At 46.0% G+C, this 72,089-nt stretch overlaps 1 protein-coding gene and 1 pseudogene across 1 annotated transcript; both read right to left on the bottom strand.

The window, feature by feature from the left end:
• Positions 1–1,499: 1,499 nt before the first annotated feature.
• LOC136515082 (phospholipase D zeta 1-like) lies at positions 1,500–33,820 on the bottom strand (annotated as a pseudogene).
• Positions 33,821–37,216: 3,396 nt separating this feature from the next.
• On the bottom strand, positions 37,217–37,988 carry LOC136516218 (uncharacterized). Its single transcript, XM_066509579.1, has 2 exons — positions 37,845–37,988; positions 37,217–37,723 (listed from the first exon to the last, which is right to left on the bottom strand). Exons 1-2 carry the CDS (start codon positions 37,986–37,988, stop codon positions 37,217–37,219), a joined length of 651 nt encoding a protein of 216 aa, XP_066365676.1.
• Between the last annotated feature and the right edge of the window lie 34,101 nt (positions 37,989–72,089).

The raw sequence follows: 72,089 nt of genomic DNA on the forward strand, positions 1-72,089 counted from the left end.
TGTAGGCCCTCTCTCTATCTCTCCGTTCACGATGACCGGACTCATGCTAGGATCTTCAGTGCAACGGCGAAGCCAAGCCGCCGCCTGTCCCTAACCACACGGGCAGGCGCAGGGATGCCCCCAGATCTGCCCCATTGACTGCCAAGCCGAGCTCCATCGCAGACTTGCAGGCTAGACAGAGAAGAGGAAGCAGGCGGAAGGAAAGGAAGGATGAAGCAGAGAGAGGAGAGGGGAATATGACAGGTGGGTCGGAGGGCAATATTGTTTTGCCTCTGCTTTTAGCTGAAAATGATTAATTTATTGATTGTGATGTGTTGCAGATAAAACCACGCTTTTTAGAAATCGACTTTAACATTGTGTTCCACATAAAACCACACTTTCATAGTATCCCACACACAAATTTCTCTTGTTATTACAAGCAGCAGACTCCCACACACACAAATTTCGCCTTTGGAAGGATGAACCGATCTTCGTCAACACGCGTGAGCTCACTCCAACCTCTGCGTGCATGACGCTGAGAATGACGGCAGAAACGGATGCACCTAATCAAGATCTGACCTATGATCAGAATCCTGTATTATTGCTCATTCCATCTAATACAATAGGACAAGGTGACATTTGTACGTTCCAGAGGTTCCTGATCTGGGGCTATCCCTATCCACACAGTTTGGTGTAGCCCTACGTTTGGTGAAATTGTTTTGTTTTTGAAAACACGTTTATCAGTACATTTGCGATGTGACATATACATAGAAAGAAATAACTGTTTATTTTAACATGGTGATGTCTACTATAAACCTCATCACTGCAATCTGATTCGACCAAATAAGCAATGTAGACTCCAGCCAAAGTGTTAAACCATATTTTGAGGGGGGGGGGGGGGGGGGGGGGGGGGGGGGGGGGGGGGATTCCTGTTTTACAGATCTGCGGTCTGCGGTAGAACTTTAAGCTCTCAAACGTGGTCACATTAACCTCAGCAGTTTCTGTATATACACATAGATATACGCCATACCTACGTCAGTTCAGGTACTTCATCTACACGTGCTTCAAGGTTTCAAAGATTTACATGTACAAGCTCCCACTGTGCCTAGTGACAGCAATTATTTATATTCATCATACCAGACAAGCTTCAACACAGAACATGTATATTTGTTGTCCCGCCAATTCAGGGTAGACAGATAGTGTTTCAAGTATTCGCGAAAATAGTGTCAATTGTCAAATATCCTCAATAAACACTACTCCCTATCATCCAGAAATATAAGGCGTGTTTCGACTGTCAAAATTCGAGTTTGACCAATAAATTAATATAAGAATATACAGGTTATGTGACCGAAAATTGATATCACTGGATTCGTTAAAAAAAAGCCATGTTCGCTTGAACTACTTCAGCAATACTTTTCAGCGAACAAACAATGTTTTCCTCTCACAACAAATCAGCATAAGCCAAATTTCAGCAATACTCTTACAATCGTGGTTTTGTAACTATATACTAATAAAATACTGCAAGAGACATCTGTCGTCAAAGCTCACTTTTAGACAGTAAAAATACACGCCTTATATTTCTGGACTGGATAGAGTGTAGCAGGTACACAATACGATAGAATAGAAAAAAAATGAACTATGGCAAGGTGTATTTCATTCCAAAGAAAATGTGTAGAACTAAGTAAAGTCCTATATTATTTGCACTTATAAAGAATGAATTTGATTGTTTCTTTCCCAACATTAAAATGTGTTGGAATGAATGTACTATACTGATATACTATTTTCCTTCTAGGAAACTATACTTCTAGTACTCTATAATGGTATGATAATATATTCATTTCTTTTGGTTTCCTATTTGACAACACGTGTAGAGCATCTACAAGCAGATCTTTGCAACATGTACTCACTTTCGCTAATGGAAAACCTGTGGTGATGTGTAGTACTCACTTTCGCTGAAATATGGTCTCAAGTCCTCTTGGCACATGAAATCCAAAGGAAAAGAAACAAGGTGGCCCCTGACTAACTGTAGTCTGTCCATAGGGTCGGTACTTTTGAGATCACCGTCTTCTAGCTTCCCTTGGGCAACACCCAAATCAATTGTAGTGTGGCCAATTTTGTCCCTCAAGTGAGCAAAGCTTTGCCGAAATTGAGCCCTGAATGGACTATATGTTTCAGAAACCACAGCACTTGACACAAAATGCAACCCCAATTAGGCTTAAATTCATACCTTGAGTGGATGAGATCGTTGGGTACACACCTGAAGACATCTTGGTATATCATGGTATTTGTCTGCCAAACACAAGTTAGTTAATATATATGTATTTCGAGTATAAATGAAGATTAATATTTACAAAGGCATTGAAATAATATGTACACATAATACAGTTTAAAAACCAATTGAAAAACTGAAGGCGATCTAATCAGATATAGGGTTTCAGATTAGTTCTTTATTTATTTTGATATGAATTTCTAGAAAGAATGTAATAGCATCAGAATTTAGTGCTATTGATTTGCCTTAAAAACTTTAGCAAACATTTATCTCACCTTGGCAGTGGCCATCCAGATATTTTTGAATGTTGAATCATCTATAGGATCCATGATATGGCTAACCTGAAAGTGAGAATGTATTTTGTTTAAAATTCTAATGCAACAGATACAATTGACTGCTCTGAAAAAAACTAAGAAAACATTGTCAAGCATATTTTTAATTGGTGGGTAATCTGTGTAAACCAATGGAAAAATTCAGAAGTTTGGTAAACTTCTATACCAAGCTTTAAATCTGTGATCATGAAATACTGAAACAGTTATCTTGTGTTAGAAAATTAATTATGGCTTTCTAAAGCATCACACAATAAAAGACAGTGAATTTTTTTCTCAAACACGCAGGAGTGCTATGTATCATTATATTAAGAAGAAAAAATGGGTCAAGAAGCCATACAAGAACCCTTACACACAACAAAACACTAGGATCTTAAACAAAAAGACAGTGCCCTTCGAAAGGGAAGACGACAACCACTACCAAAAAAAAACATTCAATCCCGGGCAAGGAGGTGATTGATACCTCATGCCCCAGCGAAACCCCAGAAATGAAGCTCCTCACTAGCGAGCAACAGTGCTCTAGCTAAGGATTTTTTTTCCGACTACGCAGGAGAGCTGCGTATCTCTTGTATTATAGAGAGGAAAAAACGGCCCGTGAGAAGGTTGGAAACATTTTACAACACAATTACTCAGAAAAATACTTTTAACGACCAAACAGCAAGGCAAAGACTCATCCAAAAGCTCCCACCCTATCCAGTCCGAGAGCATGAGGTTTCTTAGCTCCGGCTAGACACCAAAGCTTATACTCATCTCTAAACTGTCGCAAAAGCTCACTAACAAAAGGGGAGTCTCCATCAAAAACACAGGCATTACGGTGCTTCCATAGCAACCATGCAATCAAAATGATGAGAGAATTTGCTCCTTTCCTGTGCTCCTTACTGAACATGTGGATTATCTTAGCCCACCAATCAGCAAAATAAAGATCAGTATGTCCAGAAGCTTCGCTTCCCAAATCCAAAGGCGACAAAATACTGAACCAAACTTGTCATGCAAACACACAACCAGTAAGCAAATGTTGAATCGTCTCCTCTTGATCACACAAAGGAAACCTCTCCGGGTGTGACAATCCTCTAGCTAAGTTAGGAGGTTCACCATAAAAAACACAACGATTACGAAGATTCCACAAAGTTCAGGCCCCTAAGATGATGATGGAGTCAGGCCTTTTCTTAAGCGATCAGCCACCAATCATCAAAGGAAATCTCATCAGCTAAGGAAGTGAGATCATGCAAGCTAATCTGGCGCAGAAGGAAGAACCAAAATTCTCATGCGAAGACCAGGTCAACAGCAGGTGATTAATATTTTCTGCGTCTTGGTCACAGAAGGGTAACAGGATGGATGTAGCAGCCCTCTTCGTGCTAACCGATCAGCCGTCCAACACCTCTCACCGACCACTAGCCATATGAAAAAATGGTCCAAATCTTATCATAAGGACTGAAAATTACAGTACCATGAAACAGGCTTTCATAGGCGGATTCACTGAATATTGCCCTTCACTAGAGAACTTATGCAGAACTTTACCATGGAGTGAGGAGTCTCTAAAATAGAGCAGCATACAACCTTTCTAATGTCCAATGCCCACAATATACCTTATTCTTCAGGGGAAAACAGCCAGAGCTTTGCCTACAGCAAGTTCTCATATCCACATTTTCTCTGAGAACTGGATTATTGGCAACACTCATAAGAAGCTGGTATTGGTTGCACCAACTCAATCATGCTTCTCAGGCTCTAGAGTTCTTGGGGAAAATTTCATATTGAGACTCATCTATTACCTTCTTCAAAGCTATATGGTATTTGTTGCACTGATTTGATAAAGACTTGAATGTAAATTCCTTCTTTATGAAGGAAAAAAAAGAACATGATTACAAAATAGTATGCTTGTTTGAAAACAGGAAAAACAAACACCAATTTAGTTTATCGAAAAGGTGATTACTCTTGCATCCATTATGTGAAAACTACAGCTGAAATGCTCATGAAATTACTCTTGCATCCTTCTGAACTGTTTGTAAACATCAGAAGAAAATTGCATTTGACAATGCTATACTATCAATCATGGAATCAGGGTAACAATGTGGATTTTTGCATTATCAACGAGCAAAGAAGATCAAAACTCCAAGATCCTAGCTTGCTAACTCTTTACTACTTATGGTCGAAAAATACTTGACGTTTTGGACATGACACGGTCTCCAATGTGCACCTTTGACCACTATATTTCTAATAAAATATATTGACAGAATCCAACAGCTATATGAGATTATGAAAGTATTTTCAAAGACAAACCTATGATTTTCACGTTTCCAAATTAGATATTTTAAAAACCATTGATGGTCGAAGTTTAAAAGTATGACAAGATCTTGTCCAAAATGTCAAGTACAATCTTGGACATAATGGCCAGAAAATTATTTCTTTTTTACTTCACTAATCCCAATCGGTTTATGACATAATAATACTGTATGGACCTCCCTTGATTGTTTCTATCCAGAACAGAAAGCAGACCCACAAAAAAATAAGAATTGCAAATTTGCCACAGCTTTGAACTGCTAGCTTGCTACTTGGAAATTGCAAAAAATCCATGCTGTTTAAAACGTCAAAGTACATTACACTCACATATTGCAGGGGGAAAACAAGCTTGTAACTCAAAACAAGTATTATCAAATAATTTAAAATATGATACTTTGGCATGTTATGTGCTATGTGAGCAGGCAAGTGAAACTGGGAAGAACAGAAAGTCAGAAACATGGATGACAGGATTATAAATTGCAAACAGAAGAAATGCACATCCTGATTCCATCAATTGTTCCTTACAACCTAACAGCAGCATATGATTAACAAAGAACAAGGCATAGCATAATGGTCAAACCTCTCCTGGATGAAGGCCAAGGTGCTCCGCCCACAGTGAGAGACGTAGGCTTAGAGAGAACTTCCCAGCTTCCCAAGGTCTTCCATCCATTTTTGAATTAACAACTTCTTTATCTTCGATGACCACAGCAATCTAGAAGGTTGAAGGGGGGAAAACCATCACAACTCCAGCACAATATAAGGTATTTGCTGTTAACTAAGTATACTACAAAGAATATTCATTGCATGATGGAGAAAAATATTCTCAAGTTAGTTCTACTTTAAAATTGATTGTACTCAGTAATTTAGTATCTCTTGATTCTTTATTTCACAGAGTACATCTAACTGCTACAAGTGCATACCTCGGAGTCTCTTGATCCAAGCAAGCTTCTATCATTAATGTTAGCTGAGCCAATCAATGTGATGCGGTCATCAACTATCATTAACTTGCTATGTACATAAATCTGGAAATGGGACATTGTTAGAATGGTATTCTGAACACATTTTATATGCTGCTCCTTCTGGTAGAGTTAATAAGACTTTCGCATATGTCAAGAGTCAAACTTTATAATCCTTGACCAATAATTTGGCCAACAAATTTGACCAATAATTTGACCAATAATTTGGCCAATAAACTGTTGGGGCGTGAGCGTGTGTGTGTGTGGTGTGTGAGGTGTTGTTTGGGCTCTTGCCCTTTATTCTCTTCTTAATTTAATGAAGCGCAGCTCTCCTGCGTTTTCGAGAAAAAATAATTTGGCCAACAAATTTTGAATATTGTAAATACAAACTTGGTACTATTAGATTTGCAATCAAATGTACTATCCAGTAATCATAAGTTTATAATCATGTTAAGCTACGCCTTATAAACTGGACCAGAGGGAGCACGATGGTGACTAGCAGTTCAATGGCTCTTCTAGATAAAAATCATGATGCTCAGCTGGACAAGACTGAGGACTCTGGGGAGGAACAAAACATGCACAAATGGAAGAAAGTTCATCATACCTGACTAGTAACCAAGGGACCCCCATCATAGAGTTTACCATGTGCTCTAAGCCCATAAAAGAAGATGTAATCATGTGCTTTAGGTCCAATAACATCAAATAGATTCTGAAGAATCGAATTAGAGCCTCTGCAGATAGTCCGATATTGCCAATGCATGATTGCCCTCACCGATGCTGCTCCACCATCATCAATGCCTCCCTATCATGAGATTATGTAAGTAACCAAGTATCGAACATATCTCTAACTTCTAGCAGAAAACTACCTGAAAACCAGGTAAAAGAGGTATGATGATGATGGCCTTAAAGCGCTTTTTCTCTCTCTCTGCTCGAAGTATGCGCCGATACAATGCTTCCAGTACACGGTTTTTAATCGTATCATCTCCTGACAGACCCGATATGAAAAATTGATTCTGCAAAAGGTCATAAAAAAGGATGTTACAAAAAAAAATGGTGGTATATCTTCACTGTTTAGTAACTAGGTGCTTAGCACATAATGAAAAAGTGTCAATTTTGTTTAGCACTAAATTTTCCCTCAAATACATAAGCCGAAAAATGAGTTAAAAGAATGCATGATGAACTCCAGTTTCAGATCATTATCCATAAAAAAATTACTAAAGTTAAGAACTTCAAATCTAAAAGGTCAAAGAAAAAGCACAAACCTCAATGTATACAAAGTGTTCTGCCTTTTCAATCAGAGAAAAGTAGGCATTGTGGATGCTTCCTTCAATTTGAGTGGTCCCAGCTGACCATTGACCGACACTCCTAACAATCTGAGCCAAAAAAAACATGGATTCGTTGATTACTTCAATAAAACAATGTATGCAAAGGATACACGTCAAATCTAATGTAGTATACAAGCATGTCTGTTCGAGCGGAAAAAAGTATACAGGCATGTCTTTAATACTGCAGAAGGACTGTATCTTATCATAAGATGTTTTTGAACAAATGATAAGCATGTAGGGATATAGCAATGTATATGATGTAGAAGGAATATATCAAGTTTATTTGGCAAGATATAGAAGGAATGTATATGATGTAGCCACACTTGAAGTTAATATGTCCTCCAATACATTTGTATGAGTCAAATATGTAGATAGTCACTTTATACTTAGTCAGATAATGAGAAGTTGACATCACCATAGATAGTCACTTTATACTTAGTCAGATAATGAGAAGTTGACATCACCACGAAATCAGGACACTAATATGTATTTCTTCATAAAGGCCAAAGTGAAAGACAAACTCTTCTAAATAGCATTCAAAGTTTCAAACTCTTGTAAAATGACCCAACAGTCCCCTCCCTCTTAATCCTCAAAAGAGCAGTTTTGTTCAAAACAACAAAACAGCTTTACAATGTCTTACATAGCAACAGGAGACTATTTTTTTTTTCTTGTCGAATACGCAGGAGAGCTGTGTATCATTTCATTAAGAAGAAGAGTTGTAAAATACAACACGCACACCACCCACACACCCCTTAACTTTCAGTTACATTCGCGCCTGTCAAAATAAAACACGACCAACTACACTGATATTGGATATTACTAACCAACGTCAATGAGTAGGATCTGCACTATAGCTGTCTAGACCATGTTAGCAACTTACAATGTGTGTCCAAACATTATTAGTACAGCAGCTACTCTTCTCTGTTAAATGAAATTAGCAGTTTTGTGATGATTCATTAAAAAAATATTAGTACCAGAGCTGTTTGCAAGACAAATAATTTCTAACTTAATGTTGCATATGCTATAAAATAAAAGCTGTCAGTTTGCTTCTTAGTAGATTTCAGTTTCATAATATAGCCGCTTCTTTCTTAGTAAATTTCAGGGTCCGTTTGGTTGGGCTTTTGGCTTTGGCTTTTGGCCCCAAAAGCCAAAAGCCCAACCAAAGGGGCTGCTTTTTCAGACGGCTTTTTCAGAAGCAGGTGCTTTTCCGTAGTACAGTTTTGAAAGCTGGTTTGACCCTGCTTTTGGCTTTTGGCTTTCTGCTTTTCGAAATTGGTGAAATAAAAAGCTCTTCCATAGTTGTTTCAAGAGAGATAAAGATAGAAGGTATATTTTATACTTGTTTAACCAAACAGTTTTCAGCTTTTCTACAGCTCAAAGCCCACAGCAGCTTTCCCACAGCTCACAGCCCACAGCAGCTTTTTCCCACAGCCACAGCCCAACCAAACACACCCTCAGTTTCATAATATAGCCGCAAACAACCTACCAACAGAAAAACTCGTGATTGGTGAAGCATATGTACTACTCCCTCCATTCCAAACTGTAAGTCGTTCTGGCTTTTCTAGATAAAGAGAAAATTTGCACCCGAGAAATTGCTGTCCATGGATCCTCATTCTTCGGTGTTTAATAACTAATTAGAAATGTATTGCAGAGTACCATGTACTGACCTGACAACGACATGTTGCCCTTGGACCAACTTGTCCAACATCAAGTACTGAAGCAACTTGGTTGCCTCGCTCCTGCATTTCCCACCATTTCTTGTCGATGTGATTCCTATCATCTTTCGACGAATCAAAACGTCTAATAGATGATGGCTCAAGGGAACTGAGATTGTCTACAAAACTTCTCATAGGTAAATCCTGATGAGAAGAATCCAATTTTGCCTTTCGGTTGAGCAAAGGCTGATTAAAGCTCTTCTTGTTTACACGATCTGAATGGTTAATATCTAAATCAGTCATCCTTAAATCTGAACTGGATAATTCACGAGGTTCAAGCTCTTGAGGTAAGAGCAATGGAACATCCTGACATGATGTGCGTGACGTCAAGACTGGTTTTCCAATATCAACATCCTTATCATGGTATTGTTTACCCTCAGCCTCATCATTTATTTCTTTGCTTTTACCCTTGTAGTGTGGAATTACCATGTGGTGATGAGGCATCAGTAAGGGAATTGCTTGCTCATTTAGAGCTTTGTTCCGCTGAAAGAAAAAAAAAAGGAACAACTAATTTACCATAATCATGGGGAAAACTCTTTCGATGATAAGTAGACCAAAAGGACATAACTAACCTTTGCATAATTCCAGCGCTGAACAAAATGCCTTGCTACATCACGGCAAGGTGGACCATATAGAGCACACTGAACATCATGCCAAGGCATGCGGGGATATTTAGCACGGTCCAGCTCATCTTTCATGGTGTCCTCCCAAGAATTGGGTTCAGATTCCCTATTTACAGAGATGAAGTGACATTTAGGGACTTTGCCCCATACATCTAAATGGGTAAAAGATAACAACACAATTACCTAGGATTGTAGTAGTCCTTTCCTGGCCACATCACTGGAGGAGAATCAGCGACTTTGTGCTCAGGACTATCGTAGCGACCAAAGCACAGATCAAGACCTCCAATATAACATACTTGATTATCAACAATCACAATCTTCTCATGGTGTGACCTTAAAGGCAAAACAATAAAAGTTAAAATTTTCAGATCAAATAAAAAAAATGGAGTGCAGCTCTCCTGCGTAGTTCGTGAAAAACAATAAAAAACATATTTAACAAAAAGGAAACAGGGAACAATAAATCATTCATACCACAAGTATACACCACTTGAGAAATGATCAGGATAACGCAGAACTTTAACATTTTCATGAATGTTAAGTAGCCTTTGTTTACTGTATAAGCTGTTAATTTTCAATGCAAGAGCAACTTCCTTGTACAAGAGAATGTAAATCTGCAAAAATGAATTCTAAGTCATCCAAGATAATAAGTAATTATCAAAAAAACAGTCTGAATCCATTTCATGCTAATTTTTTGTGTTCTAACTTCTTTGAACTAGTCATTTTAATAAAAAAATGGATATCATTTGAGTTCCAAGCATATATAACATAATTAACTTGGGGACCTGTTTGGACCAGTTTTTGTCTAAGCTTCAATTGGATGCTGCCTTTTATGGTATGCTAGATTTTCTAAGAAGCAAAGCAGACAAAGCGTACAGTTGGCAATCCGTTTCCAAGAAGAAAAACTCATGCATGCAAGGTGATCGGAGGTGGAGGAGGCGCAGGTGGAGCAAAAGGGAGGCAGAGGCAGAGGCACAACCACCGGTGTGCCCTCACCGGAAGTAGCTCCGACCTCCTTCATTGGTGGATTGCAGCAATGGATGACCGGAAGGGAAGGCAGCAGCCGAAATCTCTCTCCCTTCTATCTGATTCGAATTCATGGTGGCCACTCTGCGACAGGTAGGTGACAGAGATGAGCGTGAGAAGGGAGGAAGAGCCAGGAAGAGGCGAAGGTATTCAATGGTGGCCAGGAGCAGGTGCGAGGAGGGAGGCCACGAGCAGGGCGAGCATGACGTGGGGACAGCTGGCCACGCATGGGGACTAGGACAGAGTGGTGACTTGCATGCGGCTGAGGAACAGTACAGATTGAGGGTGGCATGCGCCAGGGGAGTGAATGGGAGCTCAACTGGAGGACCAGACTGCAGTTGGGGAAAGCTGGAGGCTGGCCGTGCTTAGGGGAAAGAGCCTTTCACATTGAATCTGAGAATCGGCGCAGAAGCGTGCTGTTTGGAGGCATCAATCTTTTTTTCCCTTTCGCCAGAAACAGCCGCAAAAGCTGCCCCCAAACAGGGCCTTGGTTTTGGCATATTTGGTTTTATATTTGCTCATTTTACTTCTAATAATAAAGGCATTTGGGGGGAAAAAATGTCGCCTCAAGAAACCAAAGTAACAGAACCGATTCACATGTACAGAGTTTATGTAGAAATTACTTTGTTTCTTGCCCCCCCCCCCCCCCCCCCCCCCCCCCCCCCCCCCCCCCCCCCCCCCCCCCCCCCCCCCCAACCCACCAAAAGAAAAACAAAAAGCAAAGAAACACCAAACAAAAAAAAAAACAAAAAAAAAAAAAAAAACAAAACCACCCAAAAAAACTTACGATACATGCATATGTTAGCAAGGGTTATCTCCATACTTACCACCATTCAATTCCAGTTAGAATGGTGGGGTACACAGCATTTTCACAGGAATAAAACAGTGACTGGTATATGCATGTCATCAGTTAAAATACCAGCTGTTCCAGCCATTCTAAATATTCCGGCTAAAGTAAACAATCTGGCAGCCTCAGATCCAGCTTTACATGGGATGGGAGCTAAACAAAACTGTTTTGTTCTTACAGTTCCCTAATTCTAGAGTAGCCCACGTCTTAAGAGCATTTTCTGGTGCTCCTTCCAGCATGCCCTCACAACCTCACCCTCTCTCTCTATTACTGTATTGTCTCCTAGGCATTAAACTATGACCTAGGGTAGCTTACTATGAAAAAAATCCTTGGGAATAACATGATCAATAAAATGGAGCTTCTAGGATATTAGATGTTACAACTTTAAACACGAAACTAGATGAGTATCTTCAATGAGAGTTTATACATATATCACTTTAAATATTTATGAACATGTTACTTGTGCATTTATCCCAGATTTCATCTCATTAATTACCCAACAGTTCCTGTCAGAAAAAAGTTGACGAAGAGAGAAACATAAAGAAGTTTTTTTCCATCACTACTCGGCCAATAAAAAGCATAGTATGTTTACGAACATTAAAAATATATTACCACTCATGAGGCCTCTTTGGAAATACTATTGTTTCTTCAAATAATTTCGTATTAAATCTGACAAGCGCACGATAGAACAAAAGTAAAGCATCCACTGTTAATTAATGGCCCAATACATGAATGGTGTTTACAGTACATCATGGTGGCCACAAATATTAAAACTTTGTGAAATTCAGTTGTCCTGTGCGTCATAACAGATTGACAACTATTCTATGGTTTCAAACCTCAAATGTATCAAATGTATCATCACCCGTAGCGTATAAAAAGCAAGGAAGGATGGGGACCTGCAGGTGGTGAATATGCAGAGGTATTTTTCAAATGTTCATTTAGCATATGTTCTACTATTTTCTTGTTCCCTTTCTTGTATGGCCTTGTTAGCCGTTAGCATGTGGAGCAGAAAATATATAACACTACAGGTGGCAAAGGTTGCCTCATAATTCCATGCCCTTCAGATACCAAATTCTTGACAATTTCTGATGAAAATCATAAAAATAAAGAAGCAATGATGGTACCTGTACACCCTGCTTAGCTCTTGCTTCCAGTAGAGCATCAAGCCTAGATGATCCATGATGTTGGAATGGACGTCGAAGATACAACTCTGGGCAGAGCCACCAGCCAGTAATAAATATCTGCATCGAATTTTAACTCATCTTCCTTAGCAAACAGGTAGAAAATTATCCTGCAGCAAATGTTGAATGAAATAAAAAGCTAACCTCCGATTTGGCTTCCTCAATGGAGGATGCAATAGCTTTGAATGCAGCTTGCCCATCTACAAACCATTGTACCATACTCCCATCTTCCAACAAACCCCTCGGTGGTGCAAATGAGCCAAAACGATGAGGATAGCACCAGCCTTCTGGAGGTTGTCGAGCAGCGTTTATTGCAGTAACCCAGTCCTTAACCTTAGAAGAGCTTCTTGTGCGTAGCTTTATTGTCCGGCCACCAGAAGAAACCTTTCTCCGATAAAAACATAATGATATTCAAACTCAACAGGAAAATAAAAGGTGCAATGGTGCATAAAAGATTATGCTGCTAAATTGATCAAAATGTAGTGAAGCCAACATCAACAGACATAGAGAGTTGTCATTATTTTATCATCTACCATGCACCTGATGTACCAATTGTTCCAAATGGTAACACAGATAAAATTGAAACAATTATGACAAATAGGAACAATTGGTCAGAGTTAGACTGACAAACTGTAACTTTCAGATGATTCTTACAGTTTTATCTTGTGACCATGGTATTGGAAATAATATGTGGTCACCCATCCAGAAGATTCTTCTGCCATGGGCCATGGGAACAGAGAGTAAACAGCAAGGTTTTATTTGTAGCACAGCAGCATTTCAAAAGCACATATGTTTTCTATTTCTGGATTGTTGAGAGCATCTCTTTTATACATCCATTGCAATCAAATCTTACTAGAGATAGTAAGGGATTTGCAACTAAACAAATTTCAATACGAACAAGGCAGAACATAACATAAAAATAGCCCTAACGCTTGGCTCATGTATATTCCAATGTTTATAAACTTCTGCCCGGCATCCTAGTAACTATGGCACTTCTGGAAGATATTTCTAGGAAGGCGTCAGATCATATAAAGGGCGTACCCAGTGCAGAGAGCTCCCGCTCTGTGCGGGGTCTGGGGAAGGGTGTTAGTGGCAAGCCTTACCCTCGCCTGTGCAATGCGAAGAGACCGCGACTCGAACCCGGGACCTTCCGGTCACAGGCGGTAAGACTCTACCGCTTGCACCAGGCCATATACCTAATAAAATTTGAGAAACATTAAAAAAACTTGACCAAGCTAGGAAGAGCTAGGTGTCTTGTAAATAAGAAATATGCACCCAAATTCGAGCCAGAGAGGACTCGAACCTGGATGGTAGTGGTGTACACTGTACACCCACACCTTCGACCATTTTTCATAATAAAACATGAAAAGTATTAGAAGGTCCGTTTGGTATCATAGCCTGTGAAAGATGCTTCAGGTATTGTAAAAAAAAAATATTTAAAGCTTCATGGACTTTCAAACTACTAAATGTTATAAGGCAGAAAAAGTTCCTATCTGAACGCAGCATTTTTTTTAATGCAAAAGGTACCTGGAATCCAAAATGCAGTGGGTTACGTTCTTTAATCTCTTTTGCTAAAGAAATTTGGCCTTCTCCACTTATATCCATATGCGGCAATGCATCAAAAATAATGACATCTAACAGCTTTGGATCAAAAGGGTCTTCAAGTAAAGCCAAGAATCCTGGCTTCAGGACAACCCAGACCTGTTAATAAATAACCAATTGAACAACTCAAATGCAACAACCAAATATCTGAAAACAAAGCACAACTGCAAAAGGCTTAATACTTTTTGCCAATTGCTCTTGCAACAGTTAAACAATCCACATGAACAGCATCGTTTTTTTCCGGTCCTTCTGAATCTTTGGTAAATGTCCAACTGAAACATTGTCTTCTTTTAACTTGGGACCATACTCAGGTAAAAATGACAAACATGACACCTCCAAAAATTTGTAAACCTGTAGTACAAAGAAATTGAATAAAGATAGCCAGATAAGTTGTTCTGATTGACATTTTGATGTGCAATTATGAGGGGGTCTACTTTGAAATGTACAAAGTTTTTGGTACCTCCCGTGAATTGACGATATCCAGGTTCCCTAAGAAATGGTTTAGATATTCTTGCATTGCAACTTTTGCTCGATCGGAAATAGAGTTTTGACGTCCAAGAGCTGGTCGAATGACAGGTAAAACAGCACTTGAAGGAACGTTTCTGCCACAACAGGTTCAATGTCTTGCTTACTGCATGCATGGAATAACATATGGAGACTCAACTGCTCTAAGGCAACATACGATGTGATAAAGCATACCTATATATCAGTTACTAGTGAGTTATCTATAATAAACTATCATCATCAATTTAGAAACATGTTTACCTATTTCTAATGGAGTTATCATCAGACTGTGGTGGAACATTCACATCATCTGCTTCATCCTCATCATGTACTACTGGCATATGCTCCCCAATTCCCAAATTTTGGAGCCATTCTTTGACCTTCAGTGACAGAATACACAAATTAATTCGGTATTTTTGTAGAATATGTCCCATGATGAGGAGGAAATGTAGAAATGGCATAATGCAAGTAGGTGCTCAAGTCCAAAATTAAAATATTATTATTAAACCCAATATCGAGAACACCTTGCTTTGGGAAAAAAAATTCCACACATGCAGGAGAGCTGCGCATCATTGCATTAAGGAGAAGAAACAAGAAAATCCTAGTGATGCAACACACACACACAACATAACAGTGCAACAATATTACACAGCTTGGAAATTTAGTGCACAACATATTAGTTGAGCAACAGTAGCTGCATACGGGGTTCACTGGAAAGATAGAGCTCAAAGAAAAAAGCAGATCTATTGACTGTCATCTGATAATATAAAATAGAGTAAAATGCACCCTAGGTCCTTAACTTTTGAGGGGGTGTCATCTAGGTCCAACAACTGTAGAACTAAATTTTTGGGTCCTTAAAATTTGTAAGTGGTTCACCAAAGGTCCATACCCCTTCGTTTGGCCCTTAGATATGACAAGGCATGTATTGTCAGCACCCAGCGTGTGTTTGCATTTGAATCCCCCTGCGTTTCTCTATCTTCCATGCGCTCACCCTCCAGGATGGGCTTCATCGGCATGCTTAGTTTCCGCAGCAGCACCACCGTCGTCGCCTTCTTCGACCCTGCCCAGGATGATGAGCTCCTTGCGCTCAATGACCTCCAGGCCCACATCGCCGACCGTTTCTAGGCCCACGTCGTCTACCGCCTCCAGGCCCTCTCCACCCACACCTCCTCGGGCTCCCCGCTCCTCTACCTCCCCTTCCTCTCCAAGCTCCTCAACACTGTCGTCTCCTCCGACACCACCTTCCACGATATCCTCGCGCTCGGCCCCACCGTCACCGTGCTTACCAGGCCTCCGTGCCTCCCTCGCCCCTCATGCTAATGGACACTGCCCTCTGTGCTTGGCTTCCAGCTTGGCCTCCCTGCCAACGGGGAGGGCTCGGCCGATGGCCGGTGGCCAACCAACGCTGTCATCCCCATCCTCCTTGCCACCAACGTCAATGCCACCATGTACGACGCCATCGCCGACGCCCAAGGGCCGGCCTCCAGTCCCCCCTACCGCCCCATTCGAGGCGTTCGTCTTTGCCGATGCCTCCAACAGCCTGACCAACAAGCCCTCCGGCTTGGATTGGGCTGGCAGGCGGCTGGGCCAATGATTATAGATCGGACGACTAATCACGATTAATCGTGATTAATCGTCCTTATCGTAAAAAGGTGCTCGATAAGGGTCCTCGATTAGTTTGGACCGATTAGAAACCTTATCGTCCGATAAGTTGCGACTAATCACGATTAGTCGTCCGATCAGACACACATGACGACTAGTTGGGCCAGTATATTCAGCTAAAGAATTCGACCCAGCTAAAGAATTCGGCCCACCTAATAGCTGGCCCATTAGGGTAAGATAAGAGTGAGTGTCTGAGTGACGACTGACGAGTGAAGGAGCTGGCTGCAGCCGCCGCACACGGCACATTTCTCTCTCGCTCTGGCTCTGCTCTCTCTCGCAGCTCCGTCCGCAGCGGCGCAGCTCCGTCCGCGGCCTGCAGCTCCCTCGCCGGCGCAGCTTCGTCCGCGGCCTGCAGCTCCCTCGCCGGCGCTGCTCCGTCCGCGGCCTGCAGCTCCGTCCGCAGCGGCGCAGCTCCATCCGCCGACGCAGCTCGTCCGCGGCCTGCAGCTCTGTCCGCAGCGGCGCAGCTCCGTCCGACGGCGCAGCTCGTCCGCCGACACAGCTCCGTCTGCAGCGGCGCAGCTCCATCGGTCAAGCGCCAGGGTGCGGACGATCTACGAGAGCAAGCTCCTGGAGTACGACCCCGAGCGCCACCTCGCCTGTCTCCTCCCCTGTCTCGCGCAGACGGCGTTCACGAACAAGGACTGCGGCAAGGGCGAGCGCGAGGCACAATGGGCGGTAGAGCAGAGGGCACTCCACGGCCTGAACCAGCTCGCCACCTCCTCCTTCGACCTTCTAGTCTGCAGCTCCGTCCGCGCCTCTCGCCGGCGTCCGCAGCATCAAGATGAGCCACCACTCTGCCTCCTCTGCCATGTTTACATATATTTACATCATAATATATATAGTATATACATGGTCGATCAGGCCATCTAGGCACAAGGACGACTAAATGTCCGACTAGCCGATTAGACCGATTAGGACCGACTAATCGTCCCTTATCGACTTATCGGTGGTCATACGACTAGCCTCGATAATACGATATGAAAACATTGGGCTGGGCTGGCAACTGCGTCGCTTGCAGCAAGAGAAGCAGGACGGGCAGCTACGGCACAGGCATGTAAGGGTGGTGCCGCAGTGGTTGAGTAAGAGGGGCGGCAAGTTGCGCGCGGGGTGGCCGTGTGCAGGCCACGACAGTGGCTAACGGTAGCAGGCAACGATCAGGGAGTGGGGGGATAGGGTAAGAAGAAGGGGCTAATTGCATTTTACACATCTCTCCGCTATGCTGGTTGCTGACTGTACATGCCACGTTGGATCTAAGGGACAACCAAATGGGTATGGACCTCCAGTGGACCACTTAAAAAGTTTAGGGACCCACAAAAGCAGTTTCAGAGTTGATGGACCTAGATGACACCCCCCTCAAAAGTTAATGGACCTCAAGTGCACTTTACTCTATAAAATACACACTAAGTTTCAAAATATGTTGTCCTTTCCTCCATTTTGACACATCTATTCTCAATCCTCTATTGTCTGTGAAAGGTCAGGAGTTGTATCAAAATTATCCGAACGAACTAAACCATTTAACTGGATGGTAATAGGTTTTTTTCCTATCATACCCACTTTCATGCACACATTTATTTGTGCTGGAGTAATAATCACTTGTTTCATATAAATTTCATATAAATGCTTTCTACCAACTAAACAAGTCTAGTTATTTTTTTTTTACAAAACAACATTACTCTTTAGGACATGAGAAATGAATTTTTTAGATTCCATCACTTTCTTGTCAAATAAACACTTGACGAACACTTAAAAGAGCGTGCCTGAGTTATTCAATTGTCTTTTATTGGGTACAAATAATGAAAAGAGGGTGTCAATTTAAAATGACAAACGATGGTATGAAAACATTGCAATGGCATCTAATCTTGAAAAGAAGCTTCAACTTTCAAGTACAAAATATCACTAAGGTGCTGGTTCATTAGAGATCAGATCAGGTGAGTCCTCTAGTTCATGTATTGAGTGTATTCCCAGTCTTGAACCCCTAGTTCTTTGCTTTCTCTATTCCCTAATACTCCCCCTGGTCATAAAAGCATATCCTTTAGAACAATATTAGTCAAACCTTATAAAATATATGATGGATAAGTCTGGCTGGTCTGGTCTTTGTGGGGCTGCTGGCTGTTGCTGCCACAAGGACAGCATCTTAGCATCTAGGACAGCATCTTAGAGGACAGCATCTTAGCATCTTAGACTAGCATCTTAGCATCTTAAACTAGCATCTTAGACTAGCATCTTGGCATATGCTTGGCTGGCTAGCAGTCTATAAATATGTATCCCCAACCCCTCAGGTTGGTATGGCATTTAGAAATAAACCAGGAAATTGCCCCGACTCCTAGTGTCATCCTCTCTCGATGAGAGTACGAATTATGCTACTACCAAGAGTAAGAATTCAGCGACTAACAACTGGTATCGGAGCCGTATTATTCTGTAGCCTGAGCATCTCCTGCTCATCTTCTTTCCCAGCCTCGCAACAGCCTCAGCTAAGAGCAGCAGCAGCTCCGGCCGCTCCTGCTCACTCCTCTCCCTCTGCGCCTCGTCTGAAGCAGCCCTCTCCCCACGCAGCAGCCCCCCGGTAGCGCGTCATGACCGCAGGGCAGTCTCAGCGCTCGGTCGCCTCGAGCACGCGGCGTCGGCAGGAGGCCGAACTTGCCGCGGCAGAGGAACGCGAGCGAGCGGCGGCAGAGACCGCTGCGGCGGCGGCAAGGGCGTCGAGCCTAGCAGCGACGGAGCTGGCAGCAGCCAGAGCAGAGGCGGCAGCGGATGCAGCGCGTGCGGCGGCAGCAGAGGTTGAGGCCCTGCGCGGCAGCATCAGCAGCTCCGCTTCTGCTGACGACAGCGCCGACGCGGACCTCTAGCTGCTGGGGAGGGAGGCAAGACGAGCGCGGACGGCGCAGTGGGCAGCCGCGCACGCCCACGAGCGCGGCGGCAGCCCAGACAGGCGCGGACGCGCCGGCAGCGCTCCTGGAGGAGGCACGCACGGCGGTGGCGCTCCTGGAGGAGGCGCGCACGGCGGCGACGCTCCTGGAGGAGGCGCGCACGGCAACGGTGGCGGACGGACCGATGGAGAGCGCGGCCTTCACAGACAGCGTGGCTTTCTCTCCCCGGATCGGTACCGTGGTTACCACCGGCTCTAGGCTGTCGTCAGGGACGTCGGCCCCGGCGGTGGGTGGCCTACCCTCACTAAGACCAACTACGTCGAGTGGGCTGCGGTGATGAGGGTAAAGCTCCAGGTGCGGCACATGTGGGAGGCAGTCCGGTACGGCGACGTCGACTATGACCTAGATCGACGGGCGCTGGATGCCCTCATCGCTGCAGTCCCGCCCGAGATGTAGTTCTCGCTTACCAACAAGCGGACTGCCAAGGAGGCTTGGGACGCCATCGCTGCGGCACGCATCGGCAGCAACCGCGCCCGCAAGTCCACACTGCAGGCACTTCGCAAGGAGTGGGAGAACCTGGCCTTCAAGCCAGGTGAGGACGCTGATGACTTTGCTCTCCGTCTCAACACTCTGTTGCAGAAGATGGTGCAGTTCGACGATGACACCTACGGCGAGGAGAGAGCTGTTGAAAGGCTCTTCCGCTGCGTCCCCGAGAAGTACAAGCAGATGGCTCGCTCGATCGTGTCCCTGCTGGATCTCTCCACGATGTCGATCGAGGAGGCGATAGGTCGTCTCGAGGTCGTCGACAGCGATGAGCCACAGTCTCTCTCGGGGCCCATCACCACTAGCGGGAAGCTCCTTCTCACTCGGAAGCAGTGAGATGCCTGCCAAGGTGACCGGAAGAAGGGGGAGACTTCTTCCGCGACTGGCAGCCGCAAGCGTGGCAAGCCGCGCAAGGCACGCAGAGATGCCCAGGCCGGGGCGCGAGGACGTGCCGAGGGTGATGCCCGCAGAGGCGCCCAGGGCGGCGCCGCCGGCAAGCACAAGCTGGCACGAGACGACGCTTGCCGCAACTGCGGCCAGCTTGGCCATTGGGCCAAGGACTGTCGACAGCCACGACGCGGCCAGGCCCACGTCGCACAGGCGGAGGAGTCGGCTCTGTTCATGGCACATGCAAGCATCGAGCTACCTCCAGCGGCACCGGCCGCAGCGGCTCTCCTCCACCTTGACGAGCCAAAAGCACACGTCCTCCTCGGCGATGGCTCCGGCAACGACAAGACTGACGGGTGGTGCCTCGACACTGGCGCCACCCATCACATGACCGGTCGATGGGAGTTCTTCACCGAGCTTGACTCTAGCGTCCGAGGCTCTGTCAAGTTTGGGGATGCCTCTGGCGTGGAGATCAAAGGCGTCGGCTCCGTCATCTTCACTGCCGTGTCTGGTGAGCACAGGCTGCTCACCGGAGTCTACTACATCCCCGCGTTGAGGAACTCCATCATCAGCTTGGGACAGCTGGATGAGAACGGTCCGCGCGTGGTGGTTGAGGATAGAGTCATGAGGATTTGGGATCGCCGTCGCCGCCTTCTTGCCAAGGTATCCAGAAGCGCAAATCGACTCTACGTCCTTAACGTGCAGGTGGCACAACCTCTCTGTCTCGCTGCTCGTCGGGATAACGAAGCGTGATAGTGGCACGAGCGCTTCGGGCACCTTCACTTCGAGGCCCTGAAGCGGCTCAGTGCCACGGAGATGGTGCGAGGCCTGCCGTGCCTCGACCATGTGGAGCAGCTCTGCGACGTCTGTGTGTTGACGAAGCAGAGGCGACTCCCTTTTCCACAGCGGGCGAGCTTTCGAGCCAAGGAGAGGCTCAGGCTTGTGCACGAGGACTTGTGTGGCCCGGTGACACCGGCCACACCGGGAGGACGACGCTACTTCCTGCTGCTCGTCGACGATCTCTCCCGCTACATGTGGGTGATGGTCCTCGGCAGTAAGGGAAAGGCTGCGGACGCCATCAAGCGCTCGCAGGCTGCTGCGGAGGCGGAGTGCGGCCGCAAGCTGCGCGTGCTGCGTACCGACAACGGCGGCGAATACACGGCGGCTGAACTCGTGTCGTACTGCGCTGATGAGGGCATTCAGCGCCACTACTTCGCGCCGTACAGCCCACAGTAGAACGGCGTCGTCGAGCGGCGCAACCAGACGGTTGTGGGGATGGCTCGGGCCCTTCTCAAGCAGAGGGGGATGCCAGCTGTCTTCTGGGGAGAGGCGGTGGTGTCGGCCGTCTACATCCTCAACCGCTCGCCTACCAAGGCGCTCGACGGCAGGACGTCGTATGAGGCTTAGCATGGGCGCAAGCCGGCGGTCTCCCACTTGCGGGTCTTCGGCTGCCTCGCGTTCGCCAAGGAGCTTGGTCACATCAGCAAGCTCGACGACAGGAGCACTTCGGAAGTGTTCATCGGCTACGCGGAGGGCTCGAAGACCTACCGCATCCTCGACCCGAAGACACAGCGTGTGCGCACGGCGCGTGACGTTATGTTCGACGAAGGGCGAGGATGGGTGTGGGACAAGGCGGTGGACGACGACTCGGCTCCGACGTACGACAACTTCACTGTCGAGTACGTCCACTTCGAGGGAGCTGGGGGAGTAGGCAGCTCTTCTTCGGCGAGCGCGTCTACCCCAGTCCCCGAGCCTCCACCGACCCCGGCGCCTGTTACTCCGACAGCACCACGCTCTCTAGCCAGGACCTCGGCTGCGATGAGTCTTTCGCCGGCTCCACCACAGCCGGCACCGCCACGCACTCCAGCACCGACAGGCACCTCTCCAGGCACGTCTACTCCAACACCAGCTCGTGTCGAGCACAGCCCGGTTGAGCTCGCTACTCCGCTCTCTCAAGACGAGGAGCGCATCGACGCGTACCACGACGACGAGCCGTTGCGGTACCGTACGATGGAGAACATTCTCGGCGACCAGCCGGTGCCGGGACCGGTGCCTCACGACCTGGAGGCGCAGTTGCACATTGCGTGTGATGACGGCGAGCCTCGGTCGTTTGCAGAGGCCGAGAGACACGCGGCATGGCGCGCCGCGATGCAGTTGGAGATGGATGCGGTCGAGAAGAACCGCACCTGGGAGCTTGCTGACCTTCCTCGTGGTCACCGCGCGATCACCCTTAAGTGGGTGTACAAGCTGAAGAGGGATGAAGCCGGCGCCATCGTCAAGCACAAGGCTCGCTTGGTGGCACGAGGTTTCGTGCAGCAGGAGGGGGTCGACTTCGACGACGCCTTTGCTCCCGTGGCACGGATGGAGTCTGTGCGACTCCTCCTTGCGCTAGCTGCCCAGGAGGGCTGGCGTGTTCATCACATGGACGTCAAGTCAGCGTTCCTTAACGACGACTTGAAGGCGGAGGTCTACGTGCACCAGCCGCCGGGATTTGCGATCCCCGGCAAGGAGGGCAAGGTGCTCCGCCTGTGCAAGGCCCTTTATGGCTTGCGGCAGGCACCGAGGGCGTGGAATGCCAAGTTGGATTCCACGCTAAAGGGGATGGGCTTCGAGCAAAGCCCGCACGAGGTGGCCATCTACCGACGGGGCAGTGGAGGAAATGCTCTGCTGGTGGATGTCTGCGTCGACGACTTGGTGATCACCGGCACCAAGGATGCGGAGGTGGCGGCATTCAAGGAAGACATGAAGGCCACCTTCTAGATGAGTGACCTGGGGCCTCTCTCCTTCTACATGGGAATCGAGGTGCACCAGGATGACTCTGGGATCACGCTTCGACAGACCGCCTACGCCAAGCGCGTCGTTGAGCTAGCTGGGCTCACCGACTGCAACCCAGCTCTCACTCCGATGGAGGAGAGGCTGAAGCTGAGCCGCGACAGCACGACGGAGGAGGTGGACGCTACGCATTACAGCTGAGCCGCGACAGCACGACGGAAGAGGTGGACGCTACGCAGTATAGCTGAGCCGCGACAGCACGACGGAGGAGGTGGACGCTACGCAGTACCGACGTCTTGTGCGGAGCCTTCGCTACCTCGCCCACACACGGCCGGACTTGGCATTCTCCGTCGGCTACGTTAGTCGGTTCATACAGCGACCGACGACGGAGCACCAGCAGGCTGTGAAGAGGATCATCCGCTACGTTGCGGGGACTCTCGATCACGGCCTCTACTACCATAGGTGCCCTGGGGCGGCACACTTCGTCAGGTACAGCGACAACGACCACGCCAGCGACATCGACACCAGCAAGAGCACGAGCGGGATCCTCTTCTTCCTCGGCAAGTGCCTCGTTAGCTGGCAGCCGGTCAAGCAGCAGGTGGCGGCCCTGTCCAGCTGCGAGGCCGAGTACATAGCGGCCTCGACCGCTTCGACTCAGGCGCTCTGGCTCGCTCGAATGCTTGGTAATCTCCTCGGCAGAGACACTAGAGCGATGGAGCTCAGGGTGGACAGCAAGTCCGCTCTAGCCCTGGCAAAGAACCCCGTTTTTCATGAACGCAGCAAGCACATCCGAGTGAGGTACCACTTCATCCGATGCTGTTTGGAGGAAGGGAGCATCAAGGAGAGCTACATCAACACCAAGGACCAGCTTGCGGACCTGCTCACCAAGCCCCTTGGGAGGATCAAGTTCCTTGAGCTCTGCTCGAGGACCGGGATGGTTCAACTTTCCCACAAGACGACGCACAAGACTTAGGGGGAGAATGATGGATAAGTCTGGCTGGTCTGGTCTTTGTGGGGCTGCTGGCTGTTGCTGCCACAAGGACAACATCTTAGCATCTAGGACAGCATCTTAGAGGACAGCATCTTAGCATCTTAGACTAGCATTTTAGCATCTTAGACTAGCATCTTGGCATATGCTTGGCTGGCTAGCAGCCTATAAATATGTATCCCCAACCCCTCAGGTTGGTATAGCATTTAGAAATAAACCAGGAAATTGCCCCGACTCCTAGTGTCATCCTCTCTCGATGAGTAAGAATTCTGCTACTACCAAGAGTAAGAATTCAGCGACTAACAATATAAACATCAATAACTATTAAATTATCTCGATTGAAAACATGTTACATGTGTAGTATTGTAATAAAAAATACTTGCAGCATCTCATAATTTGAAGGATTTTAATAATATATTCTGGAAGAAATTAATGGTCAAAGATATGCATTGAAGACCATGTAAGTCAAATGTGTCGAGTATTTTTTTACCAGAGTAGAGGGACTACTCTGATGTGTACGGGAAGTTTCCATTATTTATTGTAATGTAAATAGGAAACTGATTTCCAGAAAAACTAACCTGCTCCTGCTTTTCATGGAATTCTTCAAGGAATTCACGCCTCTTCAATGCAAAGTGAAGATACAGAACCTGCGAAGCTTTCTTATATAGACGCCACCTAAACTGGTAGAAGTACAAAACGTAAAACAAGAAAAAGAATGCACGTACATCAGAAGCAAATAAATATGTACTGAAAGTTGATAAAATATCAAATATGCGCAAACTAACAAAGGTATAAGGACTTATGAGCTTCTAAAGTTATTTCTATTTCATCTGTTCTCTGTTCACACCTGCACATGCAGTTTGTTCTGCATGTATATTATATTAGTAACTTCACACTGATTGTCAAAGTCACTACATGATCCACAAAGGTCCAACTGCATAATAAGGTAAGCAAAGGGTAACAAACACTGCTTCAACAACCTGGCAACAAAATCATGCACACAATTGCTTGAAATAGATAATACATGCTTATGTCTCAGGTCAATACACTGTTGCTTATAAATCTTTTATCTAAATGGTTCCCTATTGAAAATGGATTTATAATATCAAGTAATTGCCAATAGCCAATTGACCAGAATGGTCACGTTCAATTATGAATGTAAAACCCAAAGCCATTTGCAAGATGAAATATCAACAACTTGCAAAGAAAAGCACGCTTGTCAATAACATAGGTACTCGAATCATGTTTTGTAGGATTAGCAGTATGGGTTCATACTTCATCGCTCACCATTTTCTAGGAGTTTCATTCGCTAGGGGTCCTTTGGTTTTGTGAATTGGAAATTGGGTTCATGATTCGGAATAATATTACAAAGCGAAAAGGAGGGGAAAATTCAAAGAAAAGGAGACCACAGTAGTTAATACGCAGGGGTGCCACTGTCCAAGGTTGCTTAGGGCAGCCAGTTCGTACATGAAGGCCTGGTGTCAACCAAAGAGGGGTTTAGTGGTGGTGGCAAATCCTACATCAGCAGCCACTGCCAGAGACAAGTGCAGGAGCACAAGGTGGGAGCATCATGCCATGGGAGACCTCAACACTGAGCAGATTGTAAAGAAGAAGAAACACTGTGTATGAGAAGATGAGCAGGAAAGAAGAAGACCCAGGATGTCAGATTGACAATCCACAGTTCGAATTTTTTGACCCCATAAAACACTCGGGTGTTACAGAAACTGACACTATCATTTCCACATCCATATTGGTGTATCTGGTCATGGCCATTGATCTGTCTCCCAAAGGAGCTTGGTGGGCTGGGAATTTTCTAATCTTCAAAACTTGGGTTGGGCACTTTGGATGAGGATCATGAGGTGATTGTGGCTTCAGAAGACCGATCCTAGTCGACCTTGGACTATTTTCCCCATTAAAATTCATAAGTGCCGAAGCTTCTTTCTCCATGGCAGTGGTATCCGAAGTGGGCAATGGAGCAGACACTCTTTTCTGGAAAGATAGGTGGATCCAGGGCCAAAGGATTGCTGACCTTGCACCGCCAGTATAGTATCCAAGCAAAGAGCAACCCATAGAACAGTACTTGAGGCCCTCGCCAATCATGCTTGGGTAGTTGGGTTAATGATATTCAAGGAGCTTTGACTGTTGGAGCCATCTCTGAGTATCTTACACTTTGGGACATAATCACTGAAATGTCTTTGCAATTGGAGGTTGAGTACTCTCATATCTGGCGCTTCTCTTGTGGATGGCTCCTACTCAGCAAAGTCTGCTTATGCTGGTCTTCCACAAGGAACTTTTAGTTTCAGATCTTGGGTGAGGATTTGGAAATCTTGGGCGCCTGGCAAATGCCAGTTTTTCATGTGGCTTGTTGTTCGGGATAGATGCTGGATGGCAGACAGGCTTGTGAAGTGGGGCCTCCCGCATCCTTCACGTTGTTGCAATCAAAAGGAGGAGAACATCAATCATCTCCTGCTGTCTTGTGTCTTCGCTCGGGAATTTTGGTTCAACATACTGAGGAGAGTTGGGCTGCAACATCTCAGTCCAGCCTTAGGAAACTGATGGATAAGTCTCATGTGTGGCTGGTCTTTGTGGGGCTGTGATGCTCACATGGTCCTTGTGACTGTTTTTCTGTTTTTAGGACAGCATCTTAGACTAGAGGACAGCATCTTAGAGGACAGCATCTTAGACTAGAGGACAGCATCTTAGCTAGGACAGCATATTAGCATCTTAGACTAGCATCTTAGACTAGCATCTTGGCATATTCTTGGCTGGCTAGCAGCCTATAAATATGTAACCCCAACCCCTCAGGTTGGTATGGCATTTGTGTGAGCTTGTGTGAGAAATAGACAAGAAAATTGCCCCAACTCCTAGTGTCATCCTCTCTCGATGAGAGTAAGAATTCTCCTACTACCAAGAGTGAGAATTCAGCGACTAACAACTGGTATCAGAGCCGTATTATCCTGTAACCTGAGCATCTCTTGCTCATCTTCTCTCCCAGCCCCACAACAGCCCCAGCTGTTGGCAGCAGCAGCTCCTCCGGCCGCTCCTATTCACTCCTCTCCCAGCTTGTCTGAAGCAGCCCTCTCCCCACGCAGCAGCCCCCCGGTAGCGCGTCATGTCCGCAGGGCAGTCTCAGCGCTCGGTCGCCTCGAGCACGCGGCATCGGCAGGAGGCCGAACTTGCCGCGGCAGAGGAACGCGAGCGAGCGGCGGCAGAGAACCGCTGCGGCGGCGGCAAGGGCGTCGAGGCTGGCAGCGGCGGAGCTGGCAGCAGCCAGAGCGGAGGCGGAAGCAGCGGCGGCGGCGAATGCAGCGCGTGCGGCGGCGGCGGAGGTCGAGGCTCTGCGCGGCAGCATCGGTAGCTCCATTTCCGCAGACGACACCGCCGACGCGGACCTCGAGCTGCTAGAGAGGGAGGCAGCGCGAGCGCGGGCGGCGCAGTGGGCAGCCGCGCACGTCCACGAGCGTGGCGGCAGCCTAGACAGGCGCGGACACGCTGGCGGCGCTCCTGGAGGAGGCGCGCACGGCGGTGGCGCTCCTGGGGCAGCCGCGCACGCCCACGAGCGCGGCGGCAGCCCAGACAGGCGCGGACGCGCCGGTGGCGCTCCTGGAGGAGGCGCGCACGGCGGCGGCGCTCCTGGAGGAGGCGCGCACGGCAACGGTGGCGGACGGGTCGATGGAGAGCGCGGCCTTCACAGGCAGCGTGGCTCTCTCTCCCCGGATCGGTACCGACGGGTAGATGGAGAGCGCGGCCTTCACAGGCAGCGTGGCTCTCTCTCCCCGGATCGGTACCGTGGTTACCACGGGCTCCAGGCTGTTGTCAGGGACGTCGGTCCCGGCGGTGGGTGGCCTACCCTCACCAAGACCAACTACGTCGAGTGGGCTGCGGTGATGAGGGTAAAGCTCCAGGTGCGACACATGTGGGAGGCAGTCCGGTATAGCGACGTCGACTACGACCTAGATCGACGGGCGCTGGATGCTCTCATCGCTGCAGTCCCGCCCGAGATGCAGTTCTCGCTTACCAGCAAGCGGACTGCCAAGGAGGCTTGGGACGCCATCGCTGCGGCACGCATCGGCAGCGACCGCGCCCGCAAGTCCACACTGCAGGCACTTCGCAAGGAGTGGGAGAACCTGGCCTTCAAGCTAGGTGAGGACGTTGATGACTTTGCTCTCCGTCTCAACACTCTGTTGCAGAAGATGGTGCAGTTCGGCGACGACACTTACGGCGAGAAGAGAGCTGTCGAAAAGCTCTTCCGCTGCGTCCCCGAGAAGTACAAGCAGATGGCTCGCTCGATCGAGTCTCTGCTGGATCTCTCCACGATGTCGATCGAGGAGGCGATAGGTCGCCTCAAGGTCGTCGACAGCGATGAGCCACAGTCCCTCTCGGGGCCCATCACCACTGGCGGAAAGCTCCTCCTCACTCGGGAGCAGTGGCTTGCCAGCCAAGGTGACCGGAGGAAGGGGGAGCCTTCTTCCGCGACAGGCGGCCGCAAGCGTGGCAAGCCACGCAAGGCGCGCAGAGACGCCCAGGCCGGGCGCGAGGACGTGCCGAGGGTGATGCCCGCGGAGGCGCCCAGGGCGGCGCCGCCGGCAGACACAAGCCGGCACGAGACGACGCCTGCCGCAACTGCGGCCAGCTTGGCCATTGGGCCAAGGACTGTCGACAACCACGACGCGGCCAGGCCCACGTCGCACAGGCGGAGGCGGAGGAGGAGCCGGCTCTGTTCATGGCACATGCCAGCATCGAGCTACCTCCAGCGGCACCGGCCGCAGCGGCTCTCCTCCACCTTGACGAGCCAAAAGCACACGCCCTCCTGGGCGACAGCTCCGGCAACGACAAGACTGACGGGTGGTGCCTCGACACCGGCGCCACCCATCACATGACCGGTCGACGGGAGTTCTTCACCGAGCTTGACTCTAGCGTCCGAGGCTCCGTCAAGTTTGGGGATACCTCCGGCGTGGAGATCAAGGGCGTCGGCTCCATCATCTTCACCGCCGTGTCCGGTGAGCACAGGCTGCTCACCGGAGTCTACTACATCCCCGCGTTGAGGAACTCCATCATCAGCTTGGGACAACTGGATGAGAACGGTTCGCGCGTGGTGGTTGAGGACGGAGTCATGAGGATTTGGGATCGTCGTCGTCGCCTTCTTGCCAAGGTATCCAGAAGCGCAAATCGACTCTACGTCCTTAACGTGCAGGTGGCACAACCCCTCTGTCTTGCTGCTCGTCGGGACGACGAGGCGTGGCAGTGGCATGAGCGTTTCGGGCACCTTCACTTTGAGGCCCTGAAGCGGCTCAGTGCCACGGAGATGGTGCGAGGCCTGCCGTGCCTCGACCATGTGGAGCAGCTCTGCGACGTCTGCGTGTTGACGAAGCAGAGGCGACTCCCCTTTCCCCAGCGGGCGAGCTTTCGAGCCAAGGAGAGGCTCGAGCTCGTGCACGGGGACTTGTGTGGCCCGATGACACCGGCCACACCGGGAGGACGACGCTACTTCCTGCTGCTCGTCGACGACCTCTCCCGCTACATGTGGGTGATGGTCCTCGGCAGCAAGGGAGAGGCTGCGGACGCCATCAGACGCGCGCAGGCTGCTGCGGAGGCGGAGTGCGGCCGCAAGCTGCGCGTGCTGCGCACCGACAACGGCGGCGAATTCACGGCGGCTGAATTCGCGTCGTACTGCGCTGACGAGGGCATTCAGCGCCACTACTCCGCGCCGTACAGCCCGCAGCAGAACGGCGTCGTCGAGCGGCGCAACCAGACGGTTGTGGGGATGGCTCGGGCCCTCCTCAAGCAGAGGGGGGTGCCGGCTGTCTTCTGGGGAGAGGCGGTGGTGACGGCCGTCTACATCCTCAACCGCTCGCCTACCAAGGCGCTCGATGGCAGGACGCCGTACGAGGCTTGGCATGGGCGCAAGCCGGCGGTCTCCCACTTGCGGGTCTTCGGCTGCCTCGCGTTCGCCAAGGAGCTTGGCCACATCAGCAAGCTCGACGACAGGAGCACTCCGGGAGTGTTCATCGGCTACGCAGAGGGCTTGAAGGCCTACCGCATCCTCGACCCGAAGACACAGCGTGTGCGCACGGCGCGCGACGTTGTGTTCGACGAAGGGCGAGGATGGGCGTGGGACAAGGCGGTGGACGATGGCTCGGCTCCGACGTACGACGACTTCACTGTCGAGTACGTCCACTTCGAGGGAGCTGGGGGAGTAGGCAGCTCTTCTTCGACGAGCGCGTCTACCCCAGTCCCCGAGCCTCCACCGACCCCGGCGCCTGCTACTCCGACAGCTCCACGCTCTCCAGCCAGGACCTCGGCTGCGATGAGTTCTTCGCCGGCTTCACCACAGCCGGCAACGCCACGCACTCCAGCACCGACAAGCACCTCTCCGGGCACGTCTACTCCAACACCAGCTCGTGTCGAGCACAGCCCGGTTGAGCTCGCTACTCCGCTCTCTCACGACGAGGAGCGCATCGACGCGTACCACGACGGCGAGCCGTTGCGGTACCGTACGATGGAGAACCTTCTCGGCGACCAGTTGGTGCCGGGACTGGTGCCTCACGACCTGAAGGACCTAGAGGCGCAATTGCACCTTGCATGTGACGACGGCGAGCCTCGGTCGTTCGCAGAGGCCGAGAGACAAGCGGCATGGCGCGCCGCGATGCAGTTGGAGATAGATGCGGTTGAGAAGAACCGCACCTGGGAGCTTGCTGACCTTCCTTGTGGCCACCGCGCGATCACCCTTAAGTGGGTGTACAAGCTGAAGAGGGATGAAGCCGGCGCCATCGTCAAGCACAAGGCTCGCTTGGTAGCACGAGGTTTCGTGCAGCAGGAGGGGGTCGACTTCGACGACGCCTTTGCTCCCGTGGCACGGATGGAGTCCGTGCGACTCCTCCTTGCGCTAGCTGCCCAGGAGGGCTGGCGTGTTCATCACATGGACGTCAAGTCGGCGTTCCTTAACGGCGACTTGAAGGAGGAGGTCTACGTGCACCAGCCACCGGGATTTGCGATCCCCGACAAGGAGGGCAAGGTGCTCCGCCTGCACAAGGCCCTCTATGGCTTGCGGCAGGCACCGAGGGCGTGGAATGCCAAGTTGGATTCCACGCTAAAGGGGATGGGCTTCGAGCAAAGCCCGCACGAGGCGGCCATCTACCGACGGGGCAATGGAGGAAATGCCCTACTGGTGGGTGTCTACGTCGACGACTTGGTGATCACCGGCACCAAGGATGCGGAGGTGGCGGCATTCAAGGAAGAGATGAAGGCCACCTTCCAGATGAGTGACCTGGGGCCTCTCTCCTTCTACCTGGGAATCGAGGTACACCAAGATGACTCTGGGATCACGCTTCGACAGACCGCCTACGCCAAGCGCGTCGTTGAGCTAGCTGGGCTCACCGACTGCAACCCAGCTCACTCCGATGGAGGAGAGGCTGAAGCTGAGCCGCGACAGCACGACGGAGGAGGTGGACGCTACGCAGTACCGGTGTCTTGTGGGGAGCCTTCGCTACCTCGCCCACACACGGCCGGACTTGGCATTCTCTGTCGGCTACGTTAGTCGGTTCATGCAGCGACCGACGACGGAGCACCAGCAGGCTGTGAAGAGGATCATCCGCTACGTTGCGGGGACTCTCGACCACGGCCTCTACTACCCGAGGTGCCCTGGGGCGGCACACTTCGTCGGGTACAGCGACAGCGACCACGCCGGCGACATCGACACCAGCAAGAGCACGAGCGGGATCCTCTTCTTCCTCGGCAAGTGCCTCGTTAGCTGGCAGTCGGTCAAGCAGCAGGTGGTGGCCCTGTCCAGCTGCGAGGCCGAGTACATAGCGGCCTCCACCGCTTCGACTCAGGCGCTCTGGCTCGCTCGACTGCTTGGTGATCTCCTCGGCAGAGACACTAGAGCAGTGGAGCTCAGGGTGGACAGCAAGTCCGCTCTGGCCCTGGCAAAGAATCCCGTGTTCCACGAACGCAGCAAGCACATCCAGGTGAGGTACCACTTCATCCGAGGCTGTTTGGAGGAAGGGAGCATCAAGGCGAGCTACATCAACACCAAGGACCAGCTTGCGGACCTGCTCACCAAGCCCCTTGGGAGGATCAAGTTCCTTGAGCTCTGCTCCAGGACCGGGATGGTTCAACTCTCCCACAAGACGACGCACAAGACTTAGGGGGAGAATGATGGATAAGTCTCATGTGTGGCTGGTCTTTGTGGGGCTGTGATGCTCACATGGTCCTTGTGGCTGTTTTTCTGTTTTTAGGACAGCATCTTAGACTAGAGGACAGCATCTTAGAGGACAGCATCTTAGACTAGAGGACAGCATCTTAGCTAGGACAGCATCTTAGCATCTTAGACTAGCATCTTAGACTAGCATCTTAGACTAGCATCTTGGCATATCCTTGGCTGGCTAGCAGCCTATAAATATGTAACCCCAACCCCTCAGGTTGGTATGGCATTTGTGTGAGCTTGTGTGAGAAATAGACAAGAAAATTGCCCCAACTCCTAGTGTCATCCTCTCTCGATAAGAGTAAGAATTCTCCTACTACCAAGAGTGAGAATTCAGCGACTAACAGAAACATCCTTTGAGGATTGGTGGGAAACGATCTCTCATGGTGTGTGAGATCAGATTAAGAGGGGCCTCAACTCCCTCATCATCTTAGGTTCTTGGAGTTTATGGAACCCTCACAACAGATGTGTGTTTGATGGGGCATCTCCTAGCTTAGCTAGAGCTTTGTTAATCACTAGCGAGGAGCTGCACTATTGGGGGCTAGCTGGAGCACGAGGCATTAATTATCTCCTTGCCCTCGTGCAAGTGAGAGTTAAGTTTAGGCTGTGGTCGACTTTTCTTGTAAAGGGCGCGCATGTTTCTTTGTAATCTAAGTGGTGTGGGTGTCTGACTTCGTTAAGGGTTCTTATCCCTTTTTTCCTTCTTATATAATATAAGTATATGCATCTTTCCTGCGTGTTCAAGAAAAAAATGCAAAGGACAGCACCACGGAATATTTCTTTTTGTTTTACAAACTATAAAGATAAGTTGGCTGTGTGATATTTAAAGAAAACAAGTCAGCAAACATGTAAAATATACTCTGAAAGTTAGAAGCGACATCATTGCTAATAATCTATCCAGACATAAAATTGATGGAAGAACTGCTGAAATAACACAGGTCAAATTTGAGCAGCCACCCAACTGAAATTGTAAGACCTCGTGCTCCCAACATAAAACAAGGGAAAACGAACCTTCCTGCACAGTCACAGACTTGCTGTTTTGTTAAAGTCAGCAGAAAGGTGGTTATATAAAAATTCGCAGTAAACCAATCACTAATTACAATGCTTCGATTCCATTAAGCATATATCGATCAGTAAATTAAATCAACTATGCATGCCACTTCCAAAATGTTAAATCATCCATACACAGTTTAACAGGAACATATATCTTATCGTTGGATTCCACCCAATCACACCGAAGTCACATAATTTTCCAGGGTTTAATTCTCCATCAAACAATCAACCAAAACCTCAAAACATTTGGGGAAGGATCGCGGACCTGCTTGTAATGAACCTCGACGGTATAGGAGAGCAGCATGGGCGTGATGTCCCCGGCGTCGGGGCGCGAGACGGCGACGATGGACGCCCTGGGCAGCTCGTCGAACACCCGCGCGGCGTCGGGCACCCGGAGCGATGCCGACGCTGAGGCCGCCAGGACCTCCGGCCGACGCTCGGGCTCCCGCTCCTGGTCCGCAGGCGCCGCTTCGCCCTCGAGGTCCGCCTGCGGCGGCAACCGCGCATAGCGGTGGTGACCGTGGCGCGATCCCGCCGGCGGCGGTAGGCGCTCCAGGCTCATGGATGATGGATGCTTCGGGGAGGAAGGGCAGCTGGGACGGGAACGGGATCGATCTGATGGAAGGGGATGGACGTGTCGGTTTGCTGGGGTTTTTTTTTTCTTGGGACTGCCGGAAACGCCAGATGGAATGGGAAGGGAAGGGAAGGGAAGGGAACAGTCCGAATACAAAGTGGAAGTTTTTGTAGCTGGGGACAGTTTGACTCTGGAGATGGTGGGGCCTGTGCCACCTGGTTCGTGGGACATTTCCGTGGAAGCACCTCCATTGTTTTTAATCTTGTTTATACGCACTCATGCACATAGGGACGACAACTGAACCCGCGGGTGAATGTGCCTTACTTTATTTCAACGACAAATTAGTAGTAAACGACTAAGGCTCGTTTGGATCCTTCAGATTTTAAGAAACCGGATAGAAAAAATTATCATCTATACGGTCCAAATTTTATAGGAATTTTAACTCATAGATTCTTAGAATCTCAAAATCCAATAAAACTATAAGGATTCTTTTTACATGGATTCTCAAAATCCCTTAGGAATCAAATGGCACCTAAAGAGACGTATGTATCTCTACTCTTTTTTATTCTCCTCTTATTTTGATTGGACCAAGGCTCTAGTCTTTTTTATTCTCCTCTTTATTTTGATTGGACCAAGGCAAATGATTTCATCCAAGAACTTTATACATTATTGCCATCATGCATCTATATGACACCATTTCAGGATACCATACCTAGAGCTTATTATTAGTCCTAAGTTAGAGTTGTATTCTTTTTTAACAACATTTGAATGCTAGAATAGCATTCTTTCCTCATGGAGGTAGTGTATCCCATGGTTGTCATGTTTTATCTTAGCTTATGGGCCAGGTTGACTAGGGTTATCCAACATTGAATTTTGTGCTAAGAAGAGAGAGAGAAAGATGATACATATGTAATATAACACATCTTTTGCATAAAGGGGTGTTATGCTACCATTTGGTACCAAGAAGAGAGAATAGTGGATGAACAGATGGGGTGAGTCGAGAGAGAAAGGGAAATTTTGATTTATTTTTTTGTTTTTGTTTTGGTGGGGTGCAAAAAACAAAAGTTTAAAACAAGCTAGACCAGGACAACTATAGTATCATATAAGTTAGGCAAACAAGAATTATATAAGCTAGCTTATGAGTTGAGATGTTAGGATATGGTTGGTTCCTCACATTAATATTGCATTGCATCATGGTTTATGCATCATACCTTTTACCCAGACAAGGACATGCAATTCATTGTTGTTTGGTTTGTTTGTTTGATAGGGAACTATACAATGTTATGCACATGATTAGTTCCATGTGTAAGTGGTTAGCCTATATAAGGGAGTGCAAACAAGTATGTTTGGTTGACTACATTAGGGATATTCAGGTCACCCAGTTGTTATATTATTAAGCATACCCCCCTTGTTACATCTGACCCCACATAAGAGGATCAAATAACACCCCTTCACCATTCACTGCTATTTCACAAACCCTTCCCCTTCTCCGCTGCACGATTCCTCTTATCCTACATGATGGATTCATCACATTCCTATTGTCATCCTTCTCTCTCCGGTTGGGCATGTCCTCTTCCTTTCTTTCCTGTCTCCCTCGCCTTCTACCTCGCTCTCCACCTCTTTGTGGTGGGCCCACAATAGGGAAGAGGAGGCACGGGTGGCCGGACGACAACGATACAAGTGGCCCACAACGACGGAGCATGTGTGACTTGACGACGCTGACGCAGGGGCTCGGACCACGGTGGCGGTGCCTAGGGGAGTGACCCTATTGGTCGGAGACTGCACGACAGGTGTGACGTCTTGCATATCGGGTGGAAGCGTAGATTGCATACCTAGATGTGGAGAAAATACTAAATTCTAGGATGCAACCACAGCCTGTGTTTGAGGAGAATGCTAGCTTGCATATAGGTTTGTGCAAGCAACCAAACAGGAGCAAAATACACTACGGGGTCTGGATAACGAGGGTTGTCAGAAACCAATTAGACCCATGAGCTGTGGATAAACACACAAGCTTTTTAGTCAACCTAATGAACCATTGTATAGATATTTAGAAACTATAGTCAATTAATTCTCTCCGAATATACTAATCATGTGCATAACATTGTATAGTTCCAATCCCCTATACATGTTAGTCTGTATAGCCGAGCGTCCTAGCGATCGCGCCCCGGTGAGCCGCGCCCCAGCGGGCTACGTTCTCGCGGGGTGGTGCCCCGGCGAGCCACGCTCCGGCGAAGGCGCCCAGCGGGCGCGCTCTGGCAAGGTATGCTCCGACGGCCGCGCTCCGTCACACCTCCCTCCCACGAGCGTGCGCTGCTCTCTCTACGCTTAGGGCAAAAGCTGTCTTTTGTGCACATTGGGGCTCACAGGTGGGAGATGAAGCTGGAATAAGCTACCTTTTCCAGCTTAATCCCAGCTCATCTCTTTATAAGAGGAGATAAAAAAACAACTTTACCCATAAAACTGTCGAGGAAGCTAAGCCAAACGGGTCTCGAAAAAACGTGTTTCAATTTGGTCGGCCAGATTTTTATGACAAAAGAAAGCAAACCTGTTCTCTCTCTATATAGGTCTATTAATAAGTCAAAACTTTAGACTTTTTAAATAGGAGCCAACAACCTTCTTGAAGCAACGAATTTTTTGAAAGAAAAACGCAGCAGCTGCAACTGCAACTGCAACTGCAAAATACTCCCACAGACGGAAGAAGAAAACGAGGAACCATTCTAGAAGCAGCTGATATTTGACCGTTTGACCGACTAGTCCACGCGCGCTTTGAATTGAATACATTTACACTGTGTTTGCTTGTTCCCGGAGCTTATTAGGGCCTGTTTAGTTCCCTCCAAAACGCCAAATTTTTCAAGATTTTTCGTCACATCAAATCTTTGGACGCATGCATGAAGCATTAAATATAAATAAAAAATAAAACTAATTACACAGTTTAGACGAAATCCACGAGACGAATCTTTTAAGCCTAATTAGACTATGATTGGACATTAATTGCCAAATAACAACGAAAATGCTACAGTGTCGTTTCGCCAAAAATTTTGCGAACTAAACTGGGCCTTAGCTATCTATTTTTCTCTTGCAATAAATCAGTACGCAAGCGGCTTATCGAACAACTTCTTTGGCGGGCTCCTGCAGGGACTTCAGCTCCGACTCCTGCAGGAGCTGTGCCAAACGTCTGTTTTAGAAAGAGCTCTACATAAGGAGCCGGTCAAGAGCCGGAGCCATTTTTTACCTGCGCAGGAGAAGCCTAAAAAACGAGTTTCGCACGGTTCCTTGCTGTGGGTTCATGTCGTCTAGTGCGAAGGAGCTGTTTTGCCAAACGTTTTCTAGAACGGCTTCAGCTTCTCCAGAGAAGCTGCTTCTAAAAAAACCAGAGCCGGAGCCATTTTGAGAGAAGACGTAGCCCTGCAAACGGGGCCTTACTGATGACATCTGATCCAAGCTTCTGAAGAAGAAACCAGGCGAAAGAAGGCCGAAGGATTCGCGTCGGCCGTTGCGGCAGGCAAAGCCAGGTGTAGCTAGCTTCACGTCACGTCACGTCACGAGGTAGATGGGCATCACCGGAGCGCCTCCAGTGCCACCACCGCCGGCGAGGCTAGTGGACCTGAGGCTGACGTAGGGAACCGCCGCCACTGCCGCGGCGCCGAGCTCGGCGGCGGCCAGGCGGCTGCCGGACCGCACGGCCGGCGCCCAGCACGTGCACGCGGCCGCGCCGTCGTCGTCGTCCCCGCCACCACCAGCATCGTAGTCGGCGAGGTAAAGAGGCGCGGCGGTGGTCGACGCCGCGGACCCGTACGGGGGAGTCGGAGCTGCTGCGGCCGCGGGTCTGATGGAGGAGGAGGGGCGCTTCTTGAAGAGATGGAGCGCGGCGGTGGCGGCGGAGCTCCACCACCGGCGGCGCTGCTGCTTCTGCAGGTGGTGGTGGTGCTTCTTCGAAATGGGCTTCTGGAGCTTGAACCGCGCGGAGTCCAGGGGCTTCAACTGCGCAGGCTGGTGCTGGTGGTGGCGCTGGCGCCTACCCCACAGCCGCTTCACCTCAGGCTGGGGGAACAGAGGAACCACACCGCACGTCAACAAGATGCAATGCAATGCAAGAACCAGCACCAGCAGGCGTGAATGTCTACTCCTTTTTCAAGATGTGGCTGTGTAGAGATGGATGGACCTGGGAGAAGAAGTGGAGGAGCTGCGGGTCGAAGCCGTAGTCGCTGAAGTGGTCCGGCTCCGGCTCCGGCTCGGCGGCGGCGGGCGCGGGGAACGGGACAGTAGTGGCACTGGCACTCACGGCCGCCGCTCGCTTCTTCCCCATCGCGACCGTGCCCCCTCAGCTACCCGTATCCTCTGTGTGCACTGTGCAGTGCAGAGCCAGCCAGCTTCGTCGAGGTCTGATCTGCAATTTGGAGGGAAAGAAACGGAGCCCGGGGAGGGTAGAAACAAGGGACCACGCGAACTCCCCTCTTCAAAAACCACGCGAAGTCTGTCTGTATCTGGGATTTGGAAAAGAAGGCCGTGGAAGCTGCGATCTCGTTGTACGTTTCTTGGAAGAGCTCACAGTAAGGGGTATTTGGCATGGCTCTGGAGCTGAACTCCAGCAACTCCAGCCAATTTTCCAGCCAAACACCCTAACTCCAAAACTCCATGGAGCTGCCAATTCCATGGAGCTATAGTGCAAATGGAGGTGGAGTTTTGGAGCACCTCTTTTGCAACTCCGACTCCACCTAGAGCTGGCTCCACCTAGAGCTCCGACTCCATCTAGAGCTGGCTCCACCTGGAGTTCTGGAGTGGAGCAGCTCCACCCAGAGTTAGAGCCATGCCAAACAGGGCCTAACCGATTTATCGATCCAAGTTTTTATCATGCCTGGGAAGCGCCGCGGATGTTTGGGGAGATGGGCAGGCAAGGTCGAAGACTGAGGCCCTGTTTGGGCGTCTAAAATTTAGGTTACATCGGGACATATAAAATATTAAATATAGATTAATTATGAAACTAATTATATAACTTGTGATTAATTTGTAAGACGAATCTTTTAAGCTTAATTAGTCCATAATTTGACAACGTGATGCTACAATAAACATAGGCTAATGACGGATTAATTAGGTTTAAAAAATTCGTCTCGTAAATTAACCTCCATCTATATAATTGGTTTTGTAATTAATCTATATTTAATACTTCTTATTAATATCTAAATATTTAATGTGACATAAATTTTAGGAGCGACTAAAGAACCCAACCCCTGATAATTGAGTGAGCTCGGTGGGTCGAGGGCGGCAAAGCAAAGACACCGGCCAGCGGCCAGCGGCCAGCAAAGTGACCGTTGCAGCAGCAACTGCTCCCACACAGGCACCCACGCGCGGTCCCCGTGAGAGCATTCATGGCAGCGGCGCTCCTCTCTTTTTCTGACCTCCTTTTTCAAGCCCTTTTTTCGAATGCTCGGGCCTCGGCTACTTGAAAAAGACTGTAAAAGGCAAGTCGTCTACTGCTCGTCTGTCCGTCGATCTTTTTATTTTGGATGACCAGCCAACCGGCAATTCGACAATGCACTTGCACACCGGCGCACTCTCTGCTCTCTGCATTTTTTCGGCAACACAGAGGCCCCGGCATTCCCGGTTTCGGACTTCCCTGTCCTGAGAAGATAAACTGCTCCGCGCGAAAGAAACTTGCGTTTCATGGACTCTCAGTCCATCAATCAAACAAACAAAACGCTTCACGTCAACTTGACAAGATTCTGTCCGTCAAGGCGGTAAACATCTCGGGCAAATCCATTAGATTCGTCAGCAGTGTATGGGCTTCGCTTGGTGAAAAAAGCCAAATAGGCCTGTGTCTGCCGCGGTACAGAAATGTGTTGTTGGGCTGGACCCGTGCCTACGTTGGGCCCAACCTGGACCTGGTGGAAGAGAAGCACCGCGCCACCCATCGCAATTCGGACCTCTCTTCCCCGTCCACGCGTGGGCCTTATTGGGTCCAGCTGAGCATGTGACTAATAAATAATCAATTCTGCCTTTCACTGTTTCTTTTTTTTTGTTTATTTACAAATGTTCATAATAAAATTTCTCCATAAGATCAGAGTTTTGCGTTGTTATGCTTGCTTATAGAAATTTGAAAAAATAATTTTGCATGATAATACAAGACATTAACATGCAGAGTTAATTGAACAAACAAAGACATCCATTTATAATGTTGCAGAAATAGTAAATTTCTATTTCTTTAAGAAAGGGAATTTTATTCCAGCATCTGCAGGAATTTTGCACCCCCTCTCTCTCTCTACATAAAATACATTACACGAAGATTCAACAAGAATACCTAAACAATACCTACAGATTAAAAAGGAAGTTAACACAGAACATTGAGTCAAATTGACAAAAAGAATGATACATTGAAAATGTTCCACATTACAAAAACAAAAAAAGGTTCATGAGAGAATTATTCAAATTAAATACAATGTTGTACCTTCATGATAAAAATATTCCAACTTCAAAGATATTTTTAAGATTTGTGATAACAATTATCTAAGTTGATAAGAAAATGCTCCAAGTCAGAACTCTGAAGAACAATATTCTAGTTCACAAGGAAAAAGTTTTTAATCTGAAAGGTTTTTTTTTAAAAGATTTGCGAGAAGAATTATCTAGGTTGATAAGAAATTGCTCTAGGGTTAGAAGAACAATATTCCTAGTTCACGAGAAAGAAGTTCTAGCTTCATGAGAAAAACTATTCTTGGTTTAGAAAGACAATGGCCTAGCTTTATGAAAAAAATATTTTCTAATCTGGCAAAAGAATGTTCCAACGTTATGAGAAAAATGTCCTAACTTCACAAGATGTCACAAGTTTAGAAGAAGTTTGTTCTCCAGCCTCATGTGAAGAATGTTCTAGCTTAACGAGAAATACAAAATGATCCAGCTTCACAAGAAGAATGTTATATCTTCATGAGAAAAACAAATTGTTCTAACCTCACGAGAAAATATATCAAGCTTAGGAGAAGAATGTTTTAGGTTCAAAAAACAATATTTCTAATCAGCCTTACGAGAAGAATATTCTAACTTTACGAGAAGAATATTCTAGCCTTCATGCAAAAAGCAAAATATTCTAGGTCCACATTAAGGATTTTCTAGGTTAACAAAGGAAATGTTCTAGGTTCCTAGAAGAATGTTTTAGGTTCATGAGAAACTATCCCCAGGTTCAAAAGAATAGTATTCTAGGATCATAAGAAAAATTTCCATCTTCACAAGATGAACGTTCTAGCTTCATTTGCAAAGAAAAATGTTTCAACTTCACAAAGAAGAAAATTGTGACTTCACGAGAAAACCAAAATGTTCTAGATTCATAAGAAAAATATTGTAGCTTGGTAAGAAACTGCTCTACGTTTAGGATAAAAATAATTTTAGCAGTACAAAGAAACAAGTTAAATTAAATAAAACAAAAACAAAAACAAAAAACAAAAACAAAGCAACAAAGAAACGGGCCTAGTAGTCCTCTTGGGCCGACATTGCAAAAGAAATGGACTAACGTTGTAAGAAACAAACCCACATGCGGGGCTCGGTCAACGCTGCAACGTCTTTGATTTAGAGATTCTGCTACGAACCTTATATATTTTAAGGGTCTAAATAATTTTAGAAAACCAGTTTAAATATCAAATTTTACAAATGATCTTGGAGTTGCTCTTAATTACTTGTCCAGGTACATAGTTAGAAATGTATTTATTTTGGAACAAAGATAGTATTATATTTATGAGAAGTTTTCCTATCTTTCTTGTTTGATAATAAAAACGAACGTCCTGGACAACTTGTGTCGTGCTTCTCTCCTCTTAGACCTTGTTTGGATACATGTGTATCAATTTCAATCCATATGTATTGGAGTATAATGGAATGGAACTTAGTTTAATTGCACTTCAATCCACATCAACACATGTGGATTAATATGAATACATGCGGATGCATGTATATCAATTTCAATCAACATGTATTGGAGTGGAATGCAATGGAACTTAGTTTAATTTCACTTTAATCCACATCAACGTATGTGGATTAAGATGAATACATGCGCATTCAAACAAGGCCTTAAAATTAAAGAGAAGTATTGCTGAAAAAATGTGAGGAGAAAAAAATGTGTCTTCTGTACACATTGACTTTTTTGCGCTACGACGTGGAGTGTGTATACATTGACTTTTGTACTTCTGATCAAACAAACCTGTACACAATTAATACTGACCTCGCACTGCAAATACGCATATTATTCAAACCTTATTGGTCTATATTTTTCTCTCCCCATGTGATACCATTTCTTCTTTCTAGCTCGATGTGAGAATCTCTAAAAAAAATGCAGTGTCAAAAGGAAACGCGAAAGAAAACAACTAGCGCACTCTCCGAGTCTCCAACAATTTGGGCGTTTTCTATGAAGATCAGTAACATTAAAAAAAACTCCCTATTTATTTTATTTGCATGCGGCGCCGACGGATTCGTACTACCTATTAACTCGTCCCTTGTAGCCAGGCTAATAATATAGCCGACAGATCGGCTGTAAGGATCTTTACAACCTTATCTCAACCAACCTATACAGCAGTTAGTTCTTCACTCACTATAAAAAATGGTGGACTTTTCCTAGTGTTTTTAAGTAGTAATAAAACACTACCACTTGTCATAACATAAGGGAATCTCACTAGGAGGGGTTTAATAGGAAAAATTTATACTAAATTTTAAATGCTAAAATATTAGAAGAAGTCTAAAATTCTGGTTGTGACTATTAATACATGGCTAACTTATCACTCTCACAAAGTTTCTCAGTTCTTGTGTCTAAGCCAGCTACAAGCTTATAGCCCGTGTCTCTTCTCTCTCCTCCGTCTCAACATTTAGCCGGCTTACGGTCTGCTATTATACTTGCTCTTATTCTAAACCGGTCCAAATGGCATTGTCAATCCACCCAACAAATCTACGTATATATATGACTTCGAGAAGGATCTGCCGCTTTCAACGAATTCTTTACAACTAACCTGTCATTAGCAGGGTCCTCATCACATGGACACATGCAGAGCTATCAGAGATTATTTTATCCTCCTATATGTGAATTAAAAACCGTGTTAAACAAATGCTGCCATTATCTCGTTCTCGATCCCCATTGGATATAGCTTTGGTCGACCAGTTGCGTATAGACAAGTCGGCAGTGACTCGGATGCCAAATCAGCTGTGTACAGGGTGGAACAGGCGATTTGTATACGCCAGTGGTTGTCAAGTGGTTCTCTAAAATACCGAGCGAGAGACATAACTAATCTGTGCTTTGTCTACTTGGCTCGAAGAAGAAGGCATGAAGGCATATGAATTGACTTATGAAGATGTTATTCTGTGTTATACTACTATACAAGTTGCCCGTTCGAAGCGTAGATCGCCACCTATTGCAACGGTACGTTCTTCTTTGTTTTTCCCCTCAAGCTGTCTATAAAAATAACATTTAGAGGTTGCTTGTTTGCTGGCCATAACTTGCCACCAGATAGGTTAGACAAGGTTGACACATTTTGACAATTATTTGGTTGCCGCCACAAAGTGTAGCGAGATTCCCTTTCAGTAAATTAGGTACCATGTGTCAATGACTAAAAAAGTACGACAAAATTCTCATAAACTTAGTGTAACAAATTTTTTTTGAGTACATAACTTAGACAAGTGTGTAAAAATATAGTGCCAACTTGTGGCTAGAAACTAAACAAGCCCTTAACCTTGCATATTTTCACATGGCAGTTTGTGAGGATTTTGTTCTGCCTAATATATATAGTGCATTTTGACTAAATAGACATATTTTAATACTTACTTGCTAAGTTTACAGGGGTATATAGCTTGGAAATGTGTAGATTTGTATTCAAACTTCTTAAAAAGATTATTTACAATGGAAGGATTCTAATTCTAAGAATATATTTAAGTTACTGGTCACAGACAATGCAAAGGCAAATGTGTCAAAGTGTTTTTATCGAAGGGAATAAAATTGTAACAGAGAGACGGAATGGCATTCAAAGTCCTAATTGCATAAAAACTAGGCTGTCTGTGAGAGGATGGTGTCATGAAATCTTGAAATATAGCATGCAATGGGTGATGCATGGCAATGGAGGGTTGGCGAGAGAGCGAGGTGACTGTAGATAACTTATTTTTCTGCTGAGTTAATTCATCCATAGTTAAACAATAAAAACTATTATACGACAGAGAACCACTGATAGTTTAGAAATTAAAGTTAGCAGAGGTATAGGAGGAGCAAGTAGAATAATTACCAATCATACATCCCTAAAAAAAAATAGAAGAATACACAAATGCTCGGTATAGGAGGAGCTACTATTTATTTTCTATATATCGATAACTACATGAAGAGCTCCCGTGTTTATTATAGTCCAAACAAGCCTATGTCTAATTGATAATTACAGGAAATTGGACTAGAATTACTCGTCCTCCGTCTGGTTTCTAAACCGGAAAGAGTGCAAATGTTTTTAAAGACTACTCATTCTAGAAAAAAAACTAGTTTTGCATTAAATACTTTCTATTTATCAACTAATCACCATTAATCACGCTCATGATAGCGTCTGATTAGGAAATAAAATGAGGGTACATGCGTTTTTTATATTCTCTCTTAATTTGTCTTAAAATTTCTAGAATGCACTGTATTACATGACAGAGGGAGTGTATATATGTTGAGCATCTCCAAGAGTTCCCTATAAATCCCTTCCTAACTATTGGTTTTTAGCAAGATGAGAAAAAATCTCTCTTCAACAACTCCTAATCCATCCTACTATCTTGTAGAACTTGAGAAAAGTCACCTTGTTCCGCGTAAAGTTATGCGCTTCCGAGTCGCGCATATCTTCTCTCTCCCACGCGTGTTTGTCGGCCAATCTAAAGGTGTCGGAGGGGGATAAAACTCAATCATTCCTGTCGAGCTGTTCCTGTCGGCTGCCCGTTAGGAATGTGATTCCTGTCGGTTTTGGAGCCTTTCCTGAGGATTTTTGGCCATATGTAAAAACCTCTAGTGTCAAAGTCCTGATTGCATAAACTAGGCTGTCGGTGAGAGGATGGTGTCATGAGAAAACTTGAAATAGCAATGGGGGTGATGCATGACAATGAAGGGGACGGCGAGAGAGCGAGGTGACAGTAGATAACTTTATTTTTTTTGCTGAGTCAATTCATGCACCGAAAGCAATCGACCCGGATTATTCAATACGATAGTATGAACACGATACCAAGGCAAATCCATGGAAATACCCTTTAGCAAAGAAAAATAGACATGATATCGCTTTATTTTATCGCATTGGAAAAGACTGTCCATACATATCTCCTTCCCTCATCCACAACACGCAGGTGTAACGCCCTAGAGTCCAAACGGCTCAGATCCACTCTACACGTTGAGCGAACCACACATACCACCATCCCACTTACGCTTTCATCCTCACTTTGCATAAAAGGATTAACCTGGGGATGATGGGATGGACTCTAGAAGCCTTATATGTTGGTCTATCTCACCTTTAACAACCAAGGTGGGACTAAATTCTCCATAATATTACATTAACATGCACATGGGCCACTATGGGCCAAATTCTAAATTGGACCGGATATCACATACACCCGCCCTCAAAGGAACCGATATCCTCGTCGGCCCAACACACCCATAACCGGGCAAACGATGACCAGGAACGTTCTCGCTTAGCACACACGACCGTACGTCTAGTGCCGTCACATATGCCATGTTGTGCACCCCGCAGGGCCTACATGCACAATGAACCCCATATCCGCGCCCCTGACCCGCATGCGTCCGTGGCCACGAAGGAATCCCTCGCAAGGACCAAGCTCTTGGTCGGATAACTCCGTGGATAGCCCCAGGCCTTCCTCACGTGCAAGTGGGTCTCCAGTGTGCCTTTCGACAAGCCTCTCCCTGATCGCTCCCCACCATCTTCATTATCAAACTTCCAACCGAATCGCCGCGGTCCTTGTTCCCTTCGATACACGGTGGCGACCACACCACAAGCACGGTTGGTGTGGTCTCGCAAGATTACAAGCCCTGCAGAGTACAAGCATGGTGCGCACAAGCACCTTTGATCAAGAGGTATGCAAACCTCACTAGCAACTAGACCTAAGCCTAGAGCAAGCGCATATGAGCATGGTCTAACTAACCTAAGCACTTCACAAAGCACCTACGCTAATCACCAAGTGATCTTTAAGCCCTATGCATGTGGAGAGCACAAATGTGGTGTAGCAACACCCCTCTACCTTTCCCTTGCTCCCTCACACCTTGTTTGGCCGGTTGGAGCACATATTTGTAGCCCCATGCAAAGATATGGCCATTGGGGACAACATCACCCTTTCTGCAGACTGTCAGACCATACTTTGATGGACCGTCGGACCATATACGTTAGAGTCTAACGCTTTCTGTAGGTTACCGTTGAAACTAGCCGTTTTTTTTGGGAGTGTCGGACCAAGCGTCAAATCAAACGGTGAGCGTCGGACCATTAGCATCGGACCATATGGTGACACTATTTAGTTTGTTTCAGGGAGCATCGGACCCAAGATAGGGGCGTCAGACCATTAGCGTCGGACCGTCCGACGCTCTATTTTTAGCATAGGCACCCTTCCGTATTTTGGGCGTAACTCTTTGCTCTGAACTCCGATTTTGGTGATCTTGGACTTTTTAGAAAGCTAATGAAAAGCTCTATAGCTTTGAGCTGGTGTCATGTCAATTTGATCAGATCCAAAATCATGAGACAATTCCAATTCATTCACCTCTTTGTCTTAGCTTGAGTGGCTTCAACTTTGTTTGTCTATTTGTGTTCGCGCTTCTACTTCTTGGTGTCTTTGACTTCTAGCATGTCTTGCATGTCTTCAAAAAGGCTTCTAATGTCTTGCTTGAGGTGTTGATCATCTAGATCACCTCATTGCCTAAGTTAAAGCCCCACCTTGCATCCATTTGAACTATACCTTATATACTAGCAAACAATATTAGTCCAAATGGTCATGTTGTTCATTAATACCAAAATCCAAACTAAATGGGCCTAGGGTCCATTTTCCTTACAATCTCTTCCTTTTTGGTGATTGTTGACAACATGACCAAAGCAAGCAAATAATAAAAAAATTGGAATTTAAAAACCATCTACTTGCTAGGATTCAATGCAAAGGCAAGATTATATGATGCTAAAAGATAACACTTGTATGGATCTTTGTAAGCTTATCTTGCCTTTGCAATTTGTCCCCAAGTGGCATTATGGACTTAAGCCTCCCCCTAACTCCATAATCCACTATCCTCCCTTTCTCGGACCATTACCACTTGTATTTTGTTATGGTCGGGCTTGCTTTTGGTCCTACAATTTCTCCCCCTTTGGAATCAAACACCAAAAAGGAAGACATTAGTAGCACAAGGGATGGTCAAATTTTGTGATCCTTTATATATGGTGTGGAATAGATCACAAAAATTGGCTCTCACATTACATAGACTAAGCTCCCCCTAAATATATGCATACATATGGTGGAGGGTGAAGTATATGCATAATTGGCAAAATAATGCACAAGGGAGTTTAATCTATATAATGCATGGAGAAAGCATATAAATACCAAAGTGAAATCAACATAATGATATTGGTTTAGGAATACCACATGTAGAGACCACTTGGATCATCACCACTTGTAATGATATTACTTGTAAATGGTGGTGGATTTTAGAGCATGATGCTTATCTCTGGGGACTCTATTTTTCTTGCAATGAGACTACTACACACATGATAAACTCAAAATAGTGTTAGTCTTAAAGCATCCAACTTGTAGAGTAATCTTCCCCTAAATTTGTGCATACAACATGAAATACTTGTAGGAGACATGCACATTGATTTTTAGAATAAAAATACCACTTGAAAGATGACATCTCATGAAAGTGAGAATCATTTTCAAAATTGATATTTGGGGGAAATTATCTACAATTTGGACTTTGGCACATATTAGATAAACAATTGTACAACAAGCTATGTGCCGTGCTCCTAAACAATTTAAATCATGCAGGTTTGCTCCAAGGGTTAAGAGTGAAACCAAGTAAGCCTACCATATGAAATACCTAGTGTATGCATGATAAAAGATTAAACATGCAAATGCAAACCTAGGGATGAAAAGGAACTAGATGCTAATTGAAACTGTAAGAAATTAAATCTAGTTACCTAACATGGGAAGGAGAATTTGGGTCCATAGTATTCACTAATCCACTTGGCAATGGCATGATTCAATGTGATGCACCCCATGAAATGCACCCAATTTTTGCCAAGTCTCCAAATTCCCCAAAGTCCATTGGACTTCTTACTTTCCCTTCAGGATCCAAACCTTCTTGGTGCTCTTCATGTTTGAAATAATTTCCTTTGGCACCCTAATGTGTTTGGTCCCATTGTTGGCTTGCTTGTTCACCTTGATGGCCACCACCTTATCATTTTTCTTATTCTTCAAGAGATAAGGTGTGGAGGCCTTCTTGTCCACCTTGTTGGTGTAGGTGTTGGAGAGCTTGCTTGTTTGCTTTTTGTTTTTCTCTTTCTTCTTTGCTCCTCCCCATTCTTCACCTTGCACTCATAGGACTTGTGGCCTTCCTTGTGGCATACATAGCAAACCACGGTTTGTCCTTCATCAAGCTTCTTCACTCCCTTGATGGTGTTATCTTGATGAAGTTGGGCTTGCTCTATCTTGCCTTTCACTTGAGTCAAGTCCTTGGTGAGGCGAGCCACTTCTTGCTTGAGTTGCTCATTCTCCATTTCTACCTCTTGTGAGCATGTTTCTACAACAACTTTCTCAAAATGAACTTGGTTGCAAAAGGGTGAGTCTAAACATAAATCATTGCAAGAAGTAGAGACATCCTTTTTAGGTATGTCAAATATTGAACTATTCTTTTTAGATGCCTTAATGGGGGTTGTACCGATGGCTTCAAGATTAGCAATTTTATTAGTTAGCTCATCACAATGTTTGCACATGGTTTCCATTTTAGCAAGCAAACTTTTATAAGCATCTTGTGAGCTAGCTAACTTTTCTTTTAATTTTTTATTTTTCTTTACAAGTTGCTCATCATTGATTGTGCATTCTGTTTTGTTTGCACTAACCACAAGTTGCTCAAATTTAGTAGATAGCTCAACATTAAGGTTTGCAAAAGTATCATATTGTTCAAGCAAGGCATTATATGTTTCTTGTGAGCTATCTAACTTTTCTTTTAGTATTTTTAGCTTCTTTTGTTGGCTAGTACAACCTTTAGCATATTTAAGATTTTCTTGCACAAGTTGCTCATAAGAAGGTAGTTCATCATCACTATCACTAGAAGAGGATGAACTTTCGTTACCTTATGCCATAAGGCACGTGTGAGAAGAGCTTGATGATGAGTGCTTGTGCCTGCGCCTCTTGTGATGGTCTTCTTCTTCACTTGAAGAATCATCCCATGACCTTATTGATGTGAGGGCTTTATCCTCACACGTCTTCTTCTTTGTCTTGGGTGTGGGCTTGTTTGGAGAAACTTCCACAAAGTGCCCCAACTCGTCTCATCCATAGCATTCTTTCTTTCTTTGCTCTCTTCTTTGATTGGTGAATATGCAATCTTGAATTTGGATGGGCACACCTTTGACATTGAGCCTTTGGATCATCTTCTCTACCTTCTTTATGAGCTTGAGTGATTCTTCATCAACGTCGGAGGTGGAGGAGGAAGATTGATCATTATCACTTGATTCATCATCATCATCATCATCCTCATCCTCATCTTCTTCTTCATCTTCACTTGAGGAGCTTGAGCTTGAGCTTGTCTCAACTTGCTTGCCCTTCATATTATTTTTCTCATTACATGCAAGAGCTTTGCCTTTGCTTGATGAAAAGGCTTCTTCTTGACCGATCTTGCGCGACATTTTAAATGCCACTATCTTGCCAATGACTATGGCTGGGGTCATGGTGCTCAAGTCCTCTATGTTGTGAAGGATGGTGATGATGCTTGTATATTTCTTTTGTGGTAGCACGGAGATGATCTTTCTCATGATGTCGCATCATCTAGCTTGGTTAATCCTATTGAATGAAGCTCATTGATAATTAGATTCAAGCAAGAATACATATCACGAACAAGCTCATCATCATTCATTTTAAAGGAAATAATTTTGTTTAGCTAGACAATATTTTTGCTCACGGATATTATTTGTGCCGTCATGGAGCTCTTGGAGTTTTAACCAAATTTCATGTGCCATATTTAAAGTGAATACTTGGTTAAACACATCCATGCTAAGAGATTCAAACAAACATTTTTTAGCTCTAGCATTGAAATGTAATTCTTTTTCTTCACTCTTAGTGGGTTTATCGGGATTCTTAATAGGTTTTATCCCATCACGAGTGACTCTCCAAACACCTAAATCAACTACCTCAAGGTGGCAAGCCATTCTAGCTTTGTAGTATGGGAAATTAGTGCCGTCAAAGTGCAGAGGCCTAAAGGTATCCATCCCAACCACTCTAAGTAGCGTCGGCTCAACGGCGGTGAAGCTAAAGGTCCAAAATGAGCCAACCGGCTCTGATAACACTTGTAAGGGAGTGTGACGCCTAAGGGGGGGTGAATTAGACAATTTAAAATTCTGCTCTAAACTATGGCCTCTAATTCCAACTAGTCAAAACCTATGCAAGAAAGTAATATATCTAAATGTGCAACTAAGGTTTTACTAGGTGTGTTGCTATCTCTACCGTAAAAGAGTTATGCACACTAGGATCTAATCTTATCAACTAGCCTATCAAACTAAGCTAGGAAAGTAAGCACACAACCATGGTACATAATATAAATGCAGAAGCTAAAGATGAGGTAGAAATGCAAACTCCCGTCGATGACTCTGGTATTTTTACCGACGTATCGAGAAGCGCTCAAGCTTCCCCCCTAGTACTTGTTAGAGCCCCTCACAGGGGCCAAACACCCAGTCGGGTAACTTCATGGATAGCCTCGGGCCTTCCCCACATGTAAGTGGGTCTCTGGTGTGCCTTCCGGTAAGCCTCTCCTAGATCGCTCCCCGTCGTCTTCACTATCAAGCTTCTGGCTGAATCACTGCAGGCCTTGTTTCCTTCAGTACACGGTGGCGGTCACACCACAAGCATGGTTGGTGTGGTCTTGTAAGACTACAAGCCCCGCCGATTACAAGCACGGTGTGCGCAAGCACCTTTGATCATGAGGTATGCAAACCTCACTAGCAACTAGACCTAAGCCTAGAGCAAGCGCATATGAGCATGGTCTAACTTGCCTAAGTACTTCGCAAAGCACCTACACTAATCACCAAGTGATCTTTAAGCCTTATGCATATGGAGAGCACAAATGTGGTGTAGCAACACCCCTCTACCTTTCCCTTGCTCCCTCACACCTTGTTTGGCTGGTTGGAGCACATATTTATAGCCCCAAGCAAAGATATGGCCGTTGGGGACAACATCACCCTTTCTGCGGACTATCGGACCGTACTTTGATGGATCGTCGGACCATATGCATCAGAGTCCAATGCTTTCTGCAGGTTACCATTGAAACTAGCCGTTTTTCTGGGAGCATCGGACCGAGCATCGGACCATTAGCGTCGGACCATACAGTGACACTGTTCAGTTTGTTTTAGGGAGCGTCGGACCCAAGATAGGGGCGTCAGACCATTAGCGTCGGACCGTCCGACGCTCTGTTTTCAGCATAGGCACCCTTCTGTGGCGTAACTCTTTGCTCCGAACTCTGATTTTGGTGATCTTAGACTTTTCGTAAAGCTAATGAAAATCTCTACAGCTTTGAGCTAGTGTCATGTCAATTTGATCAGATCCAAAATCACAAGACAATTCCAATTCATTCACCTCTTTGTCTCGGCTTGAGTGGCTTCAATTTTGTTTGTCTATTTGTGTCTGCGCTTCTACTTCTTGGTGTCTTTGACTTCTAGCATGTCTTGCAGGTCTTCAAAAAGGCTTCTAATGTCTTGCTTGAGGTGTTGATCATTCGGATCACCTCGTTGCCTAAGTCTAAGCCCACCTTGCATCCATTTGAACTATACCTTGTATACTAGCAGACAACATTAGTCCAAATGGTTATGTTGTTCATCAAACATCCAAATTCAAACTAAATGGGCCTAGGGTCTATTTTCCTTACAAAAGGATTAAGCCGGGGATGGTGGAATGGACTCTAGAAGCCTTATATGTTGGTCTATCCCACCTTTACTGAACTCTCCACAATATCTCATTAACATGGACATGGGCCACTATGGGCCAAATTCCAAACTGGGCCGGATGTCACAACAACAGTGCTATGTGCGACCTCGGTTGGCCTGTTGGAGTGTTAAGAGCTCGACCTAGCATGGGCACGACCCTCTTTTCCATATAACCAGTGGTAAATGGGACTAAGGACAAAAACATAACAACCCTCTTTTCCTAAAAAATTATCAATTCCTAAAAACCACTCTTCGATCCCTCAAAGAAAGGGGAACAAGCAATAATTTTTTTGAATCCTTTTTCTTCTAAATCCCCTTTCTTTGTCCCCTTCTCACTGACATCTTGCACCCACCACCAAGCCAACATCTATGCACCACCACCATGCAAGCCTACCACCGCACAGTGGGCTCACGCACCCTGACAAGCCACCGCCGAGCCACGCACGCACGCATGCTGGGGAGGCACCCACTAACGAGTCGTGCCCCATGCTTGTTTTCCACATCCACATAGGAGCAGGATCCTCTATTGTTAGCTTTCTCGACTATTCTCTGCAGTTAGCTCATCGTAACGGTCCGTTCAATCCAACAACTATGAGCTCACACCACGATCCACGTGCTCCACCCCTCAACGAGCACAAAGTCACCCAAGTCACAAGTCATCATTGATCCACACCATGGCTGTCACAGAACCGACCAATTTATAAGAATACAAGTACAATGGCAATCCACAAGCGGTCGCACTGTCATACTTGAACCCATATAAACCCGGTAGTCCGTCGAGTACCACGACGGGTCTCGATAAACGATTTACAACAACCAAGATCGTACAGGATTCAACATACATGCCACATATTACAGTAAAGTTCACAGATACTTTTCATCATCAGAGTACGAATAAAAGTTATTACAAACCGAGTTTGATAAATAAAGCGGAAGCAAATAAGTTCGAAGATAAAGTTCCAACGTAGTTTGATACAGTGCCAAACCAGATCACGGTCCACAAAAGCAAAGATAGGAATTACTAAAGAAGCCTGCCCAAGGCTTACTCCTCATCCACAGCGGGATAGAAGCAACTCTTGCAATAACCATGATACACAGTGCCATCTGCAACAATGGGAAAATAAACCCTGAGTACGAGAAGGTACTCAGCTAGACTTACCCGTCATGAACCAGAAATAAAATGACTCCAAGGATCATGCAAGGCTGTATAAGTGGACGTAACTTGACAACATTTTGCGTAAAAGGCAATTACCCGTTGTACAATTATGATTCCTTTATCAAGTTAATTATAACTATCCATTTCTAGATTAGCAACTATCCTGTGCCAAACATGTGGTATATCATTTAGAAGCATACAATAGTAACCATAGCAGGTATTGTAATTCCATATTCATCTGAACCATCATGTTTCATAATATAGCTGCTACGATGTTGGGACTAGTCAAGTTTCTCACTATCCGGGAGAGACGGCGATTCGAATCGATTTCAACCAGCTGGGAATTTATTCCTAACACAAACCCAGGTCTACCAGCCACGATAGCCTTAGGTCACCTTTGATACAACTCAGGTACACATTTCGCGGGTCCGTACCGCGCCGCACAATCTGGAACACCAGATGCCAGGATGCTCAGGCCAAACCTGCCCTTGGGCTCAGTCTGATCGTTCCCCGGAAGGAGCGCACAACAGAACGGTTCCCGGCCTGAGTTGAATTACTCGGCTTCGCGGTCAGAACGAGTTATCCGGCTAGCTAAGTGAGAGGCATGCGTTCAATCTTGTCAGAAGCACCAACAATGGTACGGTCCTTAATCGACACAGACGGGGATAAGTCCACACCCAAGACCTCCATGCCTTATTGCTTCCCTATCGACTTCCCGTCCGGCCTCAATTTACTTTTACCTCATGGTTCTGTTCCACGATAGCAGATATAGCCAACCGTGCTCCGGTATCCACCTATATCTCGTAGGTGACAGGACATCACCCGACTTCTACCGGTCTAAGCATGGCTAAGCATATATATTCGATCCTGGACCTATACCGGTTAAAGGGATAATATCTGGACAAGGAATGTACATGCATCAAGTGGTTTCATTCAACTCTTATAACCTAATGCATCAATCATAAATACGTAAGTAAACATTTGTAAATTACTAGGAGACTTATAATGCTCCGGGGCTTGCCTCGCAGAAAGGAAGTAGGGCGATGGTCAGGACACTCCGGAAGCTCTTCAGGGTTCTGCTCCACGCCTTCGGGAGCTGCGGCTTGCGAATCCTCCTGCGGGTTCCCTTCCTCTGCTTCTTCGAATTCCAGCAACGTGATCTCTTCCTCCGATCCTAGATGCATGAGTATGGTATAAGTATTACGAATGCATATATGTTAACAAGTGCATCACTGTTGTTTGAGTAGGTGCATATCTCTTCTCGATTACTACTTAACTACTTCTACAATGCATCGACTAGGCCACAAATAGTAGCTACTTGTTTCACTCATAACTGGAGTTCTACAAATCCAAAAGCAGTGATCCTAGACTTTCTGGAAAGCTTATCAAATTCTCTACGACTTTGTTATTAACCATTTTTACAGTACACATCAGTTTCAACATGCAACTCCTCACACTCTAGAATCAGTCCGGAAACTATTTAACATGCAATATAAAGTAATAACACCTCTACTTCATGTAATCATTCCAAATTTGACAACTTAAAATCTACCAACAGTATAGGCATACCAAATACATTTTAGATAATATAATGGTGAAGCCCAAACTATTTATTAAATTGCCTTTATTATTTTATTTAGATATCTAGGTTAAATAATAAATATATATCAGATGTGCTTAATAAATTCTCAAAAATTTACAGAGTCTTACTAATGCTATCAAAGGACTACTATAAAAATTTCATGTCATTTTACTAAGTAGAACATTCTATACAAAAATGATAAGGAAGCAAGGCTTGAAATAGCATAAATGGAAAATCCTATTGAAAAGTGTCAAGCAACAGATTTCTTATTTTTCTTAACATCCATTAGGGTACTAGGATTACCTCCAACAAATTTCATGAATTTTAGGACTCATAATTAATTTATTAAAATTCATGCAAGGATGGACTAGCCATAAAAGAAAAATCAATAACTATAGTTCTACACATGCACTGTCCTTCAAATTTTTACCCAAGCTCATATATGCTAAGACATAGCTTACCACAAAAATTTCATAATTTTTGGAGCACAGGAACTCTAGATATAAAATAAACAAATTTAAATACATTCAAAAGCACATTTCAAATCCTGATTTAAATCTCCAGAAATTTCTACTGTTGAAACCAAGAACATATTTTTATTAAATACTATACTTCCTAAGCAACACAATCATATTTATTTCACAATTTTAGGAGCTACCAAACTAAAGATACAAAAATAACAAAACACATGTGAATCTGCATTCAAACTGAACTGGATTTGAAATGCTGAGTCGCTGACACGCGGGACCCACTGGTCAGCGAGACAAAAACAGAGCACAGCGGCGCTGCTCGACGGACGCGGCCAAAACTCGACGGCGGCGAGTTCGCCGGCGGTGACATCATCACTAGACCTTCTACTCGACCTAGCGCGTCGATTGGTATACTTGGCCGGCCCTATCGTCGACACCAGCGACGACGGCGACGGCCATGGCGGCTCGGCGAGGCGGGACGTCGGCGGTACGCCGGCGACGACCTTGGTGGCCCAACCTAAGGTGCAGACGAGCATCTAGGAATGCTGGGGGACCTAGCGCGCTAGCTAACAGAGAGGGAGGAGGACTGTGGCGGCGCGGCCACGACGACGGAGTCCGCGGCGGAGCTCCGGTGAGCCTTTGCACGGCGCTGACGCTTACCGAACGCGAATGGCGGGCACGGGAAGAAGCTACGGGGTGCTGGGGAGACGGTGGAGCTATGGCGGTGGTGCTGGAGTGGCTAGGCGTGGGCTGTGCGCAGCTATGGCGACGGCGGAGCTGCGGAAATGCTGCTGGCGCTGCGAGACGGCGAAGGGGATCGAGGCGAAGCAAATGGGTGCTCGGCTGAGTGCGGGCGGGCGCTGGCGTGATGAAGGCGCGCTCGGGCGCGTCGTGGCCCGCGCGGATAGACCGGCGATGATGCGCGACCGTTTCCCGCGCCACGCGGCGGCCAAGGCCTGACGGCGGTCGGCCACTGAACGTTGCGATTCAGTTGATTCAGACGTGAACGGGACGCCTGACAGCGTGTTTTCTTGTTGATTTATCTGCAAAACCGTGGCTCCTTAGTACAAACCTCCTGAATAAATTTCGTAGACCTAAGTAGCAGCTACAAATGTTGTTCAATGATCTCGTGCTAATTCGCAACCAAACTGAGAAAAATCATCCCCAAAGTGAGCCTGTCAGTCGGTCAATGAACCTAGACTTAGAAAAATTGCTTAAGTGTTGAAATCAAGATTTTGCTAGTTTTTGTGGGACCCATTCAAGCATGTTAGAAGCTAAATCAGTCCATGACCCAAAAATAAAAGTTGTTCCTTATGTCAAACACTACAACTTTGCTTTAGTGAACTCCTCCATGCAAGGTCCCTAACACCTAGTTCAACTTTAGTCAAACATGTCACTTTGAAATCATGATACATACACAAACCATGGCTAAATGACCAAACTAGCCTTAGCACTAAATACCAAAGTTGTTCCTAATGATATCCTAAGCATGTTTAAACAATTTGCAAGGTCATTTAAGCATTTCATGTAGTAGTCACTCATATAGCTATCCAGGTCAACACATGTGATATTACTTAAGTGCTTGATCATGAAAGGTGACCTTCATGAACAAGGTTTCCTTTTGTTAACCTAAGTGTAGCTAAGGTGTTTTAGTGACCAACATTACCCACTTGCATTCATTTGCACATGATCATATGCATATGTTCTAAGAAACACGAGATAACAAGCAATGTTTCATATGTTTCGATCAAATGTTTCAATTGTAAATGATGGTTTATGAATGCTTGATGCTCATGCTCATGTTATGCAAGTCAAGTTATGCAAGGCTAACACCCGAGGTGTTACAGCCCCTCCCCCTTATAAAAATCTCGTCTCGAGATTTGCAAGACCTACCATTCTTGGAAAAAGGCGGGATAAACTTCTTGTATATAATCTTCTCTTTCCCATGTAGCATCTTGTTCACTATGATTGTTCCACACCACCTTATAGAACTTAATAATCTTACTCCTTGTTACTCTCTCCATCTCTTCTAATACTCGAATTGGCTTTTCTTCATAGGTCAAATCCGATTGAAGCTGCACGTTGGTGGGTGCAATAGCTTCTTCCGGTACTCGAAGACATTTCTTTAGCTGAGAAACATGGAACACATCAAAGATTGCACTCATCTCTGGTGGTAGTTGTAGCTTATACGCAACATTTCCTTTTCGTTCCAAAATTTTGTATGGCCCTACATATCTTGGTGAAAGCTTCTTTTTCATCCCAAATCTCTTCACACCTTTCATGGGTGATACTCTCAAGTATACATAGTCACCCACTTCAAAAGTCAGTGGTCTTCTTCTCCTGTCGGCATAACTCTTCTGTCTTGATTGAGCTGCCTTCATGTGTTGTTGGATGATACGTACTTGTTCTTCGGCTTCATTGACAAAATCAATACCAAAGTATCTCCTTTCACCAGGCTCAATCCAATTCAATGGAGTTCTGCACTTTCTGCCATACAAGGCTTCAAATGGAGCCATTTTGATACTCGCTTGATAACTGTTGTTATAGGAGAATTCAGCTAAAGGTAACCATTTCTCCCATGAACCTTTTGAAGATATAACATAAGCCCTAAGTAAATCTTCTAGGATTTGGTTCACTCGCTCTGTCTGTCCTAAAGTTTGCGGATGATAAGCTGAACTTCTGATTAGCTTGGTTCCCGAAAGCTTGGTGTAAGTGCTCCCAGAAACGAGCTATGAACTGTGGTCCTCTATCTGAGATTATGGTCCTGGGTACTCCATGCAATCTCACGATCTGGGCAACATATATTTCAGCGTATTTCCCAACTATATACCGCGTGTTCACGGGTATAAAGTGTGCTGACTTGGTAAGACGATCAACAATGACCCAGATTGAATCGTGACCTTATGGTGTTGTTGGAAGGCCTGTAATAAAGTCCATACTGATCTCTTCCCATTTCCATCCAGGAATAGGCAGTGGCTGAAGTAATCCAGCGGTTTTCATATGGACGGCTTTCACTCTACTGCAGTTATCACACCTTGCAACATAGGCTGCGATCTCTTTCTTCATCTTAGTCCACCAAAAACTGGGTTTTCAAATCTTGATACATTTTACTACTACCCGGGTGGATAGACAATTTGGACGAGTGAGCTTCTTCTAAAATTTGATTCCTTAGCTCACGGTCTTTCGGCACCACTAGTCGGTCCTCAAACCATAATACACCTCTTTCGTCCAATCTAAAATGTTTGGTCTCTTGCTCTTGCATTTTTCTCTTGATGTGACTTATTCCTACATCAGTCTGCTGTAGCTCTATGATTCTGCCCTCAAGCGAACAACTGATTGTGATATTGTGTAGTACAAGCAGGATGTAGCAAGTTGAATCCATCTTCCAATAGCGCTTCCACAGGGTTGCAATGGGACTTTCGACTAAGTGCATCGGCTACTACATTAGCTTTACCCGAATGGTAATGCACTTCCAAATTATAGTCCTTAATCAATTCCAACCATCTACGTTGTCTCATGTTCAGTTCTGGCTGGGTAAAGATATACTTGAGGCTTTTGTGGTCAGTATAGATATGACATACATTGCCCAACAAGTAATGTCTCCATATCTTCAATGCATGGACAACGGCTGCAAGTTCCAAATCATGTGTAGGGTAGTTGACTTCATGTTTTCTCAGTTGCCGAGAGGCATATGCAATTACTCTCCCTTCTTGCATAAGTACACATCCCAAACCTATTCCTGATGCATCACAAAATACATCAAAAGGCTTTTCAATGTCTGGTTGTGCTAGCACTGGTGCTGTAGTCAACAAAGTTCTGAGGGTGTGAAAAGCTGTTTCACATTCTGGTGTCCATTTGTATTTCTCATCTTTCTGAAGTAGTCTGGTCATAGGCTTAGCTATCTTTGAGAAATCTGGAATAAATCGACGATAGTATCCTACTAACCCTAGAAAACTCCGAACTTCATGCACCGAAGTTGGGGCTTTCCAATCCATGACCTCTTGTACTTTGGATGGGTCTACTGAGATTCCATCTCTCGATAAAATGTGACCTAAAAATGGTACTTTGCTCATCCAAAATTCACATTTGCTAAACTTGGCATATAGCTTATGCTCCCTTAGTCTAGATAGGACAATCCTCAGATGCTCTTCATGATCTGACTCATTTCCTGAATAAATCAATATGTCATCGATAAACACGACCACGAACTTATCAAGTTCGAGCATGAATACCGAGTTCATCAGGTACATGAAATAGGCTGGAGCATTCGTTAGTCCAAAAGACATAACCAAATACTCGTATAAGCCGTACCTAGTAGAGAAAGCAGTTTTGGGTATATCCTCCGGTCTGATCTTTATCTGATGGTAACCTGATCTCAAGTCAATTTTGGAGAATACCTTTGCCTTCACTAGCTGATCGAACAAGATGTCGATGCGGGGTAACGGATATTTGTTCTTGATGGTCACAGCATTGAGTGGTCTGTAATCTACACACATCCTCAGTGACTTATCCTTCTTTTTCACAAATAGTGCTGGACATCCCCACGGAGATGAGCTAGGTTGGATAAGACCTTTGTCCAATAGATCTTGCAATTGAACCTTAAGTTCTGCTAACTCATTGGGTGGCATTCTATATGGCCTTCTAGATATGGGTGCGGTACCTGGCACTAATTCAATCTTAAATTCCACGTCCCTATCTGGTGGTAGGCCTGGCAATTCCTCTGGAAATACATCCGAAAACTCACAAACCACTGGAATATCACATATGGTGGTGGCTTGGATAGCACAGGCTAAATGTTGGGGTTCGAAATCGCAGGGAGAGCGGGACTAGAAAAGCATTCCCTCCCGTGGGTTCTCTCAACATGATAGTACGGGTGCTAGGTGTCAATAAGAGCACCATGATACTTCATCCAATTCATGCCTAAGATTACACTTATCGACAACCCCGGCAATATTATCAAATCTGTGGTGTACTCCCTCCCTTGTATCAAGATGAGTACATTTTTGACGATCTTTTTGGTAGTAACAGTTCCCCCTGCTGAACTTATGTTAAAACCCCCTTTACTTACTTCTATTATTTCTTGATCATGTCTAGATGCAAATGCTTGACTCATAAATGAATGAGAAGCTCCCGAATCAAATAAAACAACAGCGGGATGCTTGTTGACGAGAAACATACCAGCCGTGACAACTTCCCCGGCGGGCACTTCCTCCACAGCGGTGTAGTGCACTTGTCCCTGACGTGCCCTGGCATTCACCTGCCTCTGATTGTTCTACGTGGGGTTGCCATTCCTCTTGGGGTGGGGGCACTCCTTGGACCAATGACCCAGTTGGTTGCAGTTGAAACAAGGTTGATTACTTCTGAATCCGGCGGAGCTGTCCTGATTGCCATTTCCTTTTGGTAAGGCAATAGTGAACGCCTTACGAAATGGTTTCTGTGGCCTATTATTCTGAGCTTTTGGTGGTGGAGGCCTGAACTTGGGTGCAGGTGGACGGAATTGTGGCCTAGCTGTGATAGGCGCTTTCGACTGGAAGGATCCGGATGCACCGGCCTCATATGCCCTCTTACGACCTTTAGCAACTGCATGCATGTTGTTGTGGTTTTCTTGGGTCAAGGCATCACTAATAAACTCATTGTACGTGGCACATCGAGAATTTGCCATAGTCTTCATCAGTTTGGTACCCAAACCTCGCTTGAAACTCTCAATCTTTTTCTCTTCAGTATCCACAAAACTTAGAGCATATCTTGACAAGTTGTTGAATGCGTGCATATATTCTGTGAGTGACTTGGTTCCCTGAGTGAGCCTCATAAATTCTGCTGCTTTCATGCGCATCAGGCCCGGGGGAATATGGTGTCCCCTAAAAGCCAGCTTGAATTGATCCCAGGTCACTCTCGCATTAGCAGGTAGAGACGACAGAAAGTGCGTCCACCAGATTCCTGCTGGTCCTTGCAATTGATGAGAAGCATATTCTGCTTTCAGGTGTTCTGTGACCCTTAGCAGATGAAATTTCTGCTCGATGGTATTCAGCCACTCATCGGCCTGCAGTGGTTCCTCAGCCACCTTGAAGATCGGCGGCTTTGTGTCCAGAAATTCCTTGAATGAACTGTGCTGATTTGGCTCGGCCCCCGGTTGCTGTGGGTGGCCACGAGTAGTGTTTTGCGCGATAAGGCGCAAGGCTTCTTCCATTGTCCTCTGGCTCCCTAGGAACTGGGCAAAGAATTCCTGAGCAGACGGCGGCGGTGGGGGTGGCAAGTCATCGTGGTTGCCATCCTGGCTGCTACTAGCTCCTGCACGGGTGCGCGTCATCTGCGAATTTACAACAATAAGCGATTATTGGTTGAGGTCAAGAGATTGCAGAGGAATTTTGTACTCATGCCAAACTGAAATTACTGGAGAAAATTCTCAAAATCACAATAAAAACAGAGGCATAATAATTCATTCTCGCAACATGACATCACCAATTTGACCACTTATCGTGCTCATAATGCATGCAAATTTAAAGCGTGATTACCGACAAAGAACTGGAATTGCATTGACGTTCGTCCAAACATGCGATTAACATTACATGATAGTCTGGTTACTAATGCCAACTTCAAACTACATGTCCATTACATAAATAGAGGTGATACATTAGTCCTTCCACTAAATGCGAAGCGATCTAATCCTCATCATGATCACTATCGAGGTCAGACGCAGAATCATTTCCTTCCTCAGGTTCTACTTCCTCTTCAGGCTCCACTTCTTCTTCACCTTCCTCGTATCCTTCTAGATCCATTTCGGCGGCTCCAGGTGGGACATAAGGGTGGAGCTGATTGTTCAGTAGATGAACTTCTTCATGCAGATTATCGTTGTATTCTTCAGCATTGGCCAGCTGCTATCCTAGCTCAAACTGTCGAGCTCTCAGGACATCTTCCCTGGACCAAGCTGCATTCCGCTGGTGAGTTAACCGAGTCATCTCTTCAGTGAGCCTCTCAATCTCGGCGTCGTGCTCCCTCTGAAGCTGACGTCGATCCTCGTGGGCTTGACCAAGTGCACCAGACACACGTCTGAGGCTACCCTCAACTCCATCTAACACTCTCATCATTGCGAACATGGCACTCATGGTAGGGTTATCGCTGTTCTGCCCTTCTGCTGCACCAATCTCCAAAGATCTTCCTCTTGCCTGCTGCCATGAGTCGGTGGATGGGTTACCTCTCGGAAAGACTCCAACCAAAGCAGCTGCCAGCTCCTGAGGAAAACGATCCATGATATTCCTCAAGATCCCAAAGGCTGCCCTACCAGCTGCTTCTTCAGCAGTCCTGCCAGCTGACTCATAACACCAGCCTGTCCACTCTGAATCGTCACCTCGGGGACAAACAACGGCTTCCACAGTAACTAAGAGACCTTCTCCCAACCGCTCATTCGCCCAGAAGTAGCGGGGTTCCATTCCATCAGGATAACCTACATAGCTGAGCACTCTCCACAAGAGTGTAGGCAATCCCAAACTCTCCAAGGAACGTGTGACGTTGACGGGTACGTGGAGCAAGCTGATGGCTAGGAGCTCTGCCTCCGATGGACTTGCGAGCAGTCTGCTTGGTGCGTGCCATCTGCACCATTAACATGTACCCCTTGGTGAGACAATGCTATAATGGATAAGAGTTACATAACCGAGTAAGAATTTTATAAGGGGAGTAACAATGTAGTTATATGAATGGTAATTTAACATGATGCATGCTCGTGCCGTACGTCCTTACAAACTTAGGAAAAATTTGTTTCTAACGGTAGACACGGTGGCATACATACGTTCTCTCATAAATAGCGTAACTAGTCGAGCTACACGTTTCGTTGTTAGTGTACCTACATAAAATTTCATTTCAGACCTAAACCCATAATGAAATATGCAGAATGTAATTGTAAATACTTTCATATATGTATACCCATACATATACTTCCGTATCAATCTACCCGACAAGAATTTAAACCCACAATTAAATACGTACCATATACACATGCAAGCATGCATACACAGCCATACCAAAGCTAACTCTTCCCAACCGCACGCTCATATCTTGCGGTCATACACTCATCTTACCTTGGCGTAGAGGCATTTGATCCATACATTACCACTCAAGTGAATGGCATCCATACTATAGCACGCCGTATGGACGACGAACTAAAAACCCCCATGTTAGTACTTAAATAGCCACCTAATAGTCCTTAATTTGGGCATAAGGAAAGTGATCATTGGCACACTTTAGATTTCAAATACCTATTATATAACTAATAGTTGCTAGAGAAGGGTTTTTGGAAAACAAAAACTTTTGTTTTAAATACACTTGTGACAATTAACGTTGAATCTTGCTCCGATACCAGCTGTCGCAGAACCGACCAATTTGTAAGAATACAAGTACAATGGCAATCCGTAAGCGGTCGCACTGTCATACTTGAACCCATATAAACCCGGTAGTCCGTCGAGTACCACGACGGGTCTCGATAAACGATTTACAACAACCAAGATCGTACAGGATTCAACATACATGCCACATATTACGTAAAGTTCACAGATACTTTTCATCATCAGAGTACGAATAAAAGTTATTACAAACCGAGTTTGATAAATAAAGCGGAAGCAAATAAGTTCGAAGATAAAGTTCCAACATAGTTTGATACAGTGCCAAACCAGATCACGGTCCACAAAAGCAAAGATAGGAATTACTAAAGAAGCCTGCCCAAGGCTAACTCCTCATCCACAGCGGGATAGAAGCAACTCTTGCAATAACCATGGTACACAGTGCCATCTGCAACAATGGGAAAATAAACCCTGAGTACGAGAAGGTACTCAGCTAGACTTACCCGTCATGAACCAGAAATAAAATGACTCCAAGGATCATGCAAGGCTGTATAAGTGGACGTAACTTGACAACATTTTGCGTAAAAGGCAATTACCCGTTGTACAATTATGATTCCTTTATCAAGTTAATTATAACTATCCATTTCTAGATTTGCAACTATCCTATGCCAAACATGTGGTATATCATTTAGAAGCATACAATAGTAACCATAGCAGGTATTGTAATTCCATATTCATCTGAACCATCATGTTTCATAATATAGCTGCTACGATGTTGGGACTAGTCAAGTTTCTCACTATCCAGGAGAGACGGCGATTCGAATCGATTTCAACCAGCTGGGAATTTATTCCTAACACAAACCCAGGTCTACCAGCCACGATAGCCTTAGGTCACCTTTGATACAACTCAGGTACACATTTCACGGGTCCGTACCACGCCGCACAATCTGGAACACCAGATGCCAGGATGCTCAGGCCAAACCTGCCCTTGGGCTCAGTCTGATCGTTCCCCGGAAGGAGCGCACAACAGAACGGTTCCCGGCCTGAGTTGAATTACTCGGCTTCGCGGTCGGAACGAGTTATCCGGCCAGCTAAGTGAGAGGCATGCGTTCAATCTTGTCAGAAGCGCCAACAATGGTACGGTCCTTAATCGACACAGACGGGGATAAGTCCACACCCAAGACCTCCATGCCTTGTTGCTTCCCTATCGACTTCCTGTCCGGCCTCAATTTACTTTTACCTCATGGTTCTGTTCCACGATAGCAGATAGAGCCAACCGTGCTCCGGTATCCACCTATATCTCGCAGGTGACAGGACATCACCCGACTTCTACCGGTCTAAGCATGGCTAAGCATATATATTCGATCCTGGACCTATACCGGTTAAAGGGATAATATCTGGACAAGGAATGTACATGCATCAAGTGGTTTCATTCAACTCTTATAACCTAATGCATCAATCATAAATACGTAAGTAAACATTTGTAAATTACTGGGAGACTTATAATGCTCCGGGGCTTGCCTCGCAGAAAGGAAGTAGGGCGATGGTTAGGACACTCCGGAAGCTCTTCAGGGTTCTGCTCCACGCCTTCGGGAGCTACGGCTTGTGGATCCTCCTGCGGGTTCCTTTCCTCTGCTTCTTCGAATTCCAGCAACATGATCTCTTCCTCTGATCCTAGATACATGAGTATGGTATAAGTATTACGAATGCATATATGTTAACAAGTGCATCATGTTGTTTGAGTAGGTGCATATCTCTTCTCGATTACTACTTAACTACTTCTACAATGCATCGACTAGGCCACAAATAGTAGCTACTTGTTTCACTCATAACTGGAGTTCTACAAATCCAAAAGCAGTGATCCTGGACTTTCTGGAAAGCTTATCAAATTCTCTACGACTTTGTTATTAACCATTTTTACAGTACACATCAGTTTCAACATGCAACTCCTCACACTCTAGAATCAGTCCGGAAACTATTTAACATGCAATATAAAGTAATAACACCTCTACTTCATGTAATCATTCCAAATTTGACAACTTAAAATCTACCAACAGTATAGGCATACCAAATACATTTTAGATAATATAATGGTGAAGCCCAAACTATTTATTAAATTGCCTTTATTATTTTATTTAGATATCTAGGTTAAATAATAAATATATATCAGATGTGCTTAATAAATTCTCAAAAATTTACAGAGTCTTACTAATGCTATCAAAGGACTACTATAAAAATTTCATGTCATTTTACTAAGTAGAACATTCTATACAAAAATGATAAGGAAGCAAGGCTTGAAATAGCATAAATGGAAAATCCTATTGAAAAGTGTCAAGCAACAGATTCCTTATTTTTCTTAACATCCATAAGGTACTAGGATTACCTCCAACAAATTTCATGAATTTTGGACTCATAAATAATTTATAAAAATTCATGCAAGGATGGACTCGCCATAAAAGAAAAATCAATAACTATAGTTCTACACATGCTCGGCGAGGCGGGACGTCGGCGGTACGCCGGTGGGGGCTACGATGGCTCGACCTAAAGCTCGGACGAGCACCAGTGGACTACAGCGAACCCAGCGCATCAGCTATCGCGTGGAATGGTAGACTACAACGGCGTGGCCACGATGACGGACATGGCGGTGAAGCTCCAGTGAGCCTTTGCACGGCGCTGATGCTTACCGAACGCGAATGGCGGGCACGGGAAGAAGCTACGGGGTGCTGGGGAGACGGTGGAGCTATGGCGGTGGTGCTGGAGTGGCTAGGCGCGAGCTGTGCGCAGCTATGGCGACGGCGGAGCTGCGGAAATGCTGCTGGCGCTGCGAGACGGCGAAGGGGACCGAGGCGAAGCAAATGGGTGCTCGGCTGAGTGCGGGCGGGCGCTGGCGTGATGAAGGCGCGCTCGGGCGCGTCATGGCCCGCGCGGACAGACCGGCGGCGACGCACGGCCGTTTCCCGCGCCACGTGGCGGCCAAGGCCTGACGGCGGTCGGCCACTGAACGTTGCGATTCAGTTGATTCAGACGCGAACGGGACGCCTGACAACGTGTTTTCTCGTTGATTTATCTGCAAAACCATGGCTCCTTAGTACAAACCTCCTGAATAAATTTCGTAGACCTAAGTAGCAGCTACAAATGTTGTTCAATGATCTCGTGCTAATTCGCAACCGAAACTGAGAAAAATCATCCCCAAAGTGAGCCTGTCAGTCGGTCAATGAACCTAGACTTAGAAAAATTGCTTAAGTGTTGAAATCAAGATTTTGCTGGTTTTTGTGGGACCCATTCAAGCATGTTAGAAGCTAAATCAGTCCATGACCCAAAAATAAAAGTTGTTCCTTATGTCAAACACTACAACTTTGCTTTAGTGAACTCCTCCATGCAAGGTCCCTAACACCTAGTTCAACTTTAGTCAAACATGTCACTTTGAAATCATGATACATACACAAACCATGGCTAAATGACCAAACTAGCCTTAGCACTAAATACCAAAGTTGTTCCTAATGATATCCTAAGCATGTTTAAACAATTTGCAAGGTCATTTAAGCATTTAATGTAGTAGTCACTCATATAGCTATCCAGGTCAACACATGTGATATTACTTAAGTGCTTGATCATGAAAGGTGACCTTCATGAACAAGGTTTCTTTTGTTAACCTAAGGGTAGCTAAAGTGTTTTAGTGACCAACATTACCCACTTGCCTTCATTTGCACATGATCATATGCATATGTTCCAAGAAACACGAAATAACAAGCAATGTTTCATATGTTTCGATCAAATGTTTCAATTGTAAATGATGGTTTATGAATGCTTGATGCTCATGCTCATGTTATGCAAGTCAAGTTATGCAAGGCTAACACCCGAGGTGTTATAGCCATGTCCTTGGTGATTTTGCACCTATGATCATTCATTGGAGCTTTGCAAAGATGGAAAGCTTCGAGCTCCTAGCGCTTGGCGCCCTTCACGGCACTAGGTGAGGAGGCAGAGCAGGTGGCGAAGTCAGCGAACTTGGGAGGCGCTCATTCTTACACAGCTTGCCTATAGAGTTTGAAGTGGCAACAATCAGCAATACCTTCTCTACACATCCCATTACTAACATAGTATTCCAGATTTGCAGTACAATTGCAATAATGTCAATCTTTACAAATCATATGCAGTCTGCTATTTGATCTTTACAAATCATATGTAGTCTACTATTCAATCTTTACAAATGCTACCAACATGCCCAACCATGGGGTGGTGGTGGCGATGATTCCCGATCATCGCGGTGGCCGAGAGGGGAGCACTGGCGAGCTATGGCATCCTGGCAGGGAGAGAACAATGCCAATTTGGGAGGAGGACACACCGAGACGATGGAGCAAAAGGTGGGGAGAGAGATGCAACACCTAATCTACTTTTGAAACATACAAATACAACAGTTGCAACTTACGTTTGAAAGCAGTTGAAACACTTAAAAAAAGCACATGAAAACACTTGAAAACCGTTGCAACCATACACAACATCCATATAAAACACATGCAACGTATGTGTGAAATATATGCAACATCTAGATAAACACACTTGCAACATGTGTCCGGAAAACACAGATGAAACATACCTCTGAAGCACTCGAAACATACGCTTGCAATATGCCTCTGAAACAATTGCAACATATGCAACATGTGCAACATTCCCCGATCTACTTTTGAAACATTCATATGAAACAATTGCAACATACATCTAAAATGCCTGAAACACTTGAAACATACATATGCAAAACAAGGAAGGGGAAGGCTGGGTCGATTGATTCTGGCCACCAGGGTGGGGGAAGCTCAGCACTGGGGTGAGAGAGGGTGCCACCGGGGGTGGGGAGGGTGCCATGCTAGGGTGGGAGATAGCCGCCCACTCCCCCTACAACACTGCCGCACCACCTCCATGGATCTCGCTCGTGCTCCATGGATCTCATAGGGGGAGGGGAGAGGGCCACCAGATCCGTGGGCATTGGGCACTCCTGGTGGCTGAGGATGCCGAGGTGGGGGAAGGAGCTGCCAGGGTGGAGGAGCACACATGTCAGGGTGGGTGAGGGCGTCGTCGTCGGCCAGGGAGTCAGCCGAGGTGGGGGACTGAGCCATCGGGGTGGGGTAGGGTGCGAGCGCGGAAGGGATAAGAATGGGGAGGAGGGAGCGAGGGATAAATTTTCGGTAGCGAGCGGTGCGTGCCAGGGTGAGCGGAGCAATGGGGGGTGCATGTCCAGACACGTCTTAATTGTATCATTATCGTTTTTAAGTAAAAAATAAGAGAGAAGAAGATTTGGTGGGGATATTCTAATACTGTAGCTAATATTAGTGCTAGAACCGTGTTAGGGCCGCGACGACCATGTAATATACAGCTGGGCGATGGATCTGTGGGCACAGTAAACGTGTGATAGAATGCCGGCATGTTTGGGTTACAACTAGGAATTTTTTTAACACTCTTTGTAAACTAATTTTAAATCTAACACTGTTTAATTTTTTTTTCAAAACTAACACTTTTGGCCACGCCTATTGCCATGGCACGGCGAAATGCCTGTGCCACGCCATGCATGGTGGCATGGCAAGAGGGGTGACATGGCGATGACCGGGCGCTGACCGGTGATGTGGCAGGGTCTGCCGCGCCACCAATCTTGGCGCGACACTGACACGCCATAGCCCACGGCATGGAACTAACGCGCCAAGGCCCACGGCCCGGCAGGACCTGGACATAGATAGAAGACCAGCCTCAATTGCAATTGAACGGGAGCTACAGTCGGTGAGGATCGATAGCGACGCGACCTTGGACCCCAGCTTCGTGTCGCAGCTGAACGACACCTACAGCTCCGACCCCAATGCCTTTGCCTTCCTCGACCCCTCATCGATGGGCTTCGACAACGCCTTCTACTAGAACCTATAGGTTAGCAAGGGCCTCCTAGGCTCTGACCAGGTGCTTTACTCTGACATGAGGTCGCGCAACATGGTTGACTACTATGCATCCAACCAGGGTGCCTTCTTCGGCGATTTCATGGCGGCGATGACCAAGCTCGGGAGGATCAGGGTCAAGACACCGGCCACTGGCAGCGAGATACACTGGGACTACCAGTTCCGAACTAGTTGCTAGTTAATCTCACCAGCAGTGCTGCCGCAACATATTGAAATGAATATGAAGCAAATAAATGGAGTCCGTGCGCAAGTTGACAAGTTGCCATATAACATTTGTTCGACATAAGTTTTGGACGACAATATTTGTTCGATATAAGTTCGACATAACCAACTAAGTTCTAGGAGTGTAAGGATCCCTCGGACACCTCTGTCTCTTTGGATTTGTAGGCAACACATTGGGAGTATAGCCAACATCGGTGTGGTCGCATTGCCGGTGCGTACGGCTCATACCCTACAAGTATATGATATGCACGATTACTTATAATCTTTATGATCATTAGTTCATGGAGCCTACGTATTTAAAAAAACTACCTTTGTTACTACCTATGAGGCTCCTTGGGTACCAAGCAGGGCACCACCTAGCTGAGACATGCTGATCTCATCCTACTACCAATCATCCCATTGGTGGTGCTGTATGCGGAAGCCCGAGGGGTCATCATCGTCGTCATCGTCGTCCTTGTTTGTAGGGTCTTTCCCAGCGCTATGATATAGTGGTGTATGCACTGCAGAAGCGGCACCTGTCACTGGCTGAGAAGAGCTAGTTGGTGTCCACAAAGAGCTAGAAGACATGCCACCCGACCACGCTGGGTAATAGGGTTCCACCCAAGGAGTGTCCATGCAGCTCAACTTCTGAGATAGCTTCCTACAGCTCCGCTTCACCTTCTGCATGAATAGACATTAAAGTTAGTGCATTTCCCAAACCATATACACTAAAGAAACATTTTCTGAACAGACAAGTTTATGTTTACCTCCACAAAAGCCTCGAGAACGCTTGGCCCCTGCCCTCTAGACTTGTGAAGCCAAAACGCTGCTTTGTTGGGCAGACTTAACAATTGTGTCACCTAGGTACAGGAACACGGTTGGACAGTCTTAGTACACATACTTAATACCAAATGGATAACAAATTGTACCATTCGAGTATCTTACCATGTATCTTTGAAGCGGGGCTCTCTGTAATTGTGTGTCGTCCCTAGTGGCAACGTCGTACACATCTTTGATCACATCTTCCTCATCGTCCTCGTCAATCACCTCCTTAGTGTATGGGGGCTTGATATGCGTCCTCATAGACCTGTGAAGCCACCATAGGTACTCATTGAAGGTGTGCTGGTCATGTGGGGGACCCGCATCGACCGGCTACCAGTCCCTGTTCTGCCACAACTAGATGTACGCGTTGTGTGTCACACACCAATGCTTGGTCTTGTACCTCTTCCTACGGTCATACCTGCAACAAAATGATTGTTAGTTATACCATACACACCTCTGAATTATAGCTTTGTTATTAATCGATAACGCACCCATGCGATTCTTGGTTGGTGGAGTAAAGCGGTGGTGGGTAGCCTGTCATTCTTCCAAACTACCTACAAACCCTGATGGGCAAGTGAATCTCGACCACGTGGAAGAAAATAAGAGGGACATTGCAGTGATACTCATCTGACTCATCCCTAGTGACAGGACTTAGATAGTACTGGAGCTCTGGAGCATCCCAAGGACACCAATGCACCTGAACATTTTGTAATTGAGTTAGGTTGTGATATAGTGTACATCGAACAAGACACATGTATGATAGTAAAGAGAGCGTAACCTGGTACTATGTCAAGATGTCGAGACAGTCCATGTACTCCCTGTATTTGCGCCTCACATTTCCTCTAACTAACTCTACTTGCGTCTAGATATATAGAGTTGTAGGGACTGTATCCTGCATGTTCTAATGCTGCATTGAATATGATAATGAATTAGCCACTAATAATTTCATCATATGTAACTGCCTCGAAGAATATAGTGAACCGAAGTATCGGTAAACCGGTAACAAGGGGCCTCCCAACGGGCCATCATTCCCAACACCAAACCTAGAGTAGGTAGGAGCAACCCCCAAGGTTCGCATACCCTGAGGTGCGACGACAGGCAACGCATAGCTATCGATACGTCCATGCCAGGACTGCGCTGCCCCAGCTGTACACCGCTATGTTATCCCACGGCTAGCGTAGTATGTCAACGAAGATCCAGCTAATGGTGTTGCCCGAGGCGTCTGGGAATAGGAAAGCACCAAGGAAGTGCCAGAGCCACACTCTAGCGAACCTGTCGATCTGAGCCTCATCAACCTGTGGGTCCAAGTAATCAAAGTGCTTTGTGATCCACGACGACGAAACACCAGAACTTTTCCTAAAATTCACCAAAGAAATTGAGACCAGATGGCTGCAGGAAAGCAATGCAAGTATTAAATAGGATTGAATTGCTCATTTATTTTTTTTGGAAACCTTGTCATCCGGTGGAAGAAAGCCAGTAAACTGAGCCACCGGCTCCATCCAGTGATCGTTGTCAACTATACCTGTCAGTGGAAGTCCCCCAACCGAAGGCCAAAGATAGCCTTCACATCCTGCATGGTCAAGGTCATCTCATCGCAAGGTAGGTGGAACATGTGGGTCTCAGGCCTCCACCTATTATAAGAATAGAACGATTGTTAGTTGCCTCAAATTTGTTATAAGAATGTTTACATACAATGAAGACACTCGCACCTATCTACAAGTGCAGTAAGTAGTGCTGGGTCAAGGGGTGGAAGACCATAGTTGACAACACGGACAAGCT

The sequence above is a fragment of the Miscanthus floridulus genome, chromosome 17 (assembly GCF_019320115.1).
Source record: "Miscanthus floridulus cultivar M001 chromosome 17, ASM1932011v1, whole genome shotgun sequence".
Lineage (NCBI taxonomy): Eukaryota > Viridiplantae > Streptophyta > Magnoliopsida > Poales > Poaceae > Miscanthus > Miscanthus floridulus.

Excerpts from the sequence above, each read along its gene's own strand:
- LOC136516218 (XM_066509579.1), bottom strand. The coding sequence starts at position 37,988 with ATGGGGAAGAAGCGAGCGGCGGCCGTGAGTGCCAGTGCCACTACTGTC. Across the intron at positions 37,724-37,844 it reads TCCTCCACTTCTTCTCCCAG|CCTGAGGTGAAGCGGCTGTG; the intron begins GTCCATCCATCT and ends CTGTTCCCCCAG.